This window comes from Dendrobates tinctorius, unplaced genomic scaffold, assembly GCF_039654945.1.
Source record: "Dendrobates tinctorius isolate UK_male_01 unplaced genomic scaffold, ASM3965494v1 ptg000048l, whole genome shotgun sequence".
NCBI lineage: Eukaryota > Metazoa > Chordata > Amphibia > Anura > Dendrobatidae > Dendrobates > Dendrobates tinctorius.
In genome coordinates this window covers 16,085,468-16,157,556 of record NW_027361716.1, presented here as the reverse complement: position 1 = coordinate 16,157,556, position 72,089 = coordinate 16,085,468, and positions in this window count along the sequence as shown.

The window sequence follows — 72,089 nt, the reverse complement described above, 5'->3', positions numbered from 1 at the left end:
CGAATTGCCAGCGCCTCAATAGCAAGAGCGAAAAGGGCCGGGGAAAGTGGGCACCTCTGGCGAGTTCCCCTATGCAGTGAAAATGACTCAGATATGGAGTTATTTACAATGACCCGGGCCTTGGGCTTCATGTATAAAACACCGACCCATTTTTGGAATCTATCACCAAATCCATACCTCTGTAAACATGCATGGAGAAAAGTCCATTTAAGAGAGTCAAAGGGCTTGGCCACATCAAGCGAAGCCAATGCCCATTCATTATCTGGTACCCGAGAGCTATATTGGACCACTGACTGGACTCGTCTAATATTGATGGAGGTGCTCTTACCAGGCATAAAACCAGTTTGGTCAGAGTGTATGAGGTCTAATTTGACTGAATTCACCCTTTTAGCCAAAATTTTTGTAAAGATCTTATAATCCACATTTACTAATGACATGGGTCTATAAGATCCACAATCTAAAGGGTCCTTCCCCTCCTTTTTAAGAACTATTATATTAGCCTCATAAAAGGATTCCGGCATGCATCCCCCCTCCCAAATTCCACGAAACACCGTCAACAAAAGGGACGCCAGTATCTCCTGGTATTTCCTATATAATTCAACTGGGAATCCATCCGGTCCAGTGGCCTTCCCGGAGGCCATATCTTTTATGGCATCCTCTACCTCCTCTAGAGTAAACTCAGCATCCATAAAGGCCTATTGGGAAGGAGTCAGCGTAGGAAACTCTATGTCTGACAAGTAATTTAAACATCTCGGGCCATCCACATCAGCCTTAGAATTGTATAATGAACTATAATAATCAGAAAAGCACTTCAGTATCTCCTCTGTTGAGGAAACCAAGGTACCACCCGAGTCCCGAATCTGTAGAACTGTGTTAGTTGTATTGTGCTGCCGTACTAAGTAGGCCAAAAATTTGCTTGCCTAATTCCCCATCTCAAAATAAGACTATCGAGCAAAAAATAATTTACGCTTCGTTTTGGTGTCAATATATTGAGTGTATAACCTCTGAGCAGTCAGCCACTCCACCCTATTACTGTTAGTTTGATCGGATATAAAAGCTGCCTCCGAATCTTTCAGACGTCGCTCCATCTCGCCATCCTCCACTGATGTCACCCGCTTAATATAAGAGATTGTAGAGGATAATCAACCCCGCAAATAAGCTTTAAGAGCATCCCAAAATACATTAATATTTTGGGGTTCAGGGTGGGACGAGACGAAGCAACGTAACTGATCTATCATTCTATCAGGTGATGTTATCAACTGCAGCCAAAAAGGGTTCAACTTCCAAGTTATTCTATTGGTCGATGGTCCGTATTTAAGTTTAAGAACAATTGGGCTATGATCTGAAATCCCTCTACTTCCATGTTCAATATCATCTACCAATGCCGCCAAACTGCTGGATCCAAAGATGTAATCTATGCAAGATAGGGAGTGTTTAGTGGAGGAATGGCAAGTATACTCCCTTATCTCAGGATGGCGCATTCTCCAAAGATCTAGCCACCCACTACCCGCCATGAATTGTGACAGTCGGGATGCAACTAGGGGGGAGCCGCACTCTGTACACCATCATCTAATCTCAATTTATCTAGATGAGTATTCATGACCAAATTGAAATCCCCCATACAAATGACGTGTACATCTGGGTTATTCAGGGCAAAGCTCAATGCCTTCTGGATAATTGACATATTGGCCGGGGGGGATTATAAATACATAGAATAACATATTTCTGAGAGTTAATCAGTGCATGTACAAACACAAATCTTCCCTCAGGGTCTTTCCGGGCCTCCCTGGTTTCCCACTGAACATCTTTATGAATTAACAGTGAAACTCCCCTTGAGTAGCTAGTGTGAAAAGCATGTATAAACCCTTGTACCCATGATTTCTGCACCCACCGAACCGTATCCCTGGTCAGGTGCGTCTCAAACAGAGCCACAATATGAGGACGATAGTGTCTAATCTGGGAAAACACCTTGATTTTCTTTCGAGGGGTTTTTATGCCTCTTACGTTCCAAGTCATACAAATCAACTCAGAACCTATTCCCGCCCATTCGGATATGTTGCATAATGGTGCCCGACCCGAGTGCAGAGATCCCATCCAGATGGCAAAATTGGCGTCGGCTGCGGCTTTTACCTAAATAGCTATAAAAACTAAAACTTTTGAAAAGGAAAAAACAAAACAAGAACCTAGTAACATAGGAGCACACTCTCATGCCCCCATCAAAAAATAAACAAGGGGATACCATCACTGAACACAGCGTCCAGTATTGTTGCTAACTGGATACTCGCCGAGAGAGCTCCAATTAGACCTTTGATTGATAGGATCCCGAAGCAACAGCTGTCACATCAGGACTCTTTCGCAGGGGATCCCCTAAAGGGCCTGTCACACTAAGCGACATCGCTAGCAATATCGCTATAACGTCACTGGTTTTTGTGACGTTATAGTGATATTGCTAGCGATATTGCTGTGTGTGATACTTACCTCCGACCGCTCCCCCGCTGGTTATCGCTGATCGCGCGAGAACGTCCTGGATCGTTTCTCGTCGTCAGCTTCCTGCTGGGGCTTCCTGCTATGACGACGAGCAAAGCGTGGACGTGGGCGGGAGGACGTCAGGATCGCCTCGTCTGACAGGTAAGTAGCGACCCCCGACCCCTGCGATGTCGCTGGTGAGATCTGCCTGATTGGCAGCTCACTAGCGACCACTTAGCGATGTACCAGCGATCCTGACCCCGTCATATCGCTGGTCGGGATCGCTGGTACATCGCTAAGTGTGACAGTACCTTATGGGACCGCAGCCACTCAGTCGCATCCGCTGGATCTGTGAAAAACACTGAGGAACCTTCATGAACAACCCGAAGTTGAGCTGGATATACAGTACCATCGAGTATACAATGTTCCTGTCCCTGAGCCGCCTCTTGACCTCGATGAATTGTGCCCGTTGCTTCAGTAATTCCATGGAAAAGTCCGGAAAGATGGAGATGACAGCATTATTGAACTTAATAGGACTTTTTAGTCGTGCAAGCCTCAGAATGGTATCTCTGTCCTTACAATTGAGCACGCGTGCCAGGAAAGGTCGAGGCGGGGCCCCCGGAGGCAGGGGTCTTGTAGGGACTCTATGAGCTCTTTCAATGGCGAACATTGAGGAGAAGTCATCTCCCAGGGAGGTCTTAAGCCAGTCCTCCAGAAACTGCTCAGGATGCTGACCTTCCGAGCGCTCAGGTAGACCAACAATGCGGATATTATTCCGGCACATCCTGTTCTCCAAGTCATCCGCCTTCTGTTTCCAAGCATTCATGGAGCCCGCCACTTTCGTTAATTTAGCCTCTATAGGTGTAATGGTATCTTCCACTTTGGACACCCTCGTCTCCACCTCCGTAATGCATCCCTTCATGGCCTGCATATCCTGATGAAGTCTCCCCACCTCCATGTAGACATCCTCAATTTTCTCCGTCAGAGATGTCCTGGTCAGAGAGATAGCTTGCATCAACTCCTCAGACATTTGTTTAAGGGTCAGTTCCTCCTGTTCCGTCTCCTCCTCACCCACAGAAGGGCGATTTTTGCGTTGAACCTGAGAGGAGGTGTTCCTGACAGGTCGTGCACTTTCAGCAGGGTCAGGTCTGACAAACTCTTTCAGTTTTTCCGCTGCTCCTGACCCTTTAAATCGACTCATGGTTGTCTGCAGTGCGGTACAGTGTAGTAGTAGAAAACGTGCGTTCCGGGTATCACCTCTCCACAGATAGGGATCACAGCAGGGCAAGTGATGGTTAGTTATAGTGCAGGTCACAGAAGGGGAGGCCACAGGAATTTATGAAGACGGCAACCAATACTATTCAGCACTGTTTCCTTGCGGCCAGGGGAGTGAGAGGGGGCCCCACAGAGACAACTGCAATGGGGGAGGATACACAGAGCCTCCCTTATTAATGGCGCCAGCCAGCGCGGTGAGCAAGTAATAGAAAAGGGGTAACATGCAGGGCCCGCTTTTTCAGGGCACTCACTGCGCGTCCCCTTAAGACCGGCGGCGGTGCAGCTATGTAAGCCGACACCGAAGTTCCCGGGGTTAGAGTTGCGCGTCCAAGATGGCCGCCGCCTCGTGGAGTATTAGCCGCCCGCTCCTGCCTCCCCCGCCGCCCGCTCTCAAAGTTGCCTCACAACCAGCTGCGGGGTACCCGGGGGGGGTCCCGACTTCCGAGGGGTCCAGCCAGCGCCACACAAGTCACCAGGAAGGGGTCCAAAATCCAGGATTCTGCAGGATATTGAGGAGCTCTCCAAGCCAGCGTCCAACCCCGCTCACGGCATAGCCACGCCCCCTATGCTATTCTTTTCTCTCATTGCAAGCATGAATTTGGCACAGATATGACATATTCAGATTCATGATTGGAAAAACTATCAAAATTTTATCAAACCTGGAAAAATCGGTAATAGTGATGAGCGAACGTGCTCGCCAGTACTCGTTACTCGTCCGAGTATCATGGCACTTGGCAAGCACCAAGCATTTCTGAGATTGCTCGGCTGGAACTGGGGTCTCCACCCAGCTTTTATGGTGGTCTTTAGAGACACAATCACAATGCAGGGGTTGTCTGCCAGGCAATGAAACGCCGCACCCATCTTTGTTGTGGTCTTGCAGTGATTGGCTGGCCGCACAGCATCATCCGGTGTATAAGAGACCGGACGCCACCCTGCTCGGTGGATTCAGCTCCGGATTTAGATAGTGTAGGGAGAGCTGCTGCCAAGATAGGGTCAGAATTTTGAATTTGTTAGTCAGTGTGGGGTCTACCATCGTAAACTACTCAAATTCAGATAAACCAACAGTCCGACTAATTCCGGAGTATATAGGTTGCAGTGTTAGGTAGGCAGGGGATTGTACGTCACTCTATACATATCAGTGCAAGGCCTACAGGCACTGTATGTGTGTATATACCTATCATTGCATACATCAAGAGGGTCCCTTTCTGTCTGCTGCTGCTGCTACCTACTGTATAGGATATATTGCCTGTATACTGTATATCTAGTCCCAGGAGTAATTGGCTAGGAAATTTTTTTTGGCCATGTTAATAAAGCTTATTTTATTGCAAAGCAATCCAGAGCCCTTTTTTTTCTCCATTTGCTTTTTGACACTGAACAATACAGCCTTATCCTTCTCCTAGCACAACATGATAATCCAGCAATTTTAAAGGGGTCCCAAAAATCAGTTTTGAGTGCGCAGAGAAATCTTTCATTTTTATGTGGTACGGTAGATTAGAACTTTTTTGAGTGTCTTAAACAATTTATTGACACCATTTTGCTGAACCCCCCCAAAAATATGTACAGGCCACATATTTTACAGTGTGGCATATCTGTGACACGACTCATCCATCCGTCTGCTTAAAATTTGGTCATTTTAGGCCTAAATGCCATTTTTTTCTTGTGTGTCACCGTAGTTATATACAGCACTATTTAGCATCAAAAAGCAATAAATACAGGCCACATATTTGTCAGCGTGGTAGCTGCATGCCAGCTCATATATCTGCGTGCTCCAAGTCTGCCCATTTTAGGCCGGTTTTCCATTGTTTTCCTGAGTGTCACTCTAGTTATATACAGCACCACTTAGCCCCCAAAAAAACCAAAAATACAGGCCAGATTTGTCAGTGTGGTATCTCCGTGCCAGCTCATATATCTGCATGCTCCAAGTCTGCCCATTTTAAGCCAGTTTTCCATTGTTTTCCTGAGTGTCACTGTAGTTATATACAGCACTATTTAGCCCCCAAAAAAACAAAAATACAGGCCAGATTTGTCAGTGTGGTATCTCCGTGCCAGCTCATATATCTGCATGCTCCAAGTCTGCCCATTTTAGGCCAGTTTTCCATTGTTTCCCTGTGTGTCACTGTAGTTATGTAAGAAGATGGGACAAGATAGAATCAGCAGTGTGCAGTGCCTTTTAAGGCTGGAACTATCGGGGCTGTTACCACTGCTAGCGGGGGAGATTTCCCCTGGGAGGGAAAAACCATCCAGCCAGACAGCAGGGGGTGCAGGGTACTTAAGGAGGCCTGAGCGTGGGAACGGGAAGACGACAGGAGACGGTTGACTCGCTCTCCACAGCTCCCACTGATGACTCCTCTGCTTCCAGACCTCCGTGCACTGAATTAGTGATTGTCCCTGACGTTATTGAGTTACTGTCTGTGAGCCGACCATCGCATACTGTTGCTTTGCCTGGGTTACCGTTGCCACAGCCTAGAGACTACTCTGAGAGACCGCAGACTGTGGTGGCTAATGCACGTGTTTGCGACCCGTTCCCGGCACCATTCCTGAGACGTTCATCACTTACACGATACAGCGGATCAAAGACAAAGATGACTGGGTCCTTCGGTACTGTCGGGCGGCAGTGCTATTCCTTCCTGCGTAACAGAGCCAGAGACTTTGTGCAAAAGTTGCGATGTCGCTAGGAGATAGTCCAGCCTTCCCCCTGCCAGAACTTCAACCGATAAGTTTACTGTTATTTTGCATATTCATGTTACCCTTTTATTGCCTCCCTGCGAGGAGTATTGCTGTTATCAATTGTTAGTAAAACTTGCTGACCCTTTTCTCTGTCTCTGGAAACTCAATGCATCAGACGAACTGCTTGCACCTCTTACAGCTATATACAGCACTATTTAGCCAAAAAAAGCCAAAATACAGGCCACAGATTTGTCAGTGTGGTATCTCCGTGCTAGCTCATATATCTGCGCGCTCCAAGTCTGCCCATTTTGGGCTATGTTCACACACAGCGTTTTTGAGGCATTTTGCAACTTTAGCATTGCTTTCAAATTCAACCAATACAAATGCATTCACTGGGAAATGTCATTGTAACATTTAACAACGGTGTGTGACACATAAGCAGACACATCTTGTTTCATTCATGAAGGAGGGACTCTTAAAGTCACAGGGCCTATTTTTACAGGGGCATCAGGCAGTATTAATCTTCTTAACCCCTTCACCCCCAAGGGTGGTTTGCACGTTCATGACCGGGCCAATTTTTACAATTCTGACCACTGTACCTTTATGAGGTCATAACTCTGGAACGCTTCCATGGATCCCGGTGATTCTGACATTGTTTTCTCGTGACATATTGTACTTCATGTTAGTGGTAAAATTTCATTCAAATAACTTGCGTTTATTTGTGAGAAAAACGGAAATTTGGCAAAAATTTTGAAAATTTCGCAATTTTCCAACTTTGAATTTTTTTGCCCTTAAATCACAGAGATACGGCACACAAAAAACTTGATAACTAACATTTCCCACATGTTTACTTTACATCAGCACAATTTTGGAACCAAAATTTTTTTTTGTTAGGAAGTTATAAGGGTTAAAAGTTGACCAGCGATTTCTCATTTTTACAACACCATTTTATTTTTAGGACCACATCACATTTGAAGCCACTTTGAGGGGTCTATATGATAGAAAATACCCAAAAGTGACACCATTCTAAAAACTACACCCCTTAACGTGCTCAAAACCACATTCAAGAAGTTTATTAACCCTTTAGGTGCGTCACAGGAATTTTTTTGAATATTTAAAAAAAAATGAACATCTAACTTTTTTTCATAAAAAAAATACTTCAGGTTCAATTTTTTTTATTTTACCAAGGGTAACAGGAGAAATTGAACTGCAAAAGTTATTGTGCAATTTGTCCTGAGTACGCAGATACCTGATATGTGGGGGGGAACGACTGTTTTGGCGCATGGCAGAGCTCAGAATGGAAGGAGCGCCGTTTGACTTTTTCAATGCAAAATTGGCTGGAATTCAGATTGGACTCCATGTCACGATTGGAGAGTCCCTGATGTACCTAAACAGTGGAAACCCCCTACAAGTGACCCCATTTTGGAAACTAGACCCCCCAAGGAACTTATCTAGATATGTGGTGAGAACTTTGAACCCATAAGGGCTTTACAGAAGTTTATAACGTACAGCGGTACAATTAAAAAATCATATTTTTTCCACAAAAATGATCTTTTCACCCCAATTTTTATTTTCCCAAGGGTAACAGGACCCAAAAAGTTATTTTACAATTTGTCCTGAGTATGCTGATACCCCACATGTGGGGGTAAACCACTATTTGGGCTCATGGCAGAGCTCGGAAGGGAAGCAGCGCCATTTGACGTTTTTGGCTGGAATTGAGATCGGACACCATGTCGCGTTTGGAAAACCCCTGATGTACCAAAACAGTGGAAACCCCCCACAAATGACACCATTTTGGAAACTAGACCCCCTAAGGAACTTATCTAGATGTGTGGTGAGAACTTTGAACCCCCATGGGCTTCACAGAAGTTTATAACATAAAGCCATACATTTAAAAAATCATATTTTTTCCACAAAAATGATCTTTTCACCCTCAATTCTTATTTTTCCAAGGGTAACAGGACCCTAAAAGTTATTGTGCAATTTGTCCTGAGTATGCTGATACCCCACATGTGGGGGTAAACCACTATTTGGGCGCATGGCAGAGCTTGGAAGGGAAGCAGCGCCATTTGACGTTTTTGGCTGGAATTGAGATCGGACACCATGTTGCGTTTGGAAAACTCCTGATGTACCAAAACAGTGGAAACCCCCCACAAATGACACCATTTTGGAAACTAGACCCCCTAAGGAACTTATCTAGATGTGTGGTGAGAACTTTGAACCCCCATGGGCTTCACAGAAGTTTATAACATAAAGCCATACAATTAAAAAATCATATTTTTTCCACAAAAATGATCTTTTCACCCTCAATTCTTATTTTTCCAAGGGTAACAGGACCCTAAAAGTTATTGTGCAATTTGTCCTGAGTACGCTGATACCCCACATGTGGGGGTAAACCACTATTTGGGCGCATGGCAGAGCTCGGAAGGGAAGCAGCGCCATTTGACGTTTTTGGCTGGAATTGAGATCGGACACCATGTCGCGTTTGGAAAACTCCTGATGTACCAAAACAGTGGAACCCCCCCACAAATGACACCATTTTGGAAACTAGACCCCCTAAGGAACTTATCTAGATGTGTGGTGAGCACTTTGACCCCCCCAGTGCTTCACAGAAGTTTACAACGCACGGGCGTGAAAATAAAAAATTCGTATTTTTTCCACAAACATGATCTTTTAGTCATCATTTTTTTATTTTCCCAAGGGTACCAGGAGAAATTGGACCCCAAAAGTTGTTGTCCAATTTGTCCTGAGTATGCTGATACCCCATACGTGGGAGAAAACTACTGTATGGGCACACGTCGGGGCTCGGAAGGGAAGTAGTGACGTTTTGAAATGCAGACTTTGATGGAATGGTCTGCGGGTGTCATGTTGCCTTTGGAGAGCCCCTAATGTACCTAAACAGTGGAAACCCCCCACAAATGACACCATTTTGTAAACTAGACCCCCCACGGAACTTATCTAGATGTGTGGTGAGCACTTTGAACCCCCCAGTGCTTCACAGAAGTTTACAACGCCCAGGCGTGAAAATGAAAAATTCGTATTCTTTCCACAAACATGATCTTTTAGTCACCATTTTTTTATTTTCCCAAGGGTACCAGGAGAAATTGGACCCCAAAAGTTGTTGTCCAATTTGTCCTGAGTATGCTGATACCCCATATGTGGGAGAAAACTACTGTATGGGCACACGTCGGGGCTCGGAAGGGAAGTAGTGACGTTTTGGAATGCAGACTTTGATGGGATGGTCTGCGGGTGTCATGTTGCCTTTGGAGAGCCCCTAATGTACCTAAACAGTGGAAACCCCCCACAAATGACACCATTTTGTAAACTAGACCCCCCAAGGAACTTATCTAGATGTGTGGTGAGCACTTTGAACCCCCAAGGGCTTCACAGAAGTTTATAATGCCAGGGCATGAAAATAAAAAAATCGTATTTTTTCCACAAACATGATCAATTAGTCCCCAATTTTTTTATTTTCCCAAGGGTAACAGGAGAAATTGAACCCCAAAAGTTGTTGTCCAATTTGTCCTGAGTACGCTGACACCCCATATGTGGGATAAAACTACTGTATGGACACACGTCAGGGCTCGGAAGGGAAGTAGTGATGTTTTGGAATGCAGACTTTGATGGAAAGGTCTGCGGGTGTCATGTTGTCTTTTGAGAGCCTCTAATGTACCTAAACAGTGGAAACCCCCACAAGTGACCCCATTTTGGAAACGAGACCCCCTAAGGAACTTATCTAGATGTGTGGTGAGCGCTTTGAACCCCCAAGGGCTTCACAGAAGTTTATAATGCCCGGGCATGAAAATAAAAAAATTGTATTTTTTTCCACAAACATGATCAATTAGTCCCCAATTTTTTCATTTTCCCAAGGGTAACAGGAGAAATTGGACCCCCAAAAGTTGTTGTCCAATTTGTACTGAGTACGCTGACACCCCATATGTGGGAGAAAACTACTGTATGGACACACGTCGGGGCTCGGAAGGGAAGCAGTGACGTTTTGGAATGCAGACTTTGATGGAATGGTCTGCGGGTGTCATGTGCGTTTGGAGAGCCCCTGATGTACCTAAACTATTGAAACTCCCCACAAGTGACCCCATTTTGGACAATAGACCCCCCACGGAACTTATCTAGATGTGTGGTGAGCACTTTGAACCCCCAAGTGCTTCACAGAAGTTTATAACACTCGGACGTGAAAATAAAAAAATCATTTTTTTCCACAAAAATGATATTTTTGCCCCCAATTTTTTATTTTCCTAAGGGTAACAGGAGAAATTGGACCCCAAAAATTGTTTTGCAATTTGTCCTGAGTAGGCTGAAACCCTACATGTGGGGGTAAAACACTGTTTGGGCGCATAGCAGAGCTTGGAAGGGAAGGAGCACCATTTGACTTTTTCAACTCAGAATTGGCTGGAATTGAGATCAGACACCATGTTGCATTTGGAGAGCCCCTGATGTGCCCAAACAGTGGAAACCCCCAATTCTAACTCCAACCCGAACCCCAACACGCCCCTAACCCTAACCCTAGCCCTAACCCTAACCCTAACCCTAGCCCTAACCCTAACCCTAGCCCTAACCCTAACCCTAACCCTAGCCCTAACCCTAACCCTAGCCCTAACCCTACCCCAACACACCCCTAGCCCAAACCCTAACCCTAACCCTAAAGGAAAAATGGAAATAAATACATTTTTTTTATTTTATTATTTTTCCCTAACTAAGGGGGTGATAGTGGGGGGTTTGATTTACTATTTATGGCGGTTTTTATGTTTGGCGGCTGTCGCACGCTAAAAGACGCTTTTTATTGTAAAAATAGTTTTTGCATCACCACATATTGAGAGCTATAATTTTTCCGTATTTTGACCCACCGAGTCATGTGAGGTCTTATTTTTTGCGGGACGAGTTGACGTTTTTATTGGTACCATTTTCGGGCACGTGGAATTTTTTGATCGCTTTTTATTCCGATTTTTGGGACGCAGAATGAACAAAAACCAGCGTTTCATGAATTTCTTTTGGGGGGGTGCGTTTACACCGTTCCGCGTGCGGTAAAATTGATAAAGAGGTTTTATTCTTCACGTCAGTACGGTTACAGCGATACCTCATTTAGGTCTTTTTTTTATGTTTTTGTCAGTTTTATGCAATGAAAACTATTTTATATAAAAAATAATTATTTTTGCATCACTTTATTCAGCGAGCTATAACTTTTTTATTTTTTCGCTGATGATGCTGTGTGGCGGCTAGTTTTTTGCGGGACAAGATGACGTTTTCAGCGGTACCATGGATATTTATATGCGTCTTTTTGATCGCGCGTTATTACACTTTTTGTTTGGCGGTATGATAATAAATCATTATTTTTTGCTTCGTTTTTTATTTTTATTTTTTAAGGGGTTCGCTAAAGGGGTTAACTAATGGGACAGTTTTATAGGGCGGGTCGTTACGGACGCGGCGATACCTAATATGTGTACTTTTATTGTTTTTTTTTTATTATTTCCAAAAAATGGATTTATTGGGGAATATTTTTTTTTTTTTCTAATATATTTGGCGATTTTTTTTTAAATTATTTTTACACTTTTTTTTTTTTTTTTTTTTACTTTATTAAATAGTCCCAGGTGGGACATCACTGTCCTGTGACAGATCGCTGATCAGTCACATCACAGATCACTGTGACAGATCAGCAATCTGTCACAGGCAGTTCTCCAGACTTCCTCATGCCTGCGCTTTGCAGGCACTGAGGAAGCCAGCTTCCTCAGGCCCCCGAAGGCCCCCGTCGCCATCTTGGATTCGGGGGCCTGGAGGAAAGGAGCCCCCCGCAGCAGCGCTGCACATTGCGCTGCCGTGGGGGGCTCAGGGAAGCACGGAGGGAGCCCCCTCCCTGCCGATGCTTCCCTTTAACCCCCGGTACACCGCGATCGTGTTTGATCGCGGTGTGCAAGGGGTTAACGTGTCGGGGGCGGTCCATGACCGCCCCTGACACATTGTGCCGGGTGTCAGCTGTGATAATCAGCTGACACCCGGCCGCGATCAGCGGCGCTCACCACGTGGGCGCCGCTGATCGCGGTAGACGTACTATCCCGTCCACGGTCATACGGGCCCGGGTACCGTGGACGGGATAGTACGTCGGATGTCAGGAAGGGGTTAAAGGGCCATTATTAAACAGTGGGTCTCCTATGCTGTTATTGCCTATGCAGTGAGTGGATGGGCTGCCAAGAATTACGACGCACCCCAATACCCCTTTCACGAGAGGTAAAGGAGGGCTTCCTAAAAAAATGCTGCATTCAATGCAAGGCCTGGCTTGCCCCAAAGTTACATGCACAACAATAAGCTTTTCAAGCCATGTACTCAATGGCCACCTGAAAATCCACTTCACATTATTCATTTCGTAATCCCAAACTTTTTTCTTATGCATTGATTGCAAGGCGTGCCCTGCTACCAAGTCATATGCACCCCAATATGCCATTGAACCCAGGTACTGGATGGGCACAGGAAAATCCACTTCACATTATATATTTTGTACCAGGGGTGGACACAGACTGTAGTGGGCCCCTGTGCCAGAAATTTTTAGGGCCCCCCCTTCCTTCATAGAGCAACAAAGTTATGTAAACATATAGATAGGTAATATATATAGGCACCCACTTTTCCCTTTGTTTCATAATGCTCTCCCCCATATGCGGTCTACTTTTGACATAGTGCTTGTCGCCCTATGTGGCCCCCCAGTTTATGCTGCTTCTCCCCCTATGTGGGCCGCCCGATTCATGTTTCTTCTCCCCCCATGAGCCGTCCCATTCATGAGCAGCCAAGCATCTCCCCCAGGGGCCCCCCCATTCATGAGCAGTCATGCTTCTCCCCAGGGGCCCCCCCATTCATGAGCAGCTATGCTTCTCCCCTGGGGCCCCCCAATTCATGAGCAGCCAAGGCCATGCTTCCCTTCTCTCCAGGCCAGGGGCCCCCCATTCATGAGCAGCCAGGCCATCATGCTTCAGTTCTCCCCCAGGACGGAGCCCCCCAAAATCATGCCTGCCATGTTCAGTTCTCCCCCACCTCAGGAGCCCCCCAAAATCATGCCTGCGCCTTGGTCCCAGTCCCTCAGTCCTGCTCAGCTCTGGTAGTACTCTTACGTGGAGCAGACAGGGCAGGCCAGACCAAGAGGATCCATCCATTCCACACTGTCCAGTGTCCGCACTCCGCACATTCCTGAACTGCTGCAGCATATGGGCAAGGGCAGGGCTGCCACTAGGAATTTCGGGGCCCCATACTGGGAACATTTTCCGGGCCCCCATAAGACTCTGCCCAGGGTCCACCCCATCCCCGCCTCCACCCTTTAAACTGTCCACAGTCCCACCGACCCTCTCTTAGAAAACTCCACATCTCACCAATCACAGATTAACAGTTCCCATAACCAGATCACACATATAGCCGGCAGATTTTTTTTTCGACAAAGTATTTTTTAAACCGCCATCACAACACTGTAGACACTTTTGGACAAGCTACTCTACTGTAACCTATTAAATATTTGTTAAAATATGCAATACAATTTAGGTACATTTGTATTTATTTTTCAATTTTTAAAATGACCATTAATATCACATACAATGGACAAATACCACCGCACCATGACCAGACACAATATTACCACAACATAGTGACCTATAATTAATACTACATACAAGGAACAAATACCGCCACACCAGGACCAGACTGTATATTACTACCACAGTGACCGAATAATATCACATACAAGGAACAAATACCAGTGCACCATGACCAGATCACATATCACCACCACAAAGTGACCAAATAATAGCACATACAAGGGACAAATACTGCAACACCATGTCCAGACCACATATTACCACCACATAGTGACTGAATACTAGAATACTGATCAGTAATAAAAAAGACAATACAATCGCCATAAGTGCCATTATACACAGGGGATCTGTACTTACATTACAGTGTCTGTGTACTGGGGTACAGTGATTAATCACATTAAACACAGGAGCTCTGTACATAATGTACAGGTAACACAGTGATCACTGGTGAAATTATACACAGGACCTCTGTATATAGTATACAGTATATAGTGTCAGTGTATAGGTAACACACTAACTCACCAGTGATGTCTCTAGGTAAAGTCCTTCATCCTTGCTTTTCATCTTTCACCCAGCACAGATCGCCATCACTTCTTCCAGCCAGGGCTCGTCTCTGCAGGAAATAACACAGTTATCTAGAGCTCCATTTGCAGAACACATTACTTATTTTTTTCCAAACTTCTACATTACATCACATGAAGAAAAAAAAGACAACATAGTATCACTCTACACAGTAACAGGACTGCCCCCCCATTTAAAACAGTATACTCAAAAGATAAAATAAATACATCACTGCAGTAATAATATCCTTTAATTAGCCCCTATGGTAATAATATCCCCCATCCTGGCCCCGTGTGTCTCATTCCTGGCTTCAGCCATATGTTCTCCCATCCCACCCTCATGAGTATACATTGTGCCCTATATGATCTCCCCATCTGTCTCCATCGTATCCATCCTGCCCCATGATCCTGCCCCATCTGTCTCCAATCCTGCCCCCTGTGTCTCCAATCCTGCCCCATGCCTCCATTTTGCACTGTTTCCAATCATGCCCCTTGTGGCTTTCATCCTGCCCCCTTTGTTTCCAATCATGCCCCCTGTGTCTGTAATCATGCCCCCTGTACCTGCAATCCTGCCCCCATGTCTTTCATCCTGCCCCCTTTGTCTCCAATCTTGCCCCCTGTACCTGCAATCCTGACCCCCGTGTCTCCAGTCCTGCCCCTGTGTCTCCAGTCCTGCTCCTTGTGTCTGCCATCCTGCCCCCAGTGTCTGCCATCCTGCCCCCTGTATCTCCAATCCTGCCCCCTGTATCCAATCCTGCCCCATCTCCACCCTGCCCCCAATCCTGCTCCAATGTTTCCATCCTGCCCCCTATGTCCCTATCCTCCCCCAATGTCTCCAATCCTGCCCCCGTCTCCATCCTGCTCCATCGCCATCCTGCCCCCAATGTATCCAATCCTGCCCTGTCTCCATCTTGCCCCCATCTCCATCCTGCCCCATCTCCAATCCTGCTCCTGTCTCCAATCCTGCCCCATCTCCAATCCTTCCCTGTCTCCAATCATGTCCCCAGTGTCTCCAATCCTGCCCCCAATGTCTCTAATCCTGCCCCATCTCCATCCTGCCCCGTCTCCAATCCTGCCCCCATCTCCAATCCTGTCCTGTCTCCTATCCTGCCCCCGTCTCCAATCCTGCCCACATCCTGTCCCGTATCCAATCCTGCCCCATCTCCATCTTGCCCCCAATGTCTCCAATCCTGCCCCCAATGTCTCCAATCCTGCCCCCAATGTCTCCATCCTGCCCCATCTCCATCCTGCCCCATCTCCAATCCTGCCCCCAATGTCTCCAATCCTGCCCCCAATGTCTCCAATCCTGCCCCAATGTCTCCAATCCTACCCTGTCTCCAATCCTGCCCAAGTCTCCAATCCTGCCCCATCTGCATCCTGCCCCTGTCTCTATCCTGCCTCGTCTCTATCCTGCCCCGTCTCCAACCTGCCCCCAATGTCTCCATCCTGCCCCATCTCCATCCTGCCCCATCTCCATCCTGCCCCCAATGTCTCCATCCTGCCCCATCTCCATCCTGCCCCCATCTCCATCCTGCCCCCAATGTCTCCAATCCTGCCCTGTCTCCATCTTGCCCCGTCTCCATCCTGCCCCATCTCCAATCTTGCCTTGTCTCCAACCCTGCCCCGTCTCCAATCCTGCCCTGTCTCCAATCCTGTCCCCAATGTCTCCAATCCTGTCCCCAATGTCTCCAATCCTGCCCCAATGTCTCCAATCCTGCCCCATCTCCATCCTGCCCCGTCGCTGTCCTGCCCCATCTCCAATCCTGCCCCATCTCCAATCCTGCCCTCTTTCCAATCCTGCCCCAGTCTCCAATCCTGCCCCGTCTCCAATCCTGCCCCCATCCTGTCCCGTCTCCAATCCTGCCCCATCTCCATCTTGCCCCCAATGTCTCCAATCCTGCCCCCAATGTCTCCAATCCTGCTCCAAATGTCTCCTGCTGTGAACTCATTTTCTGGTCTACCAGTTGTGAGTTCTCCTTCCAGGCTCCCTCTGTTGGTAACAGGAGGCAGTGAGGTTGATTTAATTAGTAGAGATCTGCCACCTGATGATGAGGATAACGATTGGATCTCTGGAATCTCAGACTGGATTTAAGACAGCCGGCGCCCTATTCTGGTGCTGGTGATTCCTTCTGGCTTTTCAGGTCTTGGTTTTCAGCTCTGCTCCAGTCATCTCAAGCTAAGTGTTTCTGCTAATGTTCACACTTGATTGTGTTGCACTTAGAATAAAAGGGGTGGTATTAGGATGTTTAATAAAAAAATTTTTTAATAATAAAATACACAACCCCTCTAAAATATGGATGGCAGACCATCCGGTGAAAGAACCTAATACCGCTGAGTGTGGTGGAAGATGATAACGACAGGGTGCCAAGTGAAAATAATATACGCAACAACACGTGAAAATGAATAAAAACACCTTTATTAAAATATAAATGGGTGTACACTTAAAAGGAATAATGATAAAAAGGCGTCCCAAATGATTGCGTAATGCAAAAATGTAATAAACTTCAACATAGGATTAAATATATACCCATATAAAAAGGCTCAATGTTGTACAGGTAAAATTTAACTATACACTTCATAGAGCTCCCAGAAAAAAGTGCATATACAGTGCAGTGACATAAGATTGTGCAAATAAAAATGAAAAAAGCAATAATAAACAAAAAATAATAAATAATAATGATAAATGACCAACCAATATGATTATATAGTGGACAAATGATGCTGTGCATATAAGGTGCAAATAAAGCAAAAAAGGCGAAAAAGTATTGATCAATAAATAATAAGCAGTGTACAATGGAAAGAATGACACTGCTGTAGTGCCACACTGTGTAAAAATGGGAGCTGGGAATGAACAGGAAGATACCTGGTGAGCCAATAATGGGTTCCTGGGAATGCCTGAGAACGCACCCCGACGCGCGTTTCGGAATGGATCTTCCTTCGTCAGGGGGTAAGTATATGGCTGGTCAGTACCTCCTTATATAATAGACTAAATATCGGGCAGGTCACATAACGGCGCATGCGCCGCCACCGCGACCCGGAAGCACATCGCGCGCGGCGTCACATGACCAAGCACCGCCGGGTGAACCCGGCGTGTCCGGCCATGAAGAGACGCCGTCGCCATGTAAACAACCGGCGCCGAGGCGGCGCATGCGCACCAGTGCCCGTCCAAAAATAGTGACAGGGATATGTAAGTGCAGCGGTGGTTGCAAAAAGACTCTCCATGACTTACGAATCGCTGCAATAAGTGACTAGTGGGGACACAATGGGAAATATGTGTGTAAAAGAAGATAATGATAAAAAAGGCAGAATAAATATGTGCAATAATGACAATTAGTATGGTAGTATACCATAAAGGAAAAATAACAGACTGCACAATCACATCCAAAAAAGAAAATAATAAACAGTATACATTAGAAAAAATAATAAAAAAAATAAAATAAAAAATAAATAATAATAAATTAGAAAAAATAAATAAAATAAAAATAAAAATAACAAAAAAAGATGAGAATTAAAATATATACATATACAATATATATATATATATAAAAAATAAATAAAGAATAATAATATGACAGTAATTGTAATAACATGCCAAAAATTATTATAAAGTGCAAATACTATTTCAACATCCAAATTCATAATGTATATATGCATGCACACGCGATTCTTGTCACATTTTCTTATACATAGTCCACAGTGACACAAGTACGACCAAACCATCTGAAATAAATATCAAAAAATGTATAAAATATTAATAAGTGTACAAAATGCAATTTCATAAAAATGGAATAAAAGAAAGACTCTCATTCAAGCCCAGTGGGGACACGGTGTTCAGTGTCCAAATCCACTGGGTTTCTAACTGAGCAAGACGTTTACTAACATTACCTCCCCTGATCCCCCTACAAACCATGTCAATACCAGCCACCTTTAATAAAATAGGATCACAGTTGTGATAAATTTTAAAATGTTTTGGCAAGGTTTTAAGGGAGGTAAGATCTTCAACCTCCCCAGCTGCCTTTATGCCCAAAACATGCTCGCGGACTCTCACCTTGAGCTGGCGGGTGGTGAGGCCGACATAGATGAGAGAACACGGGCATGTAGCATAGTAAATCACAGCTGTTGATGAACAGGTGATGGATTTTTTGATATTATAGACACGCAATCCGTCAGAACTGGTGAAAGTATGAGTTCTGACAATATTGCAACAGGCAACACAAGAGCCGCAGGGTTTACACCCCGCGGGTCGTGTGTATTGGGTAATAAAATTGTTTGCCGGTGTAGGAATGTAATGACTTTTAACCAGCCGGTCACCGAGATTTAATGATCTGCGAAATGCAATATTTGGGTGGTCACCAATGTACTTGGAAAGTATTGGGTCATTTTTTAAAATAGGCCAAAATTTCTTTAAATAGAATCTCATCTGTTCATTTTGACCATTGAAAGTGGTTATAAACCTGACCAACTCCCAAGATTCAGATCTATTCATGTTCGTATAAAGTGCATTGTGACGTGACGTGTGCATAGCCCTATTAAAGGCTCTCTTCAATGATCGCCTGCTATACCCACGTTCAAGAAATCTCTCTTTTAATAAATCAGCCTGTTTAAAGAAATCGGTATCTGTAGAACAAATCCGTCTTAGACGTAAGAATTGTCCGATGGGAATAGAATTTATAAGAGTATGAGGGTGGGAGGATGAAGCATGGAGAAGTGCATTAACAGAAGTGTGTTTTCTAAATAAGTCTGTCTGAAGGGAGTTGTCCGAGTCCCTCCTCACTAGGACATCAAGGAACTCGATGGTTTTCACGTCACTATGATATGTAAGATGTACATTGATATCATTGGAATTTAATACATCAATGAAATCAGATAGCACACCGATGGGATCCTGCCAAATAAAGAAAATATCGTCAATGTAGCGTGTCCAAGAAAGGACACGCTCCATTTGTTCAAACTTACCAGATAAGAAAAGGTCCCTCTCCCACAGACCCAGGAACAGGTTGGCATAAGATGGGGCAAAGGAAGCACCCATAGCTGTTCCCTGGGTCTGTAGGAAAAAGGAGTCCTTAAAAATAAAAAAGTTGTGTGCCAGCGCAAACTCTAATAAATTAGTGAAAAATATGATGAAAGCTTGTGAAAAGGAAGAATGTTGTAAAAAGTAAGACACAGCCGCTATCCCATCGGTGTGCTTGATGCTGGTATATAAAGATTCAACGTCACAAGTGACAAAAGAAGAATCTTCATCGATATGTAAACCATCAACTTTCCTGAGAAAATCATTAGTATCCCTAGTATATGATGGGAGGGCAATAACAAAAGGTTGTAAAATATGATCAATGTATTTGTTTACATTTTCTAAAAAGTTACCCCTCCCCGATATAATGGGCCTGCCGGGTGGTATCTCTTTGTTTTTATGTATTTTAGGTAGCAGATATAGGGTGGGAACGGTGGGTTCATGGACTTGTAAGGCCAAAAAGAGGTCATTAGAAATAATGTCATCCTCCTTGGCATCATTCAATAATTTTTTTAGTTCAGCCTGGAATTTCGAAAGAGGATTGAACGTCAGTCTCTTATAACAATCCGGGTTATTAAGCTGACGAAATGCCTCATTTTCATACATGGCTTTGGGCCATACCACCACATTCCCACCCTTATCTGCCGGCTTAAAGATCACATCCAGGATACCTGACAATCTCCTAAGACAAATTCTCTCCTCCATGCTCAAATTATCTGTATGACTAAACGGGGGAATTTTTTGAAACTCATCGCTTACAGTCCTGACAAAAATGTCTATGTTGGAACATGAAGATAATGGAGGAAATTTGGTAGATGACTTTTTAATGACACCTGGTACCTCACCTTCATTGATGTTATGTTCTTTCGCTAATTGTTCAAGATCAGCTAACGCCTTCTGTTCTGCCTCTGTTGGAAAAAGTTTAGAATCATCCGAATTATGATATATACGTTTGAATAGCAGCTTCCTAGCGAACAGATGTAAGTCTTTGACTGCAGTAAAGCAGTCAAAGTTTGCTGTAGGGCAAAACATGAGCCCTCTAAGTAATATATCCATCTCCATAGGTGAGAAAGTATGAGTGCTTAGATTAATTACCTTCAAACGGTTGGAGTTCAAATCAGGAGAATAGTTTCTCTTATTAGGAGGGAAGCGCAGATTTCTTTTCCTCTTAGGAGTGACCATGGATGTAACAGAGGCAGAAGAGGAGGCAACAGATGCATCACAGGACGAATTGGAGACAACGGACACAGAGCGTTCTCTGTTTAAATCAACATTCAAACGTCTTTTCCAATGATAGATTTTACCAGAGGACAGATCAATCTGGTCCCTAGTCAATTTGTTGGTGTGTTTATGTTGTATATCCTTCACCAATATCTCTAAATCTTTATCAAGGGAAGCATTGAGTATGTTAAACTGTTCAGAGGACAGAGTCGATTTAGCTTTATCAAATAGTTCATCCAATTCTTTATCCACATTGGTGATTAATTTAGTATTTAACCCAACCAAAAGCTCCATTAACTTCCATGAAGTCTCATTACATATTTTCTCCCAAGAAGTCACAAACACATCATCTGTTACTATGAAGGTCGGAGTCACCCGTACCCTCAAACCTCTCGGTATCAATCATTTCTGTATATAATTCTGCAAAAATGCTCTTGTCCACCACATCCTGGTGCGCTTAAAGAGCACCTTTTTAATAGATTTAAGTAGAGAGTCAAATGTCAAACCATCCGTATTAGATACAAGTGTTGCACTTAAATTGCCAAACACATTATTCACTTGACCCTGCCAGGATAGCTCCCTGGTCTTGAAATCCATCTCAGGGTATACCTCAACCTGTGCAAAACACAGAAAATATAACACTTAGAATAAAAGGGGTGGTATTAGGATGTTTAATAAAAAAATTTTTTAATAATAAAATACACAACCCCTCTAAAATATGGATGGCAGACCATCCGGTGAAAGAACCTAATACCGCTGAGTGTGGTGGAAGATGATAACGACAGGGTGCCAAGTGGAAATAATATATGCAACAACATGTGAAAATGAATAAAAACACCTTTATTAAAATATAAATGGGTGCACACTTAAAAGGAATAATGATAAAAAGGCGTCCCAAATGATTGCGTAATGCAAAAATGTAATAAGCTTCAACATAGGATTAAATATATACCCATATAAAAAGGCTCAATGTTGTACAGGTAAAATTTAACTATACACTTCATAGAGCTCCCAGAAAAAAGTGCATATACAGTGCAGTGACATAAGATTGTGCAAATAAAAATGAAAAAAGCAATAATAGAACAAAAAAATAATAAATAATAATGATAAATGACCAACCAATATGATTATATAGTGGACAAATGATGCTGTGCATACAAGGTGCAAATAAAGCAAAAAAGGCGAAAAAGTATTAAATCATAGAATCATAGAATCGTAGAGTTGGAAGGGACCTCCTGGGCCATCTGGTCCAACCCCCTGCTCAAAGCAGGATTCGCTAAATCATCCCAGTCAGATGTCTGTCCAGCCTCTGTTTGAAGACTTCCATTGAAGGAGAACTCACCACTTCTCGTGGCAGCCTGTTCCACTCATTGATCACTCTAACTGTCAAAAAGTTTTTTCTAATATCTAATCTGTGTCTCCTCCCATTCAGTTTCATCCCATTGCTTCTAGTCTTTCCTTGTGCAAATGAGAATAAAGTTGATCCTTCTACAATGTGACAGCCCTTTAGATATTTGTAGACAGCAATTAAGTCTCCTCTCAGTCTTCTCTTTTGCAAACTAAACATTCCCAAATCCTGCAACCTTTCCTCATAAGACAGGGTTTGCAGACCGGTGACCATTCTGGTCGCTCTTTTCTGAACTTGCTCCAGTTTGTTGATGTCTTTTTTAAAATGTGGTGCCCAAAACTGGACACAATATTCCAGATGAGGTCTGACCAAAGAGGAGTAGAGGGAAATAATGACTTCACGTGATCTAGACTGTATGCTTCTGTTAATACATCCTAGAACTGCATTTGCCTTTTTTGCTGCTGCATCACACTGTTGACTCATATTCAGTCTGTGATCTATTAGTATACCCAAGTCTTTTTCACATGTGCTGTCACTTAGCCCTATTCCTCCCATTCTATATATGCTTTTTTCATTTTTATTGCCCAGATGTAGTACTTTGCATTTCTCCCTGTTAAAAACCATTCTGTTAGTTGCTGCCCACTTCTCCAGTTTATTTAAATCTTTTTGAATCCTCTCTCTCTTCTCTAGTATTAGCTATCCCTCCTAGCTTTGTGTCATCAGCAAATTTAATCAGTTTACCCTCAATTCCTTCATCTAAATCGTTGATAAAGATGTTGAACAATACAGGGCCCAGGACAGAGCCCTGTGGTACCCCACTTGAGACATTCTTCCAACTGGATGTGCAGCCATTTACGACCACTCTTTGGGTCCGATCACTAAGCCAGCTATGAATCCACCTAACAGTTGCCTTGTCCATTCCATACTTAGTCATTTTTTCAATAAGGATTGTATGAGAGACTTTGTCAAATGCTTTGCTGAAGTCAAGATATACTATATCTACAGCATTTCCTTGATCCACCCAATCAGTGATACCGTCATAGAAGGAAATTAAGTTAGTCTGACATGACTTATTAGTTACAAACCCATGCTGACTCTGTTTGATCACTTCATTCTTATCCAGGTATTGACTTACATGTTGTTTAATAATTTGTTCAAAGATCTTTCCTGGTATAGAAGTCAGACTCACCGGCCTATAGTTGCCTGGGTCCACCTTCTTCCCCTTTTTGAAGATAGGAACAACATTTGCTCTTCTCCAGTCTTCTGGCCCTTCTCCTGTTCTCCAAGAATTTTCAAAGATTATGGAGAGTGGTTCAGAAATTTCTTCTGCTATCTCCTTCAGTACTCTGGGGTGTAATTCATCTGGACCTGGAGACTTGAATTCATTTAGGTTAGCTAAGTGTTTCCTCACTATCTTTCTGTTTATAGATATCCTGGATTCTTCTATTCCCTTAATAGGACAGTGAATAACAGTTGGTGTTACATTTCCTTTCTGAGAGAAAACAGATGCAAAATAGGAATTTAAAAGTTCAGCCTTCTCAACATCCTGTCTTACCATTTCATCATTTTAATCCTGTAAAAATCCTATAGCATCTTTGACTTTTCTTTTACTTTTGACATATCCCCAAAATCCTTTATTATTGCTTTTGACATCTCTTGCAAGCCTCAATTCATTTTCAGCTTTAGCTAATCTGATTTGTGCCCTGCAGATTCTGCAGACAGCATTATATTCTTCTTTAGATATGCCTCCCTCTTTCCATTTTATAAACATTTTTTTCTTCCTTTTTAGCATGTGCTTAAGTTCTGTGTTCACCCATCCTGGTTTCCTTAACTGCTTCCTATTCTTCCCTCTTTTCGGAATTGTTAACAACTGTGCTTTGAGAATTTCATTTTTCAAGATTTCCCATCCTTCCTGGACATTTTTGTCTTTAAGGATATCCAGCCATTGGATCCCTCCAATTATCTTTCTGAATCCCTTAAAATCTGCCTTTCTGAAATCTAACCTTGACGTCTGAGTCTTCACAGGTCTTCCGCCTCTAGTTATCCAAAATTCTAAAATAGCATGGTCGCTACCTCCTAGGGTTCCAGCCACTTTTACCTCCTCAACCATTTCCTCCCTGTTTATAAGGATTAGATCCAAGGTAGCAGTTCCCCTTGTTTTCTCCCCTACCTTTTGGAAGATAAAGTTGTCAGCAAGAGAGGATAAGAATTTCCTTGACCTGTTAGTTTTGCCTGAGAGAGATTCCCAACAAATGTCTGGATAGTTGAAATCTCCCATGACAACTATGTCATATTTTTTGGAGAACTTGGCCATTTGATACATAAAGAGTTCATCCATATCTTCAGCTTGCACAGGCGGCCTGTAGTAAATGCCTACAATGGTGTCCTTTCCATTGTTCTGTCCTTGTATTCTTACCCAAACAGTTTCCACAGAACTCCCAGTCTCTGAAGCTTCAATCTCTGTGCAGATATACGCGTTTCTAACATACAATGCAAAACCTCCTCCTCGTTTATCAAGTCTGTTTCTTGCAAATAAGTTGTATCCTTCTAGTCTTGTATTCCAATCATGTGTATCGTCCCACCAAGTTTCAGTGATTCCAATGACATCATATTTCTTTTCCTGTGTTAGTAGTTCCAATTCTCCTTGTTTGTTGCCCATGCTTTGTGCATTAGTATTATTGATCAATAAATAATAAGCAGTGTACAATGGAAAGAATGACACTGCTGTAGTGCCACACAGTGTAAAAATGGGAGCTGGGAATGAACAGGAAGATACCTGGTGAGCCAATAATGGGTTCCTGGGAATGCCTGAGAACGCGCCCCGACGCGCGTTTCGGAATGAATCTTCCTTCGTCAGGGGGTAAGTATATGGCTGGTCAGTACCTCCTTATATAATAGACTAAATATCGGGCAGGTCACATAACGGCGCATGCGCCGCCACCGCGACCCGAAAGCACATCGCGCGCGGCGTCACATGACCAAGCACCGCCGGGTGAACCCGGCGTGTCCGGCCATGAAGAGACGCCGTCGCCATGTAAACAACCGGTGCCGAGGCGGCGCATGCGCACCAGTGCCCGTCCAAAAATAGTGACAGGGATATGTAAGTGCAGCGGTGGTTGCAAAAAGACTCTCCATGACTTACGAATCGCTGCAATAAGTGACTAGTGGGGACACAATGGGAAATATGTGTGTAAAAGAAGATAATGATAAAAAAGGCAGAATAAATATGTGCAATAATGACAATTAGTATGGTAGTATACCATAAAGGAAAAATAACAGACTGCACAATCACATCCAAAAAAGAAAATAATAAACAGTATACATTAGAAAAAATAATAAAAAAAATAAAATAAAAAATAAATAATAATAAATTAGAAAAAATAAATAAAATAAAAATAAAAATAACAAATAAAGATGAGAATTAAAATATATACATATACAATATATATATATATAAAAAATAAATAAAGAATAATAATATGACAGTAATTGTAATAACATGCCAAAAATTATTATAAAGTGCAAATACTATTTCAACATCCAAATTCATAATGTATATATGCATGCACACGCGATTCTTGTCACATTTTCTTATACATAGTCCACAGTGACACAAGTACGACCAAACCATCTGAAATAAATATCAAAAAATGTATAAAATATTAATAAGTGTACAAAATGCAATTTCATAAAAATGGAATAAAAGAAAGACTCTCATTCAAGCCCAGTGGGGACACGGTGTTCAGTGTCCAAATCCACTGGGTTTCTAACTGAGCAAGACGTTTACTAACATTACCTCCCCTGATCCCCCTACAAACCATGTCAATACCAGCCACCTTTAATAAAATAGGATCACAGTTGTGATAAATTTTAAAATGTTTTGGCAAGGTTTTAAGGGAGGTAAGATCTTCAACCTCCCCAGCTGCCTTTATGCCCAAAACATGCTCGCGGACTCTCACCTTGAGCTGGCGGGTGGTGAGGCCGACATAGATGAGAGAACACGGGCATGTAGCATAGTAAATCACAGCTGTTGATGAACAGGTGATGGATTTTTTGATATTATAGACACGCAATCCGTCAGAACTGGTGAAAGTATGAGTTCTGACAATATTGCAACAGGCAACACAAGAGCCGCAGGGTTTACACCCTGCGGGTCGTGTGTATTGGGTAATAAAATTGTTTGCCGGTGTAGGAATGTAATGACTTTTAACCAGCCGGTCACCGAGATTTAATGATCTGCGAAATGCAATATTTGGGTGGTCACCAATGTACTTGGAAAGTATCGGGTCATTTTTTAAAATAGGCCAAAATTTCTTTAAATAGAATCTCATCTGTTCATTTTGACCATTGAAAGTGGTTATAAACCTGACCAACTCCATAGATTCAGATCTATTCATGTTCGTATAAAGTGCATTGTGACGTGACGTGTGCATAGCCCTATTAAAGGCTCTCTTCAATGATCGCCTGCTATACCCACGTTCGAGAAATCTCTCTTTTAATAAATCAGCCTGTTTAAAGAAATCTGTATCTGTAGAACAAATCCGTCTTAGACGTAAGAATTGTCCGATGGGAATAGAATTTATAAGAGTATGAGGGTGGGAGGATGAAGCATGGAGAAGTGCATTAACAGAAGTGTGTTTTCTAAATAAGTCTGTCTGAAGGGAGTTGTCCGAGTCCCTCCTCACTAGGACATCAAGGAACTCGATGGTTTTCAAGTCACTATGATATGTAAGATGTACATTGATATCATTGGAATTTAATACATCAATGAAATCAGATAGCACACCGATGGGATCCTGCCAAATAAAGAAAATATCGTCAATGTAGCGTGTCCAAGAAAGGACACGCTCCATTTGTTCAAACTTACCAGATAAGAAAAGGTCCCTCTCCCACAGACCCAGGAACAGGTTGGCATAAGATGGGGCAAAGGAAGCACCCATAGCTGTTCCCTGGGTCTGTAGGAAAAAGGAGTCCTTAAAAATAAAAAAGTTGTGTGCCAGCGCAAACTCTAATAAATTAGTGAAAAATATGATGAAAGCTCGTGAAAAGGAAGAATGTTGTAAAAAGTAAGACACAGCCGCTATCCCATCGGTGTGCTTGATGCTGGTATATAAAGATTCAACGTCACAAGTGACAAAAGAAGAATCTTCATCGATATGTAAACCATCAACTTTCCTGAGAAAATCATTAGTATCCCTAGTATATGATGGGAGGGCAATAACAAAAGGTTGTAAAATATGATCAATGTATTTGTTTACATTTTCTAAAAAGTTACCCCTCCCCGATATAATGGGCCTGCCGGGTGGTATCTCTTTGTTTTTATGTATTTTAGGTAGCAGATATAGGGTGGGAACGGTGGGTTCATGGACTTGTAAGGCCAAAAAGAGGTCATTAGAAATAATGTCATCCTCCTTGGCATCATTCAATAATTTTTTTAGTTCAGCCTGGAATTTCGAAAGAGGATTGAACGTCAGTCTCTTATAACAATCCGGGTTATTAAGCTGACGAAATGCCTCATTTTCATACATGGCTTTGGGCCATACCACCACATTCCCACCCTTATCTGCCGGTTTAAAGATCACATCCTGGATACCTGACAATCTCCTAAGACAAATTCTCTCCTCCATGCTCAAATTATCTGTATGACTAAACGGGGGAATTTTTTGAAACTCATCGCTTACAGTCCTGACAAAAATGTCTATGTTGGAACATGAAGATAATGGAGGAAATTTGGTAGATGACTTTTTAATGACACCTGGTACCTCACCTTCATTGATGTTATGTTCTTTCGCTAATTGTTCAAGATCAGCTAACGCCTTCTGTTCTGCCTCTGTTGGAAAAAGTTTAGAATCATCCGAATTATGATATATTCGTTTGAATAGCAGCTTCCTAGCGAACAGATGTAAGTCTTTGACTGCAGTAAAGCAGTCAAAGTTTGCTGTAGGGCAAAACATGAGCCCTCTAAGTAATATATCCATCTCCATAGGTGAGAAAGTATGAGTGCTTAGATTAATTACCTTCAAACGGTTGGAGTTCAAATCAGGAGAATAGTTTCTCTTATTAGGAGGGAAGCGCAGATTTCTTTTCCTCTTAGGAGTGACCATGGATGTAACAGAGGCAGAAGAGGAGGCAACAGATGCATCACAGGACGAATTGGAGACAACGGACACAGAGCGTTCTCTGTTTAAATCAACATTCAAACGTCTTTTCCAATGATAGATTTTACCAGAGGACAGATCAATCTGGTCCCTAGTCAATTTGTTGGTGTGTTTATGTTGTATATCCTTCACCAATATCTCTAAATCTTTATCAAGGGAAGCATTGAGTATGTTAAACTGTTCAGAGGACAGAGTCGATTTAGCTTTATCAAATAGTTCATCCAATTCTTTATCCACATTGGTGATTAATTTAGTATTTAACCCAACCAAAAGCTCCATTAACTTCCATGAAGTCTCATTACATATTTTCTCCCAAGAAGTCACAAACACATCATCTGTTACTATGAAGGTCGGAGTCACCCGTACCCTCAAACCTCTCGGTATCAATCATTTCTGTATATAATTCTGCAAAAATGCTCTTGTCCACCACATCCTGGTGCGCTTAAAGAGCACATTTTTAATAGATTTAAGTAGAGAGTCAAATGTCAAACCATCCGTATTAGATACAAGTGTTGCACTTAAATTGCCAAACACATTATTCACTTGACCCAGCCAGGATAGCTCCCTGGTCTTGAAATCCATCTCAGGGTATACCTCAACCTGTGCAAAACACAGAAAATATAACACTTAGAATAAAAGGGGTGGTATTAGGATGTTTAATAAAAAATTTTTTTAATAATAAAATACACAACCTCTCTAAAATATGGATGGCAGACCATCCGGTGAAAGAACCTAATACCGCTGAGTGTGGTGGAAGATGATAACGACAGGGTGCCAAGTGGAAATAATATATGCAACAACATGTGAAAATGAATAAAAACACCTTTATTAAAATATAAATGGGTGCACACTTAAAAGGAATAATGATAAAAAGGCGTCCCAAATGATTGCGTAATGCAAAAATGTAATAAGCTTCAACATAGGATTAAATATATACCCATATAAAAAGGCTCAATGTTGTACAGGTAAAATTTAACTATACACTTCATAGAGCTCCCAGAAAAAAGTGCATATACAGTGCAGTGACATAAGATTGTGCAAATAAAAATGAAAAAAGCAATAATAGAACAAAAAAATAATAAATAATAATGATAAATGACCAACCAATATGATTATATAGTGGACAAATGATGCTGTGCATACAAGGTGCAAATAAAGCAAAAAAGGCGAAAAAGTATTGATCAATAAATAATAAGCAGTGTACAATGGAAAGAATGACACTGCTGTAGTGCCACACAGTGTAAAAATGGGAGCTGGGAATGAACAGGAAGATACCTGGTGAGCCAATAATGGGTTCCTGGGAATGCCTGAGAACGCGCCCCGACGCACGTTTCGGAATGGATCTTCCTTCGTCAGGGGGTAAGTATATGGCTGGTCAGTACCTCCTTATATAATAGACTAAATATCGGGCAGGTCACATAACGGCGCATGCGCCGCCACCGCGACCCGAAAGCACATCGCGCGCGGCGTCACATGACCAAGCACCGCCGGGTGAACCCGGCGTGTCCGGCCATGAAGAGACGCCGTCGCCATGTAAACAACCGGCGCCGAGGCGGCGCATGCGCACCAGTGCCCGTCCAAAAATAGTGACAGGGATATGTAAGTGCAGCGGTGGTTGCAAAAAGACTCTCCATGACTTACGAATCGCTGCAATAAGTGACTAGTGGGGACACAATGGGAAATATGTGTGTAAAAGAAGATAATGATAAAAAAGGCAGAATAAATATGTGCAATAATGACAATTAGTATGGTAGTATACCATAAAGGAAAAATAACAGACTGCACAATCACATCCAAAAAAGAAAATAATAAACAGTATACATTAGAAAAAATAATAAAAAAATAAAATAAAAAATAAATAATAATAAATTAGAAAAAATAAATAAAATAAAAATAAAAATAACAAAAAAAGATGAGAATTAAAATATATACATATACAATATATATATATATAAAAAATAAATAAAGAATAATAATATGACAGTAATTGTAATAACATGCCAAAAATTATTATAAAGTGCAAATACTATTTCAACATCCAAATTCATAATGTATATATGCATGCACACGAGATTCTTGTCACATTTTCTTATACATAGTCCACAGTGACACAAGTACGACCAAACCATCTGAAATAAATATCAAAAAATGTATAAAATATTAATGAGTGTACAAAATGCAATTTCATAAAAATGGAATAAAAGAAAGACTCTCATTCAAGCCCAGTGGGGACACGGTGTTCAGTGTCCAAATCCACTGGGTTTCTAACTGAGCAAGACGTTTACTAACATTACCTCCCCTGATCCCCCTACAAACCATGTCAATACCAGCCACCTTTAATAAAATAGGATCACAGTTGTGATAAATTTTAAAATGTTTTGGCAAGGTTTTAAGGGAGGTAAGATCTTCAACCTCCCCAGCTGCCTTTATGCCCAAAACATGCTCGCGGACTCTCACCTTGAGCTGGCGGGTGGTGAGGCCGACATAGATGAGAGAACACGGGCATGTAGCATAGTAAATCACAGCTGTTGATGAACAGGTGATGGATTTTTTGATATTATAGACACGCAATCCGTCAGAACTGGTGAAAGTATGAGTTCTGACAATATTGCAACAGGCAACACAAGAGCCGCAGGGTTTACACCCCGCGGGTCGTGTGTATTGGGTAATAAAATTGTTTGCCGGTGTAGGAATGTAATGACTTTTAACCAGCCGGTCACCGAGATTTAATGATCTGCGAAATGCAATATTTGGGTGGTCACCAATGTACTTGGAAAGTATCGGGTCATTTTTTAAAATAGGCCAAAATTTCTTTAAATAGAATCTCATCTGTTCATTTTGACCATTGAAAGTGGTTATAAACCTGACCAACTCCCTAGATTCAGATCTATTCATGTTCGTATAAAGTGCATTGTGACGTGACGTGTGCATAGCCCTATTAAAGGCTCTCTTCAATGATCGCCTGCTATACCCACGTTCGAGAAATCTCTCTTTTAATAAATCAGCCTGTTTAAAGAAATCGGTATCTGTAGAACAAATCCGTCTTAGACGTAAGAATTGTCCGATGGGAATAGAATTTATAAGCGTATGAGGGTGGGAGGATGAAGCATGGAGAAGTGCATTAACAGAAGTGTGTTTTCTAAATAAGTCTGTCTGAAGGGAGTTGTCCGAGTCCCTCCTCACTAGGACATCAAGGAACTCGATGGTTTTCAAGTCACTATGATATGTAAGATGTACATTGATATCATTGGAATTTAATACATCAATGAAATCAGATAGCACACCGATGGGATCCTGCCAAATAAAGAAAATATCATCAATGTAGCGTGTCAAAGAAAGGACACGCTCCATTTGTTCAAACTTACCAGATAAGAAAAGGTCCTTCTCCCACAGACCCAGGAACAGGTTGGCATAAGATGGGGCAAAGGAAGCACCCATAGCTGTTCCCTGGGTCTGTAGGAAAAAGGAGTCCTTAAAAATAAAAAAGTTGTGTGCCAGCGCAAACTCTAATAAATTAGTAAAAAATATGATGAAAGCTCGTGAAAAGGAAGAATGTTGTAAAAAGTAAGACACAGCCGCTATCCCATCGGTGTGCTTGATGCTGGTATATAAAGATTCAACGTCACAAGTGACAAAAGAAGTATCTTCATCGATATGTAAACCATCGACTTTCCTGAGAAAATCATTAGTATCCCTAGTATATGATGGGAGGGCAATAACAAAAGGTTGTAAAATATGATCAATGTATTTGTTTACATTTTCTAAAAAGTTACCCCTCCCCGATATAATGGGCCTGCCGGGTGGTATCTCTTTGTTTTTATGTATTTTAGGTAGCAGATATAGGGTGGGAACGGTGGGTTCATGGACTTGTAAGGCCAAAAAGAGGTCATTAGAAATAATGTCATCCTCCTTGGCATCATTCAATAATTTTTTTAGTTCAGCCTGGAATTTCGAAAGAGGATTGAACGTCAGTCTCTTATAACAATCCGGGTTATTAAGCTGACGAAATGCCTCATTTTCATACATGGCTTTGGGCCATACCACCACATTCCCACCCTTATCTGCCGGTTTAAAGATCACATCCTGGATACCTGACAATCTCCTAAGACAAATTCTCTCCTCCATGCTCAAATTATCTGTATGACTAAACGGGGGAATTTTTTGAAACTCATCGCTTACAGTCCTGACAAAAATGTCTATGTTGGAACATGAAGATAATGGAGGAAATTTGGTAGATGACTTTTTAATGACACCTGGTACCTCACCTTCATTGATGTTATGTTCTTTCGCTAATTGTTCAAGATCAGCTAACGCCTTCTGTTCTGCCTCTGTTGGAAAAAGTTTAGAATCATCTGAATTATGATATATACGTTTGAATAGCAGCTTCCTAGCGAACAGATGTAAGTCTTTGACTGCAGTAAAGCAGTCAAAGTTTGCTGTAGGGCAAAACATGAGCCCTCTAAGTAATATATCCATCTCCATAGGTGAGAAAGTATGAGTGCTTAGATTAATTACCTTCAAACGGTTGGAGTTCAAATCAGGAGAATAGTTTCTCTTATTAGGAGGGAAGCGCAGATTTCTTTTCCTCTTAGGAGTGACCATGGATGTAACAGAGGCAGAAGAGGAGGCAACAGATGCATCACAGGACGAATTGGAGACAACGGACACAGAGCGTTCTCTGTTTAAATCAACATTCAAACGTCTTTTCCAATGATAGATTTTACCAGAGGACAGATCAATCTGGTCCCTAGTCAATTTGTTGGTGTGTTTATGTTGTATATCCTTCACCAATATCTCTAAATCTTTATCAAGGGAAGCACTGAGTATGTTAAACTGTTCAGAGGACAGAGTCGATTTAGCTTTATCAAATAGTTCATCCAATTCTTTATCCACATTGGTGATTAATTTAGTATTTAACCCAACCAAAAGCTCCATTAACTTCCATGAAGTCTCATTACATATTTTCTCCCAAGAAGTCACAAACACATCATCTGTTACTATGAAGGTCGGAGTCACCCGTACCCTCAAACCTCTCGGTATCAATCATTTCTGTATATAATTCTGCAAAAATGCTCTTGTCCACCACATCCTGGTGCGCTTAAAGAGCACCTTTTTAATAGATTTAAGTAGAGAGTCAAATGTCAAACCATCCGTATTAGATACAAGTGTTGCACTTAAATTGCCAAACACATTATTCACTTGACCCTGCCAGGATAGCTCCCTGGTCTTGAAATCCATCTCAGGGTATACCTCAACCTGTGCAAAACACAGAAAATATAACACTTAGAATAAAAGGGGTGGTATTAGGATGTTTAATAAAAAAAATTTTTAATAATAAAATACACAACCCCTCTAAAATATGGATGGCAGACCATCCGGTGAAAGAACCTAATACCGCTGAGTGTGGTGGAAGATGATAACGACAGGGTGCCAAGTGGAAATAATATACGCAACAACACGTGAAAATGAATAAAAACATCTTTATTAAAATATAAAAGGGTGCACACTTAAAAGGAATAATGATAAAAAGGCGTCCCAAATGATTGCGTAATGCAAAAATGTAATAAGCTTCAACATAGGATTAAATATATACCCATATAAAAAGGCTCAATGTTGTACAGGTAAAATTTAACTATACACTTCATAGAGCTCCCAGAAAAAAGTGCCTATACAGTGCAGTGACATAAGATTGTGCAAATAAAAATGAAAAAAGCAATAATAAACAAAAAAAAATAAATAATAATGATAAATGACCAACCAATATGATTATATAGTGGACAAATGATGCTGTGCATACAAGGTGCAAATAAAGCAAAAAAGGCGAAAAAGTATTGATCAATAAATAATAAGCAGTGTACAATGGAAAGAATGACACTGCTGTAGTGCCACACAGTGTAAAAATGGGAGCTGGGAATGAACAGGAAGATACCTGGTGAGCCAATAATGGGTTCCTGGGAATGCCTGAGAACGCGCCCCGACGCGCGTTTCGGAATGGATCTTCCTTCGTCAGGGGGTAAGTATATGGCTGGTCAGTACCTCCTTATATAATAGACTAAATATCGGGCAGGTCACATAACGGCGCATGCGCCGCCACCGCGACCCGAAAGCACATCGCGCGCGGCGTCACATGACCAAGCACCGCCGGGTGAACCCGGCGTGTCCGGCCATGAAGAGACGCCGTCGCCATGTAAACAACCGGCGCCGAGGCGGCGCATGCGCACCAGTGCCCGTCCAAAAATAGTGACAGGGATATGTAAGTGCAGCGGTGGTTGCAAAAAGACTCTCCATGACTTACGAATCGCTGCAATAAGTGACTAGTGGGGACACAATGGGAAATATGTGTGTAAAAGAAGATAATGATAAAAAAGGCAGAATAAATATGTGCAATAATGACAATTAGTATGGTAGTATACCATAAAGGAAAAATAACAGACTGCACAATCACATCCAAAAAAGAAAATAATAAACAGTATACATTAGAAAAAATAATAAAAAAAATAAAATAAAAAATAAATAATAATAAATTAGAAAAAATAAATAAAATAAAAATAAAAATAACAAAAAAAGATGAGAATTAAAATATATACATATACAATATATATATATATATATAAAAAATAAATAAAGAATAATAATATGACAGTAATTGTAATAACATGCCAAAAATTATTATAAAGTGCAAATACTATTTCAACATCCAAATTCATAATGTATATATGCATGCACACGCGATTCTTGTCACATTTTCTTATACATAGTCCACAGTGACACAAGTACGACCAAACCATCTGAAATAAATATCAAAAAATGTATAAAATATTAATAAGTGTACAAAATGCAATTTCATAAAAATGGAATAAAAGAAAGACTCTCATTCAAGCCCAGTGGGGACACGGTGTTCAGTGTCCAAATCCACTGGGTTTCTAACTGAGCAAGACGTTTACTAACATTACCTCCCCTGATCCCCCTACAAACCATGTCAATACCAGCCACCTTTAATAAAATAGGATCACAGTTGTGATAAATTTTAAAATGTTTTGGCAAGGTTTTAAGGGAGGTAAGATCTTCAACCTCCCCAGCTGCCTTTATGCCCAAAACATGCTCGCGGACTCTCACCTTGAGCTGGCGGGTGGTGAGGCCGACATAGATGAGAGAACACGGGCATGTAGCATAGTAAATCACAGCTGTTGATGAACAGGTGATGGATTTTTTGATATTATAGACACGCAATCCGTCAGAACTGGTGAAAGTATGAGTTCTGACAATATTGCAACAGGCAACACAAGAGCCGCAGGGTTTACACCCCGCAGGTCGTGTGTATTGGGTAATAAAATTGTTTGCCGGTGTAGGAATGTAATGACTTTTAACCAGCCGGTCACCGAGATTTAATGATCTGCGAAATGCAATATTTGGGTGGTCACCAATGTACTTGGAAAGTATCGGGTCATTTTTTAAAATAGGCCAAAATTTCTTTAAATAGAATCTCATCTGTTCATTTTGACCATTGAAAGTGGTTATAAACCTGACCAACTCCCTAGATTCAGATCTATTCATGTTCGTATAAAGTGCATTGTGACGTGACGTGTGCATAGCCCTATTAAAGGCTCTCTTCAATGATCGCCTGCTATACCCACGTTCGAGAAATCTCTCTTTTAATAAATCAGCCTGTTTAAAGAAATCGGTATCTGTAGAACAAATCCGTCTTAGACGTAAGAATTGTCCGATGGGAATAGAATTTATAAGAGTATGAGGGTGGGAGGATGAAGCATGGAGAAGTGCATTAACAGAAGTGTGTTTTCTAAATAAGTCTGTCTGAAGGGAGTTGTCCGAGTCCCTCCTCACTAGGACATCAAGGAACTCGATGGTTTTCAAGTCACTATGATATGTAAGATGTACATTGATATCATTGGAATTTAATACATCAATGAAATCAGATAGCACACCGATGGGATCCTGCCAAATAAAGAAAATATCATCAATGTAGCGTGTCCAAGAAAGGACACGCTCCATTTGTTCAAACTTACCAGATAAGAAAAGGTCCCTCTCCCACAGACCCAGGAACAGGTTGGCATAAGATGGGGCAAAGGAAGCACCCATAGCTGTTCCCTGGGTCTGTAGGAAGAAGGAGTCCTTAAAAATAAAAAAGTTGTGTGCCAGCGCAAACTCTAATAAATTAGTGAAAAATATGATGAAAGCTCGTGAAAAGGAAGAATGTTGTAAAAAGTAAGACACAGCCGCTATCCCATCGGTGTGCTTGATGCTGGTATATAAAGATTCAACGTCACAAGTGACAAAAGAAGTATCTTCATCGATATGTAAACCATCAACTTTCCTGAGAAAATCATTAGTATCCCTAGTATATGATGGGAGGGCAATAACAAAAGGTTTATAAAATATGATCAATGTATTTGTTTACATTTTCTAAAAAGTTACCCCTCCCCGATATAATGGGCCTGCCGGGTGGTATCTCTTTGTTTTTATGTATTTTAGGTAGCAGATATAGGGTGGGAACGGTGGGTTCATGGACTTGTAAGGCCAAAAAGAGGTCATTAGAAATAATGTCATCCTCCTTGGCATCATTCAATAATTTTTTTAGTTCAGCCTGGAATTTCGAAAGAGGATTGAACGTCAGTCTCTTATAACAATCCGGGTTATTAAGCTGACGAAATGCCTCATTTTCATACATGGCTTTGGGCCATACCACCACATTCCCACCCTTATCTGCCGGTTTAAAGATCACATCCTGGATACCTGACAATCTCCTAAGACAAATTCTCTCCTCCATGCTCAAATTATCTGTATGACTAAACGGGGGAATTTTTTGAAACTCATCGCTTACAGTCCTGACAAAAATGTCTATGTTGGAACATGAAGATAATGGAGGAAATTTGGTAGATGACTTTTTAATGACACCTGGTACCTCACCTTCATTGATGTTATGTTCTTTCGCTAATTGTTCAAGATCAGCTAACGCCTTCTGTTCTGCCTCTGTTGGAAAAAGTTTAGAATCATCCGAATTATGATATATACGTTTGAATAGCAGCTTCCTAGAGAACAGATGTAAGTCTTTGACTGCAGTAAAGCAGTCAAAGTTTGCTGTAGGGCAAAACATGAGCCCTCTAAGTAATATATCCATCTCCATAGGTGAGAAAGTATGAGTGCTTAGATTAATTACCTTCAAACGGTTGGAGTTCAAATCAGGAGAATAGTTTCTCTTATTAGGAGGGAAGCGCAGATTTCTTTTCCTCTTAGGAGTGACTATGGATGTAACAGAGGCAGAAGAGGAGGCAACAGATGCATCACAGGACGAATTGGAGACAACGGACACAGAGCGTTCTCTGTTTAAATCAACATTCAAACGTCTTTTCCAATGATAGATTTTACCAGAGGACAGATCAATCTGGTCCCTAGTCAATTTGTTGGTGTGTTTATGTTGTATATCCTTCACCAATATCTCTAAATCTTTATCAAGGGAAGCATTGAGTATGTTAAACTGTTCAGAGGACAGAGTCGATTTAGCTTTATCAAATAGTTCATCCAATTCTTTATCCACATTGGTGATTAATTTAGTATTTAACCCAACCAAAAGCTCCATTAACTTCTATGAAGTCTCATTACATATTTTCTCCCAAGAAGTCACAAACACATCATCTGTTACTATGAAGGTCGGAGTCACCCGTACCCTCAAACCTCTCGGTATCAATCATTTCTGTATATAATTCTGCAAAAATGCTCTTGTCCACCACATCCTGGTGCGCTTAAAGAGCACCTTTTTAATAGATTTAAGTAGAGAGTCAAATGTCAAACCATCCGTATTAGATACAAGTGTTGCACTTAAATTGCCAAACACATTATTCACTTGACCCTGCCAGGATAGCTCCCTGGTCTTGAAATCCATCTCAGGGTATACCTCAACCTGTGCAAAACACAGAAAATATAACACTTAGAATAAAAGGGGTGGTATTAGGATGTTTAATAAAAAAAATTTTTAATAATAAAATACACAACCCCTCTAAAATATGGATGGCAGACCATCCGGTGAAAGAACCTAATACCGCTGAGTGTGGTGGAAGATGATAACGACAGGGTGCCAAGTGGAAATAATATATGCAACAACACGTGAAAATGAATAAAAACACCTTTATTAAAATATAAATGGGTGCACACTTAAAAGGAATAATGATAAAAAGGCGTCCCAAATGATTGCGTAATGCAAAAATGTAATAAACTTCAACATAGGATTAAATATATACCCATATAAAAAGGCTCAATGTTGTACAGGTAAAATTTAACTATACACTTCATAGAGCTCCCAGAAAAAAGTGCATATACAGTGCAGTGACATAAGATTGTGCAAATAAAAATGAAAAAAGCAATAATAAACAAAAAAATAATAAATAATAATGATAAATGACCAACCAATATGATTATATAGTGGACAAATGATGCTGTGCATACAAGGTGCAAATAAAGCAAAAAAGGCGAAAAAGTATTGATCAATAAATAATAAGCAGTGTACAATGGAAAGAATGACACTGCTGTAGTGCCACACAGTGTAAAAATGGGAGCTCGGAATGAACAGGAAGATACCTGGTGAGCCAATAATGGGTTCCTGGGAATGCCTGAGAACGCGCCCCGACGCGCGTTTCGGAATGGATCTTCCTTCGTCAGGGGGTAAGTATATGGCTGGTCAGTACCTCCTTATATAATAGACTAAATATCGGGCAGGTCACATAACGGCGCATGCGCCACCACCGCGACCCGGAAGCACATCGCGCGCGGCATCACATGACCAAGCACCGCCGGGTGAACCCGGCGTGTCCGGCCATGAAGAGACGCCGTCGCCATGTAAACAACCGGCGCCGAGGCGGCGCATGCGCACCAGTGCCCGTCCAAAAATAGTGACAGGGATATGTAAGTGCAGCGGTGGTTGCAAAAAGACTCTCCATGACTTACGAATCGCTGCAATAAGTGACTAGTGGGGACACAATGGGAAATATGTGTGTAAAAGAAGATAATGATAAAAAAGGCAGAATAAATATGTGCAATAATGACAATTAGTATGGTAGTATACCATAAAGGAAAAATAACAGACTGCACAATCACATCCAAAAAAGAAAATAATAAACAGTATACATTAGAAAAAATAATAAAAAAAATAAAATAAAAAATAAATAATAATAAATTAGAAAAAATAAATAAAATAAAAATAACAAAAAAAGATGAGAATTAAAATATATACATATACAATATATATATATAAAAAATAAATAAAGAATAATAATATGACAGTAATTGTAATAACATGCCAAAAATTATTATAAAGTGCAAATACTATTTCAACATCCAAATTCATAATGTATATATGCATGCACACGCGATTCTTGTCACATTTTCTTATACATAGTCCACAGTGACACAAGTACGACCAAACCATCTGAAATAAATATCAAAAAATGTATAAAATATTAATAAGTATACAAAATGCAATTTCATAAAAATGGAATAAAAGAAAGACTCTCATTCAAGCCCAGTGGGGACACGGTGTTCAGTGTCCAAATCCACTGGGTTTCTAACTGAGCAAGACGTTTACTAACATTACCTCCCCTGATCCCCCTACAAACCATGTCAATACCAGCCACCTTTAATAAAATAGGATCACAGTTGTGATAAATTTTAAAATGTTTTGGCAAGGTTTTAAGGGAGGTAAGATCTTCAACCTCCCCAGCTGCCTTTATGCCCAAAACATGCTCGCAGACTCTCACCTTGAGCTGGCGGGTGGTGAGGCCGACATAGATGCACTTTTTTCTGGGAGCTCTATGAAGTGTATAGTTAAATTTTACCTGTACAACATTGAGCCTTTTTATATGGGTATATATTTAATCCTATGTTGAAGTTTATTACATTTTTGCATTACGCAATCATTTGGGACACCTTTTTATCATTATTCCTTTTAAGTGTACACCCATTTATATTTTAATAAAGGTGTTTTTATTCATTTTCACGTGTTGTTGCATAAATTATTTCCACTTGGCACCCTGTCATTATCAACTTCCACCACACTCAGCGGTATTAGGTTGTTACTTGATTGTGTTGGTCTATTCAGTTTTTTGTGTGGTCAGCCAGCCCCGGCTGGGGCTGTGCTGAATTTCCACTCTTATTTATCTGTATTTGCCAATTTGTTTTTTGTCCCTTATTAGATTGGCCTCTTTTTTACTCCGTCTCAGAATATTTCAGAGTGCTGATATAGTGGGAGAAGTCTAGTGACTTCAGGGTTAATTTTGTTATCCGAAGTGTTGGACATTATTTTTGCAGGGTTTTTTTGGCAGATTGCAGACAGTGTCTTTCCTTTCCTGTCCTTTCTAGTTAGTTTGGGCCCCATCGCTTGCTCAGCCTATTTTCCTGCCTGTGTTTGTGTTTTCATCTTGGGGTCTGCTCTGGGGCAGTTAGTTTTCCCCTTTTCTTGCTTTAGGCTTATTTAGTCCTCCAGCTGTGACGAGGCATCTAGATTCATCGTAGGAACACTCCACGGATGCTGCTAGTTGTGTGGTTAGGATCAGGGGTCTGCAGTCTGCATAGTTACCAACCTCTCTAGGTTTCTGTGACTTAGCTTGTTTAGTTTTTCCTCCTTGGTGACCCATTCATAACAGTCTCCATCCTGCCCCATCTCCATCCTGCCCCAATGTCTCCATCCTGCCCCCAATGTCTCCAATCCTGCCCCCAATGTCTCCAATCCTGCCCCCAATGTCTCCAATCCTGCCCCAATGTCTCCAATCCTGCCCCAATGTCTCCAATCCTGCCCCCATCTCCAATCCTGCCCATGTCTCCAATCCTGCCCCATCTGCATCCTGCCCCTGTCTCCATCCTCCCCTGTCTCCAACCTGCCCCCAATGTCTCCATCCTGCCCCATCTCCATCCTGCCCCCAATGTCTCCATCCTGCCCCCAATGTCTCCATCCTGCCCCCAATGTCTTCAATCCTGCCCCATCTCCATCCTGCCCCCATCTCCATCCTGCCCCATCTCCATCCTGCCCTCATCTCCATCCTGCCCCAAATGACTCAAATCATGCCCTGTCTCCAATCCTGCCCCCATCTCCATCCTGCCCCTTCCTCCAATCCTGCTCCATCTCCATCTTGCCCCGTCTCCATCCTGACCTCAATGTCTCCAATCCTACCCCTGTCTCCATCTTGCCTCCCCCCTGTCTCCAATCTGCCCTGGCAGGATGGAGACACATGGTCCATGTGTCTCCATCCTGCAGGGAAACATAATAATTAAATAAAAAAACAAAACAAAAAAACTTTCTTCTTACCTGGCCGTGCTCCTGCTGGAAGATGCAGCTTCTGTGTGAGCTCACCTAATAGGACCTGTGGTGATGTCATCGTCATGTGATCATGGGGCGAAGCTGATCAATGGTGAAGGCCTGTGATCAGCTCCGCCCCCTGATCACATGACAATGACGTCACCTCAGGTCCTCCAACGCTTCAGAGCTGCTCTCCTCTCCTCCTGCGCTCCACATGGCTAATTTGAAAATTGAATAATTAGCCATGTGGTGCTGGAGGCTGGAGTGGCCCCCCTTGCCCCCTGGACCCCCATTCAATGAACCGGCTGCACCGGCGGTAGGTACTCCCCTGTTTTGTATTCCCATTCTGTTTTCTTAAGCATTGACTGCAAGGTCTGCCCTGCTGTATAGTCATATGCACCCCAATAAACCTTTGAACCCACATACTGGATGGGCACAGGAAAATCCACTTCACATTTTTCATTTTGTACTCCCATTCTGTTTTCTTATGCATTGACTGCAAGGCCTGCCCTGCTACCAAGTCATATGCACCCCAATAACCCCAATCTCCCCTTGGAAAAAACATGGAGGAGGGCCTCTTAAAAAATGTCCCATTAAAAAGTAGCGGGTCTCCTAGACACCTGAACCTTTTTCATAACAAGTATTTTACACCCAGCAAAACCACCCACCCTTGTTTGGAATTCGACACTGGCTGTAGCAGCACAGAACATGCTAACGCTGGTGATCTAGTGGCGATGTATGATGAAACGTGGAGGAAGGCCTCATTAAAATATAGGCCCAATGTAAAGGAGTGTGTCTCCTAGACTTGTAATGCCCATACACTAAGTGTATGGGCTGGCAAACATTTCCCCTGTAGGGAACAGCTCAACCTTTTTCTGAACAAGTATTTTACACCCAGCATCACCAACCACCCTTGTTAAGAATTCGACACTGGCTGTAGCAGCACGGAACACATTAACCCTGGTGATCTAGTGGCAGTGGATGATGAGACGTGGAAGAAGGCCACATAAAAAAATAGGCCCAATGTAAAGGAGTTAGTATCCTAGACTTGTAATGCCCATACACTAAATGTATGAGCTGGCAAACATTTCCCCTTGGGGGGTTCCATATTTTTTTAAATTTGGTGACTGGCGTCATAACCCCCATGCAAAAAAATAGAGTGGCTGGAGCATGACGTAATACGTTCACCCTGTTGTTCGAGTGGTGGTGGACGGTGAGGATGAGGACAAGGAGGAGGAGGACACCAAATAGCCAAAATCATGAAGCATACACCCATGTGTGGTTTTGAAGAGGTGCATGGTTATACACCTCCCAAAAAGACACTACATTGGAGTTAATGTTTCGCTGTCATCATTTGGTGGTGTCGAAAAGTCTAGCCCAATCCATCCCTTGTTCATTTGTATAAGAGTCAGCCTGTCTGCATTTTCCGTTGAAAGGCAAATGTGCTTATCTGTGATAATTCCACCAGCAGCATTAAAACCCGCTCTGACAAAACATTGGCAGCAGGCACGCCAGGACCTCCAAGGCGTAGAGAGCCAGTTCATGCCACGTGTCTAGCTTGGACACCCAATAATTAAAAGGCACTCAGGAATCACGGAGGACGTTTGTACGGTCAGCAAGGTACTCCCTCAGCATCTTAGAAAGTATTGCATTCCTTGTGAGATTACCCCGCGCCTCAGGGCCAGGGTGATGGGAGGGTCTGAGAAAACTGTCCCAGAGCTTTGCCAGTGTTAACTTGCCTCTGCTGGATTGGAGTTATGACTCTTTTGCCTGTCCTCCTTGGTTGGCCAACAAACTGTTATATCTGCCACCAGAGTTTTGAGATGGGAATTTTTCTAATAATTCTGCAACAATTGCCCTCTGGTACTGCACCACTTCATTACACCTCTCTGCCTCTGGAACAAGAGATTGAAAGTTCTGCTTGTAGTGTAGGTCTAAAAGTGTCACTTGGCAGTAATGACTGTTACCCAATATATTTACAATATGAGGGTCACGGGAAAGGCAGCGCAACATAAAGTCAGCCGTGTGTGCCAGACTGGTAACAGGCAAGCCTTTTGTGTCCTCACCAACATGACAATTGACCAAGGTGTTCTCCTCCTCTTCCTCTTCCTCCCTGTCCTCAGGCCATCCACACTGAAGACGGTATGACAGTTGTGCTTGTAGTCCCGTCTATAGCGCATGAAAGTAGCTCCTGTCTTCCTCCTCCTCCTCATTGCCACCAATCCACGTTGGGATCACATGAGGCTGGGCTGTGTGTAATCACCCTGTATGGTTTCTTGATCCATGTCCTCGTGCTCTGCCTGCAATGCATCCTCTTTCATTGTGAGCAGAGAGCTTTTCAGAATGCAGATGAGCGGGATGGTGATGCTAATTATGGCATGATCACCGCTCACCATCTTGTCCACTCCTGAGGTCTTATGTGTGGAGTCAAACCTGACAAACGACGGCCATGTTGTTGCTGGTATTCAACAAATGCCCGCTTCTGATCACAAATCCTTTACAACATTTGCAGTGTAGAGTTCCAACACATGGGGACAACACAAACCAGTCAGTGAGCCGAAATCTGCAATCGCTGCTGAAGCACGGAAAGGGCGGATGAAGCTGTAGCTGACTTTCTAAAATGGGCACACAGGCGGCATACTTTCACCAGCAGATCCAGCAGCTTCAGGTAGCTTTTTAAAAAACGTTGAACAACGAGGTTAAGCACATGGGCCAGGCATGGTACACTTGCCTCGCCTCAGAGCTGCCACCAGGTCTCTGCCATTGTCACACATAACCATGCCTGGCTGGAGATTCAGCGGTGTCAGCCACATATCTGCCTGCTCTTTCAGAGCTGTCAACAAATCTTCAGCATTGTGCAGTTTGTCACGTAAGCAAATTAGCTTAAGCACAACCAGTTGCCGCTTGGCTTTGGCAGTGCTACAGTGCTTCCAGCTTGTGACTGATTGCTCATTTTGGAGATGGAGGCTGAAGAGGAGGAGGAGGAGGTGCAGGAGCTGTACACAGTGGGGGCAACCCTGATTGACATAGAGCCCGCAATCCTTGGTGTCGGGATGACGTGCTCCATCCCAAGGTCTGACTGGGTCCCGGCTTCCACTATGTTAACCTAGTGTGCCGTCAGCAAGATGTACCGTCCCTGAGCACAAGCACTTGTCCTTGTGTCCATGGTTAGGTGTACTTTCCCAGTAACTGTATTATTGAGGGCACACGAAATGATGTGGGACATGTGCTTTTGTAATGCCGGGACGGCACAGTGGGAGAAATAGTGGCGGCTGGGACTGAGTACCTTGGGACTGCCGCCGCCATCAGGTTGTGGAAAGCTTCTGTCTCCACAAGAATAAAAGCCAATATTTCGACAGCAAGCAGACGAGAAATATAAGGATTGAGTACTGTGGCCTGTGGGGCGTTGGATGCGTATTTACGCTTACATTCCAATGACTTGGGTATGGACAACTGAAGGCTGAGCTGGTGTAATATCCACACGTTATGAAGAATTCAAGGTATTAAACTTTAGATATGTTTTATTCTTCGTCCTCCAGCACACAGCATAACAGTTGCATTCCCATGCTACCAGAAGTGAAACTGAAACTTCCCTTCTCATCCCTCTTGTCTCCACCCCCCAAGTCCCATAAGTCTGGCTTGCTTAAAGAGACAGATCTAATTATTATACATTACATCATCCCCTTTTTTTTTATAAATAACCCATATTACTGATAAATGCAACAACATGAAAACGTCCAAAGAAATCATATGTCCGTTTTGTCTTATTTGTTCAATTCCAAAACCAGAGAAACAAACAAAAAAAACAAAACAAAACAAAACTGTAATTACACTTCTTCAATAAGCCTCGATGGAGCTCTTCTCTCTCGTGTAGGATAACGTCTGGGCTCATTGAGAGGGTTCATTATTGATGGACCAGTTACCTCTTGTTGGTCCTCTCCACCATCGGATCCCAAATCTTCCACCAAAGAGAGTTCATTGTCATCATTCTGCGGTATGACTTTAAAATATGAAGAATTTCGCGTTATGGAGTGTCCATCTCGTTCAGCTGTGATCATGCTGCCTTTCCTTTTAGTAACATAATATTTTGCAGGACCATATACAGGTGAGGTCTTGTTGGTTGGTCTTTGACGTACCACCACGACATCCCCTCTTTCGATGGCACTTGACTGTGTCCTTCGCCTTCTGTCTGCATAACGTTTCATGGCTTGTTTGTTGGAGAAATCTGTGGATCTCACTGAGGAGTCACTCGGTCGGGGATGGCTGGTCACATCAGGGAGACGTATACGCAGGGTTCTGCTGAACATTAAATGAGCTGGAGCAGCATTAGTAGTGGAGTGTGGCGTATTGCGGTAATTACGCATGAATTTGTATAATGACTGTTTCAGTGGGATGTGCTCCAGACACGCTGCCTTGATACGTTTCCCCAGAGTGCGCATAAAACGTTCCACAATTCCATTGGCATGCGGCCAGCAAGGTGTGATTTTCCTGTGATTGAATCCCAAGTATTCAGAAAATTGTGTAAACATATGTCCATTGAATGGAGGTCCATTGTCTGTTTTGACCACTCTTGGAATACCATATGCCGAGAAAATGTCGTCCAGCTCTGGTATAACATTATTAGCAGATGTTGAAGAGATAAATGAAATGACAGGGTATCGAGAATATTCATCAATTGTTACGAGAATGTATTGGCCATTTGGCAATGGTCCATATATATCGACTGCCACTTCCTCCCAGACAGCAGTGGGTAACGGAGACATTTGTAATGGCTCTAAGGTTGATGAAGGAGTGATTAATTGACAAGTAGAACAGCGTCTAATCTTTTCTTCCACCAAGTGATCCATATTTGGGAACCACACTTTTTCTCTGAGTAACTTCTTTGTGCCAACAATTCCTAAATGACCTTCATGTGCTATCTGTATGACTAAGTTACGCAAAGTCTTAGGTACAACTAGTTTGGTACCTCGAAGAATGAGGTGTTCTTCAGTGACTGATAATTCCTCACGTACGTTTGAGAATAGTTTTAACTCTTTCAGATCAATCTCAGAATCAGGAAATTTTTCCTTTTGAATTTCATGCCACCTTCGATTTTGGATGATTTGTATTAGGGCACAGAGTGTCTTGTCTTTTGTTGTTTCATTTATAAATTGATCAAGAGAAAGTGCTTTTGGCACGGCATGATCTGTAACAAAACGTAGGTATTCTTCAATGGAGGAATGCACAGGTATATCATCATTAGTAGGATGTCTTGAAAGATAATCAGCCGGATTGCTGTATTTTCCAGGTTTGTGAACAATGTTATAGTTGTAGTCCTGTAGACGTAGGCCCCATCGTTCAATTCGTGCAGGCATTTTAGCTCTGGGATTTCCAAAAATTGTAAGAAGTGCTTGATGATCTGTGAAAATGGTGAAGGGAGCTCCATAGAGAAATAAGTGAAAGTGTTCACATCCCCAGACAACTGCCAAGCTTTCTTTTTCAGGTTGAGAATATTTTCTTTCAGTGTTTGTTAAGCTCTTACTTGCATAAGAAATTATGTGAGGATTTTGATTGTTATCCTTGTACTGCGCTAGAATAGCACCCAGTCCCACGGGACTGGTGTCCACAATCAGTTCAGTTCGAAGAGCTGGATCAAAATAAGCCATAGTGGTTGTCGAGCAGAGTTCATTTTTAATTGTTTCAAAAGAGGCCTGACAGTCTTGAGACCATTGAAAAGTACAACTTTGTTTTGTAAGTTCCCGTAGTGGATTGCTGATTGTTGAAAAATTCGGAATATATCTAGCACAGTAACTTGCCATTCCAAGGAAAGAACGCACTTCACTGGCATCCTGTGGAATTGAGGCTGTTCTGATAGCTTCCACTTTCTTGGGGTCTGGTTGTACTCCTTTTGCTGAGAAGATGTGACCATAAAATTCTAATGAACCCTTGTCAAACTCGCACTTCTCTTTGTTTAAATTGAGTCCAGCAGAAAGCAGACATTCGAAGATAGCATATAGAGCACGATTATGCTCAGCTTGAGTTTTACCAAAAACCAATATGTCATCACTGTAATTAAAGGCATTTGGGATGTGTTGAATGACACTCCTTATTGCATCCTGAAAAATTTCTGGACTCCAAAAGTCAATCTTTTGTATCTTCTGAGGCCCACATGGGTGGAAAATGTGGTCAAGTATCGGGACTCTGGACTCAGTTCTAATTGATGATATCCCTTATTGAGGTCGAGCTTTGAGAAGACGGTGGCTCCATTTAATAAATGAATAATGTCATCAATCGTAGGTGAGATATGTCTTTCCCTCTGGATAGCGGTGTTGGGCAGGCGCATGTCAACACACAGTCTCACTTGATCAGGAGTCTTTGGTTTTGGAACTACCACAAGTGGAGAGACCCACGGAGTGGGACCAGTAACAGTTTCAATAACGTCCTCATCCATGAGCAATTGGAGTTCCTTTTCTACCTTCTGTCTCAGGTGAAATGGAATACGCCTGTGAGGCTGGGCTACTGGACGAACATTGTCATCCACATGAAGGTGTACTTGAGAGTCCTTTAGTTTTCCCAAACCACTAAATAGGGAGGGAAAGCTGTTCACCATAGTTTGTACATCCATATCCGCTGGGTCAGTTATGGTATGAATAATCTGGATGAGCCCTAGCTCCAAGGCAGTGTGATAGCTGAGAAGACAGCCTCCCGATCCTTGTAATGTGTGGAAAGTGGTTTTCTGCCTGTTTTCTTTATATCTAATTTCAGCATCAAATTGTCCCATTATAGCTAGAGGTGTTTTAGATCCATAAGGAAAGATTTTAGTCTGCACTTGTTGTAAGACTGGCCTTGTTTTCAATTGTTCATATGTAGTGCCATCTATGATATCCACTGAAGCTCCTGTATCTATTGTAAAGGTAATGTCAGTGTTGCAGATTGAGAGTGTAACACAGGGAGACTGTACTGAACCAGTGACAGAGGTAGTGAACACATAGTTCTCCGTCGCAGACATTTCTTCTGTGTCCTGATTTATCACTTTTACATCTGCAGATTTTATCATAGGCAGCGGAGGCTTGTAGTGCGCTGATTTGCAAACAGCTGCAAAATGATTCCCTTTTCCACATTTACTGCAGGTTTGTCCCATAGCTGGACATTTGTTCTGGTGGTGAGAGAAATCCTGTCCACATCTATAACATTTCTTCTGTTTCTGGGCTTGTTTGTCTGGTAAATTTTTCTGTTTGAGATTATGCACATGTAATTTATCCCCATTCTCCATTACGGTAGCCTGATGATCTGCTATTTCTATAGCACGGGCCATTTTGAGCAAATCATGTAGAGAGATATCCTGCTGCAGAGCCTTACGCCTTAGGTTATTAGACGAGCAGGTGACAATTATTTGAGTTAGGATTTCATCATCTACATCTGTAAAGGCACATCCATGTGCTAACTCTTTCAGCCATGTGACATAAGTGTCTATGGACTCTTCTGGAAGCTGCTTGGCAATCCTGAATTTATATCTTTCATATCTGATGTTCTGTTTGGGGTTGAAGTAGCCAGTGAGAGCTTTAGTGCAGTTGCTGTATGTGTCTGTTTCTGCTGCAGGTAACGTACTGTATATGTCATAGACTCCTGTGCCTGCACAATGCAGGAGCAAAGCTCTCTTTCTTTTCTCCTCCTTTATGTCCATGGCTTCTAGGAAATTCTCAAATCTGTTTAGCCATTTTCTCCAGTTATGGGAGAGATTAATGACATCAGTCATATCAAATTGTGGGAATGTGTGCAAGTAGTCAGCCATGATAGAGTCTCTCAGTGGTGCTGGCGTGTGAAGCGGTAAAATATAGTCTGTACTCACAGCAGTAGGTAATTATATCCCATCCTCGTCGCCAGTTGTAATATCCACACGTTATGAAGAATTCAAGGTATTAAACTTTAGATATGTTTTATTCTTTGTCCTCCAGCACACAGCATAACAGTTGCATTCCCATGCTACCAGAAGTGAAACTGAAACTTCCCTTCTCATCCCTCTTGTCTCCACCCCCCAAGCCCCATAAGTCTGGCTTGCTTAAAGAGACAGATCTAATTATTATACATTACATCTGGGACAAGGACGTGGACGTGCTTGATGATGGTGCTATTTGACTCTGGGCAATGGCAGGTGCAGGTCAGGAGGCATCTTTGCATGCACCATAGACAGGGGATTGGCTTTCACACACAACAGTGGAAGAAGCAGTGGTGTCACCCACAGACACTGTTCCTGCAGCCTGGGGTTGGGCCCACAAAGTCGGGTGCTTTGCTGCCGTGCCTGATCATGCTGGTGGTGGTAAGGCTGGTAGTCTTGTTACCCCTGCTGATGCTGGCATGACAGGTGTTGCAAATGGCCTGTTTTGGGTTATCAGCAGAGTCTTTACAAATAACCAGACTTGGGAAGACTTAAAAGTTTGACTGGCAACTTCCATCATGTTGGTGTTACTGGGAACGGTTGCACACCTTCTGTCTGCAGCCACCACACTGATTCTTCCTGCCTGAAGTGGTGCTACGCCTACATCCCCGTGTGTGCTGCTGTCCTCGCTCTGCATGTCCTCCTGCCAGGTTGGGTCTGTTATTATATCATCCACCACCTCCTCTTCCACCCTGACTTTCTGGAAATTGTGTCTCATCTTCGTCCACCTCTTGTGGCTGCTCAAATATTTGTGCATCACTACATGGAATATCATCTTGCCCCGCTTCAAGTGGACCAGGAGAGAGGCACGAATCTCCAAATGGAAAACTGAACAGCTCTTCGGAGTGTCCGAGTGTGGGCTCAGTTGTCTCAGGGCACTCAGCATGGTGGGAGGAAGGAGGATCAGGGTGAGGAATATGCAGTCCAGATTCATGGCTACTCTTACTTGACTGTGTGGACGAAAGGGTGCTGGTGGTGGTGGATAAGTAACTGGAAGTATTATCCGCTATCCAACCAACAACCTTTTCACACTGTTCGGGCTTCAATAGTGCTGTCTTGCCACGGTCCCCTAGGACTTTCGACACTAAGGTCCAGTGAGAAGATGAGGGAGTTTTTGGTGGGCCAATTTCAGCTTGGCCTTGTTCTCGGCCTCTGCATGCACCATCACCAACACGTCCAATTCCCCATCTCTTTCCATGCGCCTTGCCCATTTTAAATGGACTATAATATTATAAATGTTCACTGCAAATGGATGATTTGGGAGCCAACTTGTATGTCAAACGTGGGCAGGAAAACCATACATTTACCTATCTGGACTGTAGGTAAAAATGTGTTTTGGCTTATCAGACTTGTGTCAATAAGGTAACAGACTGCAGATTGGTTTCCCTCCCACATACTTGGCTCTCCAGTTCTTTGGGCCTGGGGATCCTATTCCTGGGGGTTGGCCCTCTGCCCCATGGGTTGCTCATTTAAAGGACAATATCTTGCAAGATGACAGGCCTTGTAGCAGCGACGACAGATGGGACATCCGTCCTGGTCATAGTGATCGTTGTTCCTCCCTCGAAGTGGCGGGGCTCTCCTCCTCTGGAGCCATGGGACATCCTCTGGACTGGAAGCAAGTTGGATCTTTTCTTTGGAGGACACTTGTAGGGACTGCACGGTTTTCGTAAGTGCAGCCATTCCTTTGGTCAACTCCTGGACCTGAAGACGCAGCTCCTCAGTTGGATCTTTATCCAGAGTCTGTGCATCAGCCTCCACAGGGATGGAAGGGAAAGATGTTGCTTCCTGATTGTAGGTGATCGCTGGGTGCCTAGGGGGTGCTGGACGGCTGTCAGTGGACTCCTGCAGTACCTGAATAGCCATGACCTTAAAATCAGCAAAGTCCAGATCAGGGTTTTGCAGGGTTATAATACGCAACTGTCCTCTGTGGGTACTGGATAGGAGTCCTTCAATGAACTGCTCCTTTAACAGTTTATCTTCCTCCTTTACACTGTCAGGATCAACTTGCTTAACGGCTCACAGCGCCTCCTGCAGGTTGAGAGCATAATCCCTGATACTGTCCTGCGCCTTCTGTTTACAGCCAAAGAACCTCATCTTGATTTCAGCTGCAGTGCGGGTGCTCCTCAGCTTGGCCAGGATCTTTGCAACAGTCTCTTTATCAGTGTCCTGCCAGGCTTTCAACTCTCTCTGTGCTGCAACCGTTAGCTGTCCAATCAGGATATTCACTTTCTGGCTTTCAGACAGAGGGTATACTTTAAACAAACTGCACAGTCTCTCTTTAAATTCACTCAGGGTATGTGACTCACCCGAGTACTGCGGTAGCCAGGCCGCTCCCGGTATATAGGGCATAGACAGCGGCATTATGGAGACCGCTGTGGCAGGCGCTCCTCCTGGCGGTGCCGCGGGGTTGGTACCGGCGCCTGCCGCTGCATCGCCGTTGGGCACGGACATCCTCACCCCCCCAGGTTAACGTTAGCCAGGGCCGGGGGTTCTGGGAGCTCACCGGCGGCCGCTTCACAGGCCCGATGCTCCGGGTTGTAGGCCTCTGCTCCTCTCGCACGCTGTCCTCTCTTCCCGCGCGGCACTTCGCTTCTTCGTGCTCTGTGGCAGGCTCCACCCACAAAGGCCCGCCTCTTTCTTCCCGCGCACGCCAAGCAGCACGGTAATGGTGGCTATTGGCGCCAATTTCACAAACACAGTCTATGGCACACAGGACCCGGGGGTACCGGGCTCCGTAATCCTGTTCGTGACGCCAAGTTGGGTCGCCCTCCCAGCTTATATGTGCATGGCCCACAAGGGAGGGGTGGAGATTAGGGAGGTCTCCACCCCTCCCTTGTGGGCCATGCACATATAAGCCTTCTTCCTCAGCGTGTCCACATTGGACATTACCTTTCTGAATCCTGCTCATATAGGTACCTTACACATGGTCAGGTTTTTAAATACATCGGTTAGGGACTGCTCTGATATGGGTATACCTAGACGTTTGGTAGAGCGGCTTAGTATACATTTTTTGCAAAAAACATATCAACCAAATACCCTGTTTTGTTATCATTTTTTTTACTAGCACTTGCTGTTTACTGTTACTTTTTTACAACAGAGTATTTTTATACGTTTGTTATACTGTGTTTTTCTATGTTTCAGTCTTTTGGTGGTGTGAGCATTGTCCTACAGACTTGTTTACTTAGTGCATGGCCCATGTGTTTATATTAAATATTTTTTGAGCAGCTAAATATTTTTTTGGCAGGAAAATGGTGTCAAAAAATTTTATAAGACACTCCAAAAAATACTACAGTACCACAAAAAATGACAGAATTTTCTGCGCACTCAGATGTGATGCCTGGGATGGGCAAAGCCGTTTAAAATTGCTGGATTTTCACGCTGTAGTATTAAAAGGATCTGGCTGTAGGCTTCAATGTCAAGAAGCAAATGGAGAAAAAAAGGGGGTCTGGATTGCTTTGGAATAAAATAATCAGGATTAAGATGCGAAAAAAATTATTCCTAGCCACTGATACCTGGATTTAGGTATATATGTAATAGGCAGCAGCAGACAGTAATGGACCCTTTTGATGTATGCAATGATATCTATATACCCACATACACTCCCCTGCCTACCTAGCACTGCAATCTATATACCCCGTGTTTAGTCCTTAGAAGGACTGCTGGTTTAGCTCGATATGTGGATTCAAAGATGGTATACCCACACTAATAAAAGCACAAATCTGTCTCTATCTCAGCAGCAGCTCTACCTACACTGTCTGATTCTGGACATGACTGTGATGAGCAGGGCGGCGGCAGGTCTCTTATAGACTTGAAGACGCTGTGCGGCCAGTCAATCACTGTAATGCCACAACAAATATGGCTGCGGCATTACAGTGCATGGCAGAAAATCCCTGCATGTTGGTTGGCGCTCTAAAGAGCGCCAAAATTGCAGGGCGGAGACACAATCTCCCGCTGAATACTCCCAGAAATGCTTGGTGCTCGCCGAGTACCACAAGTATAGTGATACTTGGGCGAGTACCGAGTAGTGGGGAGCATGTTCGCTCATCACTAGATATAGCCATAAATTTTGTACAAAAATTGAAGTCTTGTGAAAAATTCTGCTGTACATTGGATCTCATACCATTCTCCCTACCAGTCTCCCTACTGCTCCTCCCTCCTTCTGATCACACCTGGCTTGTTTGATGTGCAATTGAATTCTTATAAATTCAGACTCAGAGGTCTGTCATGACCTTGGTCTGTTATTCCTGTCATGCTCACCTTGTCTGTTATGTCCGCCATGTCTGTTTTGCCTCATGACCCCTGGAGCAGTGTGCACGCGCATCTCATGTCTGCTATCCTGCATGTTCCTTAGAGCAGTGTGCACACTCACCTCATGACTGTTGGGCTGCAAGATGCCTGTGTTTCTGCTCTGCCTTCTGTGATCATCTCTGCATGTCTGAAACCCCTGATCATGTGACCTTTCCTGGGTTCCAGCATTTTCTGGTTCTGCAATCACCTCTGCATGTCTGAAACCCCTGATCATGTGACCTTTCCTAGGGTCCAGCATTGTCTGGTTCTGCAATCATCTCTGCATGTCTGAAATCCCTGGTCATGTGACTGCTCTCTGTGATCCTGGAGAAACTGAACTGGAAGTTCACCCCTGGTCCTGACCCGGAAGTCGAGGTGCTAATGCCCTATATCAGACCGCCCCTCCCTATGTTCAGGGCCTGAGTATTGTGTTGCTTCCTTGCATGGCTGCTTGGTCTGCTGGGTCGCTCCCTCTATTCTGTGCTCTTGCACTCTGCCCTGTCGTGCGTCTCTGCACACGCTCCGTGCTCGCACTCCGTCTCTTGCCCCGTGCCTTGTCTAGTGTTTGTCCTTCGTGCCATGTTTTGTCTCTGCTCTGCTTTGCCTTGTAGTCCTTTCTTGCTATGATTCCATTCTGTGCTTTAGTCTAGCTTCCATTCCTTGTTCCGTACCTTACCTTGCTCTGCATTGTTCCTCCCTATGGTCTTTATCTTTGCTTGCTCTGCCTCGCTCTCTCCTAAGGTGCTCTGTAGTGCTCCCTGGCACACGCACCATTCCTCCTCTCTTACTTTTGATGTTCTTTTCCATGTCTAGTCCCAAGGCTCTGCCTTGGCCCGGCTCTGGGCTTCGGCCTACGCTCCACTGCTAGACTCTTTCCTATTATGCTCTCTTGCACGTTTCTAGGCTAGTCCCAAGGCTCTGCCTTGGCCTGGCTCTGGGCTTCGGCCTACGCTCCGCTGCTAGCTCTGTTCTTGCTCTGTCCTGATTCCGTGTTTCTGCCTATGCTTCCGTTCTTGGTTCCATAGCCTGCCTAAGCTCTGTCTTGTTTCTCGTCTTGCCTTGTTGTTTCATGTGCTCTTTGCATGCGCCTGGCCTTCCTAGCCTCCTGTTTGTGCCTCAGCCGTGCCCGCCCTAGCCGTGCCCACCTGCTTGTGCCTCAGTCGTGCTCATCGGTCAGTGAAAGCTGTGTCGCCTGCCATGCCTCAGCCGGGTTCGCTGGAGTCTTGCCTGTCTGTCAGTGCCGCAGCCCGATCAGCTAGCCAGTGCCTCAGCCGTGCTCTCTGTGCTCCCTTGCACCAAATGCTATTTCTGCACTGTGCTCTGCGTGCTCTCTAAAGCACGCGCAGGCCCTCGCCTGCTCCTTGGCTTACCTCTCCGTGCTTCTGTAAAAGTAAGCGCAGCTTTTGCCATGTACCCTGTCGTGCCCTCTTGCACGCACAGGTCCTAACCCTGTCCTTGAACCCTGACCCTGGCGTGCCTCTCTGCACACGCAGGACTCTGACTCGCCTGATCCTGGCGTGCCTCTCTGGATGCGCAGGACTCTGCCTCGCCTGACCATGGCGTGCCTCTCTGCACGTGCAGGACTCTGCCTTGAACCTGACACTGGCGTGCCCTCTGCACGCGCAGGACTCTGCCTCAAACCTTGACCCTGGCGTGCCCTCTGCACACTCAGGACTCTGCCTTGAACCTGACCCTGGCGTGCCCTCTGCACGTGCAGGACCCTGTCTCGTATCCTGGTTTGCCTGCCTCGTATCCTGGCTTGCCTGCCAGATTGCCGAAGACTGCAGACCGCTGCCAGAGGTCCGGAACCAGATGACTGCGGCCTGATGTCCGGAGCTGATGTCTGCAGCCTGATGCCTGGATCCTGTTGGTCGTTGCCAGATGTCCAGAGTCCGATGCCATCGCACCCTGTCTTGGACCTTGGCGTGTCTCCTTGCACGCACTCTGCCTTGGACTCTGGCGTGTCTCCTAGCACGCAACTTGTCTTGGACTCTAGCATGTCCTAGCATGCATCCTTCCTAGGAACTCTGGTGTGACCCCTAACACGTACCCTGCCCTGGACCCTGGTATGTTTTCTACACGTGTTATGTCTGGAACATTTGGCGTGCCCTTGCACGCACCTTGCCGTGTTTCACCGTTTGTGCCCTGCACCTGATTCCCTGTTTATGCCTTGCACCTGAATAAAGTGTGTAACCACGTTTGCTGAAGAAACCCTGTGACTTCGCTTTATGTTTCGTATACTGTCCGTCCTGTTGCCAGACACTCTATGGTGTCTCCCTGAGCCGGCCGTCTGGTCCAGCTGCTGTGGTGGCTCACCTCCTTGGTCTTGCCCCTGACACTCCCTGTATAGGGGGTGGGTTCTCACTAGGTCAGCTCGCCCTAGGTGGGTGGGTGCCACGGCCCAGAGGGTCCACTCTAAAAAGGAAAACGACTCAGCGTAAGCTGACGCTCGTCACAATTCCAAGGATGTCTTCTAAGGATAATATCTGAAATAATGCCTGAAATGAGCCTGAAGTGACCAGAAGGTACGACTAAGCGCTGCGTTTAAATGTACTAAATTTCTTTTGCCTTCTAAATTACTCTCACCATGCTGACATATGCTCTAACAGTTTTGGCTCCTTTAACCCTCACTCTCCTTTGCTATCTGCAAACCCCAGCACCCGCTAACCAAATAACAATCTCTCCTTTCCACTTGCCTACCCACCTGACCTCCTCTGCTGACCTGCTCCTCAACCTCAGAGCTCTCCTAATAAAATACAAAACAAGCCGCCCACTCTCCTTGTCCGACATGCTCTCCCTCTCGATGCTTCTCCTCACTGCTGGCAACATATCTCCCAACCCTGGACCGCCACAGCTCATACCTCCCATTACTACCCTTTCTATCATTCCCAAACCATCACAAACACCAGAAATCTTTCTCACCTCAAATCCGTGCCCCTGACAACCACCACCCTGCTCCCACTCTCTGGATCACTCTGGAATGCTCGCTCCATCTGCAATAAACTCCATGTGATCCACGATCTCTTTACCTCTCGCAACTTTTCCTTCTTTGGCCTCACCGAAACATGGCTGACACCCTCCGACACCGCCTCCACTGCTGCGCTATGCTACGGTGGCCTCCCCTTCACCCACACTCCTTGCCCTGGCAACAGACATGGCGGAGGAGTGGGCCTTCTCCTTCCTTTCAACTGCACCTTCAACCCAATCCCACCTCTTCCCTCCCTTATCCTCCCCTCTTTTGAAGTCCACTCTGTCCGGATCTATTCTCCCTCCAACCTCCAAGTGGCCGTCATATACCGACCTCTGGGCCCGACCACTTCCTTCATTGACCAATTCTCTACCTGGCTCCTTCACTTTCTCTCTGCTGACATTCCCACCATCATTATGGGTGACTTCAACATCCCCATTGACACCCACCAGTCGGCAGCCTCCAAACTCCTGTCCCTTGCTTCATCCTTTGGACTTACTCAGTGGTCCTCCTCAGCCACCCACACAGACGGACATACACTAGACCTAGTCTTCACCCGCCTCTGCTCTTTATCTAACTTCACCACCTCCCTCTCCCTCTATCTGACCACCATCTACTCACTTTCTCATCCCTGTCCTCCTCACCTGTCACCCATGTCCAGCAGCATGCACACCCCCGCAGAACCCTCGCACATCTAGAAGCTCGCACACTCTCTGACTCTATTCTACCACTGACCTCCATAGCTTCACTCCACAACACAGACACTGCCACTAGTTTCTACAAGGCCACTCTTGCATCAGTCATCGACTCAGTCGCCCCTGTCATGCATAATACAGTGCGACGAATCAATAGAGAACCCTGGCACAATAACACCATTAAAAAGCTTCGGCAAGCATCCAGAATTGCAGAACGGCACTGGAAGAGAAGACATTCGCAAGACGACTTCACTGCACTCAAACAAGCAACACTTGCATTCAAATCAGCTCTCACCTCTGCTAAACAGGCCTTCTTTACATCCCTTGTATCTTCCTTATCTCACAACCCCAAACAGTTGTTCAATACTTTTAACTCCCTCCTCTGCCCACCACTGCCCCCTCCGACTTCCCTAATGTCTGCCGAGGACTTTGACGCACGCTTCAAAAACAAGATAGACCAAACACGGCAAGTCTTTATTGCTCAACCACCACAACCCCTTTGTATACCAAACCAATGCCCAAACCCTGTAACCTCCTTATCTAACATCACTGAAGGGGAGCTTGCTCATCTTCTCTCCAAATCACACCTCACCACTTGTGCACTTGACCGTATCCCATCGCACCTCCTCCCCAACATCACCACCACTCTTATCCCATCCCTAACCCACCTCTTCAACCTATCACTAAGTTCTGGTACCTTCCCTTCTGCTTTCAAACATGCCACAATCATGCCTATTCTTAACCCCTTCATGACCAAGCCTATTTTGACCTTAATGACCAGGCCATTTTTTGCAATTCTGACCAGTGTCCATTTATGAGGTAATAACTCAGGAACGCATCAACGGATCCTAGTGATTCTGAGAATGTTTATTCAAGACATATTGGGCTTCATGTTAGTGGTAAATTTAGGTCGATAATTTTTGCATTTATTTGTGAAAAAAATCAGAAATTTGGCAAAAATTTCGCAATTTTCAAATTTTGAATTTTTATTCTGTTAAACCAGAGAGTTATGTGACACAAAATAGTTACTAAATAACATTTCCCACATGTCTACTTTACATCAGCACAATTTTGGGAACAAAATATGTTTTTTTTAGGAAGTTATAAGGGTTAAAAGTTGACCAGCGATTTCTCATTTTTAACAATAAAATTTACAAAACCATTTTTTTTAGGGATTACCTCACATTTGAAGTCACTTTGAGGGGTCTATATGGCAGAAAATACCCAAAAGTGACACGATTCTAAAAACTGCATCCCTCAAGCTACTCAAAACTACATTCAAGAAGATTATTAACCCTTCAGGTGTTTCACAGGAACTAAAGAAACGTGGAAAGAAAAAATGGACATTTTAATTTTTCCAACAAAAATTTTCTTTTAGCATCAATTTTTTCATTTTCTCATAGGCAACAGGATAAAATGGATCCTAAAATTTGTTGGGCAATTTCTCCTGAGTACACTGATACTTCATATGTGGTCATAAACCACTGTTTGGGTGCATGGCAGTGCTCAGAAGGGAAGGAGCGCCATTTGACTTTTTGAATGGAAAATATGCTGGAATATTTAGAGGTTGCCATGTCACATTTGGAGAGCCCCTGTGTGCCTAAACATTGGAGCTCCTCCACAAGTGACCCCATTTTGGAAACTAGACCCCCCAAGGAACGTATCTAGATGCATAGTGATCACTTTGAACCCCCAGGTACTTCACAAATTGATCTGTTAAAAAAAAGGACTTATTTTTCACAAAAATATTCTTTTGGCCTCAGTTTTTTCATTTTCACATGGGCATCAGGATAAAATGGATCCTAAAATTTGTTGAGCAATTTCTGCTGAGTACACCGATACCTAATATGTGGTCATAAACCACTGTTTGAGCGCACGGCAGGGTCCGGAAGGGAAGGAGCACCATTTGACTTTTTGAATGGAAAATTAGCTCCAATCGTTATCGGACACCATGTCGCATTTGGAGAGCCCCTGTGCACCTAAACATTGGAGCTCCCCCACAAGTGTCCCCATTTTGGAAACTAGACCCCCTAAGGAACTTATATAGATGTGTAGTGAGCAGTTTGAACCCCCAAGTGCTTCACAAAAGTTTATAACACAGAGCAGTGAAAATAAAAAATAATTTTTTTTCCTCAAAAATGATTTTTAGCACACTATTTTTAATTTTCACAAGGCTATCAGGAGAAATTGAACCACAAAAGTTGTTGTCCAGTTTGTCCTGAGTACGCTGGTACCCCATATGTGGGGGTGAACCACTGTTTGGGCACACGGCAGGGCTCAGAAGGGAAGGAGCACCATTTGACTTTTTGAAATGCAAATTACTTCTAATTGTTAGCGGACACCATGTCGTGTTTGGAGAGCCCCTGTGTGCCTAAACAATGGAGCTCCCCCACAAATGACCCCATTTTGGAAACTAGACCCCCTAAGGAACTTATCTAGATGCATAGTGAGCACTTTTAACCCCCAAATGCTTCACAAAAGTTTATAACGCAGAGCCATGAAAATAAAAAAAAAATTTTTTTCCTCAAAAAATTATTTTTTAGTGCGCAATTTTTTATTTTCACAAGGGTACAAGGATAAATTAGACCCCAAAAGTTGTCCAGTTTGTCCTGAGTACGCTGGTACCCCATATCTGGGGAGAACCACTGTTTGGGTACACGTCGGGGCTCGGAAGGGAAGTAGTGACATTATGAAATGCTGACTTTGATGGAATGGTCTGCGGGCATCATGTTACATTTGCAGAGCCCCTGATGTACCTAAACTGTGGAACCCCCCACAAGTGACCCCATTTTGGAAACTAGACCCCCCAAGGAACTTATCTAGATGTGTGGTGAGCACCTTGAACCCCCAAGCGCGTCACAGAAGTTTATAACGCAGAACCGTGAAAATAAAAAATAATTTTTTTTCCTCAAAAAAATGATTTTCAGACAGCAATTTTTTATTTTCACAAGGGTAGCAGGATAAATTGGACCCCAAACGTTTTAGTTCAGTTTGTCCTGAGTACGCTGGTGCCCCATATATGGGGAGGAACCATTGTTTGGGCACACGTAAGGGCTCGGAATGGAAGTAGTGACGTTTTGAAATGCAGACTTTGACGGAATGGTCTGCGGTCGTCGTTACGTTTGCAGAGCCCCTTGATGTGCCTAAACAATAGAAACCTCCCACAAGTGACCACATTTTGGAAACTAGACCTCCCAAGGAACTTATCTAGATGCCTGGTGAGCACTTTGAACCCCCAAGTGCTTCACAGAAGTTTATAATGCAGAGACGTGAAAATTAAAAAAAAAAAATTTCCACAAAAATATTTTGTTAGCCCCCAATTTTTTTATTTTCCCAAGGGTACCAGGAGAAATTAGACCACCAAAGTTGTTGTGCAATTTCTCCTGAGTACGCTAATACCCCATATGTTGGGGTAAACCACTGTTTGGGCACACGTCGGGGCTTGGAAGGGAGGGAGCACTGTTTAACTTTTTGAACGCAAAATTGACTGGAACCAATGGTTGCACCATGTCGCGTTTGGAGACACCCTGATGTGCCTAAACAGTGGAAAACCCACAATTCAAACTTCAACCCTAACCCCAACACACCCCTAACCACAGCCCTAACCCCAACACATCCCTAAGCCTAATCCCAACCCTAATTCCAACACACCCCTAACCCTAATCCCAACCCTAATCACAACCCTAACCACAAGCCTAACCCTAATTCCAACCCTAACCCTAATTCCAACCCTAACCCTAATTCTAACCCTAATTCCAACCCTAACCCTAATTCCAATCCTAACCCTAACCCTAATTCCAACCCTAACCGTAATTCCAACCCTAACTGTCATGAACTCATTTTCTGCTCCACCAGTTGAGAGTTCCCCTTCCATTCTCCCTCTGGGGATGACAGGAAGTAGTGCGGTTGGTTTAAGTGGTAATGATCTGCCACCTGATGAGGAAGATAACGATTGGATCTCTGGAGTATCAGACTGGATATAAGACAGCCGACGCCCTATCCGGGTGCTGGTGATTCAGTCTGCTTCTCAGGTCCTGCACTTCAGCTCTCTTCCAGTCTTCTCAAGTTAAGTTTGTTTTTTGCTATTGTTCACACTTGCGCTTGTTGGTCAATTCAGTTTTTTGTGTAATCAGCCTGCCCCTGCTGGGGCTATGCTGAAATTCCACTCCTATTAATTAGTATTTGCCAATCTGCTGTTTGTCCCTTATTAGATTGGTCTCTTTTTTGCTCTGTCTCAGAATATTTCAGAGTGCTGATATAGGTTTAGAAGTCTAGTGACTTCAGGGTTAATTTTGCTATCAGAAGTGTTGGACAATATTTTTGTAGGTTTTTTTTGGGCAGATTGCAGACAGTGTCTTTCCTTTTCTGTCCTTTTTAGTTAGCCGGGCCCCATCGTTTGCTCAGCCTATTTTCCTGCCTTTGTTTGTATTTTCATCTTGTTTCACCGTCAATACATGAGGGGGGCTGTCTTTCCTTTGGGGTCTGCTCTGGAGCAGTTAGTTTTCCTCTTTTCCTGCTTTAGGCTTATGTAGTTCTCCGGTTGTGACGAGGCGTCTAGGACCAACGTAGGAACGCTCCACGACTGCTGCTAGTTGTGCGGGTAAGATCAGGGATCTGCAAACTGCATAGTTACCAACTTCTCTGGTTTCTGAGACTTAGCTTGTTGTCTTTTTTTCCTCCTCGGTTTCCCATTCATAACAGAATCACCAGCCATACCGCAGATTCTAGGGTACTCAAAAGCAGGAAAGAATTGTTAGAGAAAAAAAAAAAAGTGTCAGAATTTTTTTTTTATTATGTATTTTTTCCTCTTTTTCTCTGGGGCCGTAGGAGGATTTTTTTCCTAATGGAGATTAAGCAACTGTCTGATCGTGTGGAGCAGCTTATTGCTGAAGTACAGGGAATTTCCACCTACCTTACATGCTGCTGAACCCAAGATTCCTACTCCTGATGTGTTTTCTGGGGATCAGTCTAGATTTCTGAATTTTAAGAATTGTAAATTATTTCTTGCTTTGAAGCCTAACTCATCGGGGAGCTCTGTGCAGCAGGTTAAAATTGTCATCTCCTTGCTGCGCGGCGATCCCCAGGATTGGGCTTTTCCTCTGACACCTGAAAATCCTATTCTGACTAATGTGGATGCATTTTTTCAGGCCTTGGGGTTGTTGTATGATGAACCTAATGCCGTTGATCAAGCTGATAGAACCCTGTTGGCATTAAACCAGGATCAGGATCCTGCAGAGTTGTACTGTCAAAAATTCCGAAAGTGGGCAGTCCTTACTACATGGAATGATAGTGCATTGGCAGCTCTCTTTCGGAAAGGTTTGTCAGAGACCGTAAAAGATGTTATGGTGGGATTTCCTGTTCCCTCTGGTGTGGATGGCTCTATGTCAATAGCCATTCAAGTTGATTGGCATTTACGTGAGCGTAAAACTACATGGGAGGCGCTGCCACCTTTTGAACAAATGTCTGAACCTATGCAATGTGATGGGGTTTTGTCTAGGGCGCAAAGTCGGGAGTTTAGAAGGCGTAATAAGCTGTGTTTTTTCTGTGGAGACGCCTCTCATACTATTTCTGTCTGCGCTAAACGAGAGAAACATTTTGCACACACATTTGCTGTGGGCAGTATACAACCTAAGTTCCTTTTGGCAATTACTCTGATCTGCTCCTTGTCCACATTTTCCACTAAGGCTTTTGTGGATTCAGGAGCATCTCTGAATCTGATGGATTTGGACTTTGCTAAACATTGTGGTTTGTCCATGACGCCCCTGCAGATGCCCATTCCTTTGAGGGGTATTGATGCCACTCCTTTGGCGGAGAATAAACCTCAGTTTTGGACCCAGGTGACAATGCGAGTTGCCCCAGATCACCAAGAAAATTGTAAATTTTTGGTGCTGCATAATTTGCATGATACTATTGCTCTGGGGTTCCCCTGGTTGCAAACTCATAACCCAGTTTTGGATTGGAAATCTGTGTCTGTGGTGAGTTGGGGTTGTCAGTGTGTTCTTAGGGACGTTCCTGTTTTCTCCACCTCTCCTCAGTCTTATGAGATTCCTGATTATCTGGCTGATTTCTCTGATGTTTTTAGTGAGAGTAAGTCTACGTCTTTGCCTCCTCATAGGAGTTATGACTGTGCAATTGAGTTGATGCCTGGGTGTAAATTTCCCAAGGGTCGGCTTTTCAACTTATCTGTACCCGAACATGATGCTATGCGATCCTATATTAAGGAGTCATTGGAGAAGGGTCATATTAGACCATCCTCGTCACCATTAGGTGCTGGTTTTTTTTTGTGGCCAAGAAAGATGGTTCATTAAGACCTTGTATTAATTATCGTTCCCTTAACAAGATGACGGTTAAATATCAGTACCCGTTGCCTCTGATGTCTGATTTATTCTCCAGAGTTAAGAGTGCCTGCTGGTTTACTAAGCTTGTCCTCGGGGGGGCGTATAATCTTATTCGCATCAAGCATGGGGATGAATGGAAGATGGCGTTTAATACTCCGGAGGGACATTTTGAGTACCTGGTGATGCCTTTTGGGCTCTCTAATGCCCCTTCTGTCTTCCAATCCTTTAGGAATGATATTTTCCGAGAGTTTGTGGATAAGTTTTTGATCATCTATCTGGATGATATTTTGATCTTTTCTAGTGATTGGGATTCCCATGTGGAACATGTCCGGACTGTGTTCCGGATTTTGAGGGAGAATTCCGTTTGTTTAGGGATCAAAGTGCCTCTTTGGTGTACAGAGGATTTCATTTTTGGGATTTATCTTGTCTCCATCCACTATTGAAATGGACCCGGCCAAGGTACAGGCCATTTATGATTGGGTTCAGCCTACTTCTTTGAAGGCTCTCCAGAAGTTTTTGGGTTTTTCTAATTTCTATAGTAAATTTATAGGTAATTTTTCTAGTATTGTCAAACCACTGACTGATCTGACCAAGAAGGGAGCTGATGTGCTGAATTAGTCTCCTGAGGCTGTCTCAGCATTTCAGGAGCTTAAGCGGAGATTTACTTCAGCTCCAGTTTTACGGCAACCTGATGTTTCACTTCCATTTCAAGTGGAGGTGGACGCTTCTGAGATTGGTGCAGGAGCTGTGTTGTCCCAAAAAGACCCTGTGACTTCTAAGATGAATCCCTGTGCCTTCTTTTCTCGAAAGTTTTCTGTACGCAACTATGACGTGGGGAATCGGGAATTGTTGGCCATGAAATGGGCATTTGAGGAGTGGAGACATTGGTTGGAGGGAGCTAGACATCAATTTGTGGTCCTCACCAATCACAAGAATCTGATTTATCTGGAGTCGGCCAAATGCTTGAATCCTAGACAGGCTAGATGGGCCTTGTTTTTCACGCATTTTAATTTTGTGGTCTCTTTTCTTCCGGGCACTAAGAATGTTAAGGCAGACGCCCTTTCTAGGAGTTTCTTTGCTGATTCTCTTAATGTGACCGAGCCTACTACTATCGTAGGTGAGGGGGTAGTTCTTTCTGCCATTTCGCCTGATTTGAGACGCGCCCTGGAGGAATTTCAGGAGGATAATCCTGAGCGTTGCCCTATGGGAAGATTGTTTGTTCCTGACCAGAGTTGAAAGAGAGTGATGTCTGAAGTCCATTGCTCCGCATTGGCTGGTCATCCGGGTATTTTTGGTGCCAGAGATTTGGTGAGTTGGTCGTTTTGGTGGCATGCCTTATCTCGTGATATCAGGAATTTTGTACAGTCCTGTGGCACTTGTTCTCGGTCTAAACCCCGTTCTCGTTCTAGTGGGATGCTGATGCCCCTGCCGGTGCCCAAGAGGCCATGGACCCATATCTCAATGGATTTTATTTCTGATCTTCCTGTCTCTCAGAGAATGACTGTTATCTGGGTGATTTGTGATAGATTTTCGAAGATGGTCCATCTTGTACCACTCCCAAAGTTGCCATCTTCCGCTGAGTTGGTGCCCTTGTTTTTACAACAGGTGGTTTGGTTACACGGGATTCCTGAGAACATTGTGTCCGATAGAGCTTGTTTCCAGATTCTGGAAAACCTTTTGTTCCAATCTGGGAATTCAGTTATCCTTCTCCTCCGCGTTTCATCCCCAGACCAATAGGCAGACTGAGAGAACAAACCAGACCCTGGAGTCTAATTTAAGATGTTTTATATCTGCTGATCAAGATGATTGGGTCTCATTTTTGCCCTTGGCCGAATTTGCGCTGAACAATAGAGCTAGTTCTGCCACTCTGATGTCACCCTTTTTCTGTAATTTTGGGTTTCTGGGCAAGTGGAATCTTCGTCCTGCCCAGGTGTGGGCACTGTGGTTGTGAGAATGCAGTAGATATGGGACCAAGTAGTGGATAAGTTGTCACTCTCTCAGGAAAAGGCCCAGTGTTTTTCCAACCGGCGTAGGACTATTGGTCCCCGGTTTAAAGTGGGCGATATGGTTTGGCTGTCCTCTAAGACTATTCCTATGAAGGTTGCATCTCCAAAATTTAAGCCAAGATTTATTGGACCTTATAAGATTTTGGAGATTCTTAATCCTGTTTCTTTTCGATTGGCTCTTCCAGTTACGTTCAAAATCCATAACATATTTCACAAGTCACTGTTGAAGAGGTTTGTTGAGCCAGTAGTTCCTGTGGGGGCACCTCCTGATCCTGTATTGGTTAAAGGCAATGTGGAATATGAGGTAGAGAAAATATTGGATTCTCGTTTGGTTAGACGGAGACTCCAGTATTTGGTTAAATGGAAGGGTTATGACCAGGAGGATAATTCCTGGGTCTCTGCCTCTGATATTCATGCCAATAAATTAGTTTGTGCTTTTCACAGGGCCCATCCTGATCGGCCTGGTGGCATGGATGAGGGTTCGGTGACCCCTCCTCAAGGGGGGGGGTACTGTCATGAACTCATTTTCTGCTCCACCAGTTGAGAGTTCCCCTTCCGTTCTCCCTCTGGTGGTGACAGGAGGTAGTGCGGTTGGTTTAAGTGGTAAAGATCTGCCACCTGATGAGGAAGATAACGATTGGATCTCTGGAGTATCAGACTGGATATATAACAGCCGACGCCCTATCCGGGTGCTGGTGATTCAGTCTGCTTCTCAGGTCCTGCACTTCAGCTCTCTTCCAGTCTTCTCAAGTTAATTTTGCTTTTTGCTATTGTTCACACTTGCGCTTGTTGGTCAATTCAGTTTTTTGTGTAATCAGCCTGCCCCTGCTGGGGCTATGCTGAAATTCCACTCCTATTAATCAGTATTTGCCAATCTGCTGTTTGTCCCTTATTAGATTGGCCTCTTTTTTGCTCTGTCTCAGAATATTTCAGAGTGCTGATATAGGTTTAGAAGTCTAGTGACTTCAGGGTTAATTTTGCTATCAGAAAAGTTGGACAATATTTTTTTAGGCTTTTTTGGGCAGATTGCAGACAGTGTCTTTCCTTTTCTGTCCTTTTTAGTTAGCCAGGTCCCATCGTTTGCTCAGCCTATTTTCCCGCATTTGTTTGTATTTTCATCTTGTTTTACCATCAATACATGTGGGGGGCTGTCTGTCCTTTGGGGTCTGCTCTGGGGCAGTTAGATTTCCTCTTTTCCTGCTTTAGGCTTATGTAGCTCTCTGGTTGTGACGAGGCGTCTAGGACCAACGTAGGAACGCTCCACGACTGCTGCTAGTTGTGCAGGTAAGATCAGGGATCTGCAATCTGCATAGTTACCAGCTTCTCTGGTTTCTGAGACTTAGCTTGTTGTCTTTTTTTCCTCCTCGGTTTCCCATTCATAACACCTAACCCTAATTACAACCCTAACCCTCTTTCCAACCCTAACCCTCTTTCCAACCCTAACGCTCTTTCCAACCCTAACCTTCTTTCCAACCCTAACCCTAACCCTCTTTACAACCTTAACCCTAACCCTCTTTCCAACCCTAACCCTAATGGAAAAATAAAAATAAAAATAATTTCTTTATTTTATTAGTTGATCCTGCCTATGGGGGTGATAAACGGGGGGTTTATTTACTTTTCATTCTATTTTGATCACTGTGAGAGTTTATCACAGTGATCAAAATGAATGAATGGAAATTGCAGCTGGCGGGCGCACTGCGCATGCACCCGCCATTTTCCATTATGGTGGCGCCCATGGTCCGGGACCGCGGGGACACCGGGAGCCATAACGGCACTCGGTGAGTGCCGAGGGGTGGGAGGAGGGGCGATCGGAGGCCGGGGGAGCGGGGTGAAGGCTGGGGGAGATGATGACAGCGGCGGCACATCGCCGCTGTCATTCAGTGGCGGGTGGCAGATCGCCCCCGTTAACGAGTGGGGGGTCGGATCGCTGTCACCAGCCATGTCCGATGCTACAGCAGCGTTGGACATGGCTGGATTGTAATATTTCATCAATTTTCATTGATGAAATATTACTATTGCTCTGATTGGCTGTTTCACTTTTAACAGCCAATTAGAGCAATCGTAGTCACGTGGGGGAGAAGCCACACCCCTTATGGTGAAGAACAAAGCCCCCTGTATCTGCGGGTCGGGTGACCTTTCAGTGACCTAGGTCACCCGGCCCGCAGGGGGGCTTTAAAGTCATGACGCCACATAGGCGTCACTGGTCAGATTGGCACCAGTTTTCATGATGCCTATGTGGCGTCATTGGTCATGAAGGGGTTAAAAAGCCAACCCTCGATCCAACAGCCATGTCCAGCTATTGCCCAATATCGCTGCTCCCATACGCTTCTAAACTCCTGGAGCAGCATGTCCACACTGAATTTTCCACCCACCTCTCATCTAACTTGCTCTTTGACAATCTACAATCTGGCTTCCGCCCCCGTCATTCCACTGAGACAGCCCTGACCAAAATTACCAACGACCTACATACAGCCAAAGCTAATGGGCAATACTCTATACTCCTGCTTCTAGACCTGTCCTCTGCTTTCGACACAGTTGACCACTGCCTCCTACTACATATCCTCTCCTCCTTTGGCATCAAAAACCTCGCCCTATACTGGATATCCTCATACCTTTCCAACTGCATATTCAGTGTCTCCCACTCCCACACTACCTCCTCATCCCACCCTCTCTCTGTTGGAGTCCCCCAAGGCTCTGTTCTAGGACCCCTACTCTTCTCAATCTACACACTTGGCCTGGGGCAACTCATAAAGTCCCACGGATTCCAGTACCACCTTTATGCCGATGATACTCCGATCTACCTCTCTGGCCCAGACATCACCTCTCTGCTCTCCAGAATCCCAGAGTGTCTATCAGCCATATCCTCCTTCTTCTCCTCTCGTTTCCTCAAACTCAATGTGGACAAATCTGAGCTGATCATCTTTCCCCCATCTCACAGATCTTCCTTACCCGACCCTTCTATAACAATTGTCAACATCACGCTGTCCCCCGTACCGGAGGTCCACTGCCTCGGAGTAACCTTTGACTCTGCCCTGTCCTTCAAACCGCACATCCAAGCTCTCTCCACCTCCTGTCGCCTCCAGCTCAAAAATATTTCCAGAATCTGTCCCTTCCTCAACCCTCAATCTACTAAAATGCTTGTGCATGCCCTCATCATCTCCCACCTTGACTATTGCAACATCCTTTTCTGTGGCCTCCGTGCTAACACCCTTGCACCTCTCCAGTCCATCCTCAACTCTGCCACCTGACTAATTCATCTCTCTCCTCGCTACGCCTCCACTTCTCCCCTCTGCAAATCTCTTCACTGGGTCCCATTCCCTCAGCGTATCCAATTTTTGGAGGCTTTAGTCATTTGTGGCTTTGCTATTATTTTAGTGCAGGGACTCGCAAGTGTGGGGATCCTTGACGCGGATTGCGAGCTTGTATATTTTGGCCAAAATATCAACCTATACCTCACTATTTTCGTGCATTTTTGTGCACTGTATTTTTCGGGGTGCAGCCAAGCCCAAACACATCTGGTTAACACTGGGATGCATTAAGAGTGTGCTGGCCAGCCTGCCTAATTGAATAGTAGGGGCATGACTAATAGGCTGTGAACCAGGCACTATGCAGTACCCTTATGTGAACAGCACCCTATGCGGGCCTTTATTGTGCAAATTTATACTAAGCAGTTGCCCCCTCTGGGAATGGGTAGGTGGAGAGTGGCTGTTAATCTAGTATTTTGCACCTGTGTTGCCAACATCTTGCTTTATGGACTGGCTGCACCATGCACTGCATTTGTTCTAAGATCTGGGCAGGTAAGCAGTGCTGCCTTTTTTTTTTGCTGTGTAATTTGAATTTTTGGAGGCTTTAGTCTTCTTTTGTGGCTTTGCTATTAGTTTTTGATCTTTGGCAATGCTTTCAACTAAGACAAATACATTAACTGGGAAATGTCTTTTTAACATTTTACAACCTTATCTGGCCATGTGGTGTGTGACACATCATCAGACACATCCTGTTTCATTTATGAAGGAGGGACTCGGAAAGTCACAAAGCCTATTTTTATAGGGACATCAGGCGGCCTTAACTATTCTTAAGAAATCAGTGGTGATGCTCGGCCATTATGACATCACTGGTGATGCTTGGCCTTTGTTATATCACTGGCGATGCTCGGCCACTATGACATCCCTGGTGATGCTCGGCCATTATGACATCTCTGGGGATGCTCGGCCACTATGATATCACTGGTGATGCTCAGGAACTATGACATCAATGGTGATGCTCAGTTATTATGATATTATTGGTGATGCTTGGCCATTATGATATCACTGGTGAGAATTGTCCTTTATGATATCACTGTTGATGCTCGGACCTGATTATATCATAGGTAGCGTTGAGCATTCCGATACTGCAAATATCGGGTATCTGACGATATTCGCTGTATCGGAATTCCGATACCGCGTACCGATATTTTTTCAATATCGGATACCGGAATCGGAAGTTCCCATAATGCAATAAGCCACTGTTGTGGCTGTGATTGGCTGCTGAAATGATGTCATCATGATGCGCAGTCTGTGCGCATCATGATGTGCGGTCTGTGCGGGCCTGCCGGGGGTCTGTGCGGGCCTGCCGGTGGTCTGTACGGGGCTGCCGGGGGTCTGTGCTGGCTGCCGGCGGTCTGTGCGGACTGCCGGGGGTCTGTACGGCCAGCCAGGGGTCTGTGCCAGCTGCTGGGGGTCTGTGCGGACTGCCGGGGGTCTGTGCGGGCCTACCGGGGGTCTGTATGGGCCTGCCGGGGGTCTGTACCGGCTGCCAGGGGTCTGTGCGGACTGCCGGGGGTCTGTGCGGGCCTGCCGGGGATCTGTAGGGGCCTGCCGGGGGTCTGTGCCTGCTGCCGGAGGTCTGTGCGGACCTGCCGGGGGTCTGTACAGGCCTGCCGTGGGCCTGTGCCGGCTGCCGGGGGTCTGTGCAGACTGCCGGGGGTCTGTACGGGCGTGCCGGCTGCCGGGGGTCTGTGCCGGCTGCCGGGGGTCTGTGCAGACTGCCGGGGGTTGTGTGTGTGTGCAGGCATCGTCCGATGGGACTACAAGTTCCATCGGGCTATGCCTGCTACAATGACAGTGATTGACACATTAGCCAATGATGGGACAGTAGTAGTCCCATCATCCGGCTAATGTGTTGAATGTAAAAAAAAATATATATATATGCATACTACATACATACTACATATATACAACATTCATACAACATACATACACACTATATACATACTTCATATATACTACATTCATACAACATACATACATACTACATACATACTACATTCATACAACATACATACTACATACTGCATACATACTTCATATATACTACATTCATACAACATACATACATGCATACTACATATATACTACATTCATACAACATACATATATACTACATACATACTTCATATTGTAGGGATTCGACTCGCTCAGGTGCAGCGGGAGACAATCATGAGGCAGGTTCTTCCCAAAATTCATGAGGTTTATTTACTCCATAAACCATAAATCAGCGTATCACCAAAATAGCCTCTAGCTTAGGCACAAAAGAACATAAACGTCCGTGGCTTCAGACTCGGACCGAGAGTCTCAGCACATGCTGGGAGGTGTAGTCCTCCCCACATACAACCTCTGTAGTGTCCCGCCTGGACACATGGAAGTCTGTCCACACTCATACAGACTCCCTCACAGTCTCACATGTGCCAAACACCTCAATTACATAGCCCTGTAACCACACCCACAGGTGATCACATGGCTATGACATCACTAAAGGTTGTATAGACACACACAGGCTTCCCTGACTCAGTGTAACAGAAAGATCAGCAGTACCTCTGCTGATCAATACACCCTGGAGCCTGCATCCCAAGGCCACCCACCTTGAGACCCATAATGGTCATTTAGGACCCTGCTCCTGTTACCACACTGAATGTGCCTGTACACCCGTCCTGGGACACCCACACAGCGCCCCCTAGCTGACATAGTGGTAACTACACCACATACCTCCCCCCTCTGTTCAAACTTGTGGGGTTGAACACATGACATCACCCAGGGATCTTGAGACCTGGCACCCATGTCACCTTGCCCTACCAGTCGGGAGGACCATCTCCGTCTGTTTCGGTAGTCATACTGCATATTTACGTTAGGCCTCCCCTGCCCCCAGCGGTTAGTATCTCGGCCTTGGGCTTTGGCCTTCCCGTCAACGTCCGTCAGTGTGACCAGACACTCTTTAGTCTCCACCTGTCTGCAGTGTGCTTCATCACGCGACCTTTCT